The sequence below is a fragment of the Oryza glaberrima genome, chromosome 5 (genome assembly GCF_000147395.1).
Source record: "Oryza glaberrima chromosome 5, OglaRS2, whole genome shotgun sequence".
In the NCBI taxonomy this organism is placed as follows: Eukaryota; Viridiplantae; Streptophyta; class Magnoliopsida; order Poales; family Poaceae; genus Oryza; species Oryza glaberrima.
In genome coordinates, this window is record NC_068330.1 from 12,071,951 (window position 1) to 12,143,020 (window position 71,070).

General features: G+C 41.5%; 5 protein-coding genes, 1 non-coding gene and 1 pseudogene across 7 annotated transcripts in view; 5 read left to right on the top strand and 2 right to left on the bottom strand.

The window, feature by feature from the left end:
- Nucleotides 1-304: 304 nt before the first annotated feature.
- LOC127773457 (cathepsin B-like protease 3) lies at nt 305-4,493 on the top strand. The gene is made up of 12 exons (XM_052299520.1): nt 305-434; nt 543-688; nt 1,795-1,869; nt 1,963-2,043; nt 2,177-2,333; nt 2,454-2,458; nt 2,550-2,624; nt 2,730-2,855; nt 3,002-3,220; nt 3,691-3,804; nt 3,896-3,931; nt 4,028-4,493. The coding sequence occupies exons 2-12, from the start codon at nt 635-637 to the stop codon at nt 4,160-4,162; spliced, it is 1,077 nt and encodes a 358-aa protein (XP_052155480.1). The 5' UTR covers nt 305-434; nt 543-634; the 3' UTR covers nt 4,163-4,493.
- A 178-nt stretch (nt 4,494-4,671) lies between these two features.
- Nucleotides 4,672-7,141, bottom strand: LOC127773456 (protein LEAD-SENSITIVE 1-like). The gene is made up of 2 exons (XM_052299519.1): nt 6,780-7,141; nt 4,672-5,729 (listed from the first exon to the last, which is right to left on the bottom strand). The coding sequence occupies exons 1-2, from the start codon at nt 6,874-6,876 to the stop codon at nt 4,978-4,980; spliced, it is 849 nt and encodes a 282-aa protein (XP_052155479.1). The 5' UTR covers nt 6,877-7,141; the 3' UTR covers nt 4,672-4,977.
- Nucleotides 7,142-11,312: 4,171 nt separating this feature from the next.
- LOC127774169 (uncharacterized) lies at nt 11,313-17,853 on the top strand (annotated as a pseudogene).
- Nucleotides 17,854-20,363: 2,510 nt separating this feature from the next.
- LOC127772993 (coatomer subunit delta-1) lies at nt 20,364-25,233 on the top strand. Its single transcript, XM_052298998.1, has 12 exons — nt 20,364-20,555; nt 20,818-20,882; nt 21,003-21,042; nt 21,420-21,643; nt 22,051-22,293; nt 22,562-22,730; nt 22,986-23,290; nt 23,742-23,928; nt 24,039-24,192; nt 24,563-24,625; nt 24,718-24,814; nt 24,918-25,233. Exons 2-12 carry the CDS (start codon nt 20,880-20,882, stop codon nt 25,005-25,007), a joined length of 1,575 nt encoding a protein of 524 aa, XP_052154958.1. The 5' UTR covers nt 20,364-20,555; nt 20,818-20,879; the 3' UTR covers nt 25,008-25,233.
- An 8,086-nt stretch (nt 25,234-33,319) lies between these two features.
- Nucleotides 33,320-39,095, top strand: LOC127772994 (coatomer subunit delta-2). 2 transcript variants are annotated; one of them, XM_052299001.1, is made up of 13 exons: nt 33,340-33,473; nt 33,583-33,712; nt 33,827-33,891; nt 34,019-34,058; nt 34,440-34,663; nt 35,640-35,882; nt 36,160-36,325; nt 36,575-36,879; nt 37,293-37,479; nt 37,581-37,734; nt 38,452-38,514; nt 38,597-38,693; nt 38,790-39,095. In XM_052299001.1, the coding sequence occupies exons 3-13, from the start codon at nt 33,889-33,891 to the stop codon at nt 38,877-38,879; spliced, it is 1,572 nt and encodes a 523-aa protein (XP_052154961.1). In that variant the 5' UTR covers nt 33,340-33,473; nt 33,583-33,712; nt 33,827-33,888; the 3' UTR covers nt 38,880-39,095. The 2 variants fall into 2 exon arrangements, with proteins under 2 accessions (XP_052154959.1, XP_052154961.1); XM_052298999.1 differs by lacking the exon at nt 33,583-33,712 and having other exon boundaries at nt 33,320-33,473.
- A 554-nt stretch (nt 39,096-39,649) lies between these two features.
- Nucleotides 39,650-39,735, bottom strand: TRNAY-GUA (transfer RNA tyrosine (anticodon GUA)). Its single transcript is given in 2 exon segments — nt 39,650-39,685; nt 39,699-39,735. It is a non-coding gene; the product is annotated as a tRNA-Tyr (tRNA).
- Nucleotides 39,736-69,846: 30,111 nt separating this feature from the next.
- The window catches only part of LOC127772934 (protein LURP-one-related 8-like), a 1,330-nt gene continuing 106 nt past the window's right edge, over nt 69,847-71,070 (top strand). The window contains exons 1-2 of the mRNA XM_052298930.1: nt 69,847-70,168; nt 70,273-71,070. The exon at nt 70,273-71,070 is cut by the window's right edge and continues 106 nt beyond it. Coding sequence (XP_052154890.1) covers nt 69,929-70,168; nt 70,273-70,680 — 648 coding nt within the window. The 5' untranslated portion in view covers nt 69,847-69,928 and the 3' untranslated portion in view covers nt 70,681-71,070. The remainder of the gene's footprint in view (nt 70,169-70,272) is intronic.

The following is a 71,070-nucleotide window of genomic DNA, read 5'->3' on the forward strand; positions in this document are numbered from 1 at the left end:
TATAATGTGTGTATGACAGGTAGAATCAGGTATTAATAGTATAGTAAGCAACCCAGCTGTAGTACGGACTTCAAGATATAATGTGTGTATGACAGGTAGAATCAGGTATTAATGGTATAGTAAGCAACTATTGTATGAATTGACTATTATATTGGCTATAGATGATTTAGAGCTAGTAGTTGGCTATACTAGTATTAAACTTGCTCTTTGCTCTTAGTACCTGCGCGCCCATCTCTATTGATGCTTTTTTTTAATTATTATTTTTTCCCCTCTTGTTTATGATGGCAGCAAGAGGCACAACAGCTATAAATAAATGAGAGAGACAGACCGGGGGCACAGCCGGGGGGAGCTGCTGAGGACTGAGGTAGGGGAAAGAAGAGAAGAGAAGCAAGCAACACCAACAGCAACACGCAAGGAGTGGAGGACTCTTCAAGGTATCCCAACCAAAGATATTTTGCTCTGCCACTATCATCTCCTACCATTAATCCCACTCCCACATCCATCCTCTTGTTAATTGACTTGTTCATTTTTGCAAGCTGTAGGTCTGGAGAGTGGAGAGGAAGAGGAATCCTCCTCAGTCCTCACCTTCAGATTTCAGAACACAGGCAATCGGCCCTAGCTGCAATCCAACAAGATGGGCATGCCTCTGCTGCTGCTGCTGCTGATCCTCGTCGCTGCTGGCCCCCAGGTCCTTTTCTCATCACCTTTACTTGTTTCTTTCTTTCTTTCTGCGATCTAGCCGTCTCAAATCTATCCATACATTTCGACCAGCAATTCACCTTTTTACTGTACAAAACCAACAGCTAACACTAAGATCCAATCAAGTATCTTCGATTCTTTACTGGTGGAATCCAATTGAAATTTCTTCTTGGGGCAGGCAGATTTTCTGCCGCAGATATGCTCCATCCATTACTATTTGCGCTAGTTCTCTCCTTAGTCTGAGGATGGATTACTGAATAGAAAAACGCACTTGCGTGCATTGGAGGCATCTCTACAGCCCTACAGTGGACATCTGATTATTGAAATGGACTGTAGTGGTGTCATAGATTTGCTTATATCAAGGAGAAAGATAGATCTGAGTTAAGCATACTTAGGGTCAGGGAGACAAAGTTGCTCATGACCAGAAATAGGGGAATTCTGATCAAAACAGAAATATGGAAAGTCAGTTACAAAAGACTAATCCTTCACAAAATAGGAAGCTCCTTCAGGCTTCCAGTGTTATAATTGGTGTACCTCATTTTCACATCTTATGTGTGAGGAATTGTCTCATGATTAATGAATTTTCCCTTTCCGACAGTTCACTTTATTTAAGAGTAAATTTCATAGAACTGCAATTATTTGATCAAAAATATCACTTTGCTACAACTTTAGTCAGCCATTTCACAAAGCTACAACTTTAGCAAATGATTTTATCAATAAACTACAACTTTAACCCACCACGTGTGTCTAACATGTGGGCTCGACGTGTAACTGTGTGAGTTTTACATAAATGCCTGACTAATGGGTCTAGATTCGTCAAGTGTATAAAGCTGCAGTTTTATGATAACACCGTGTACTATTGTTGCAGTTTTCTGAAATGTCTGACTAAAGTTGTAGTAAACCGATAGTTTCGATAGAATAGTTGCAGTTCTCTGAAGTTTACTTTATTTAATGAATTTCCCTTTCCCTCACAAAAATAAAAGAATACAAGCACACAAAAGCCTCATGTTTCCTCTACACAAAACAAAACAGAGAAGGAACTGTACCTTGAATTATGTTGTGAGCTGAATCACATCTGTATGTACACATGCACAGGCAGGCAGAGCTGCAAAGCCAATCCCAAATCTCCAGCTCATGACCAAGGAGGGCGGCAGTTCAAGAATCATCCAGGTTATGCCTTTCTATTTCAATTCGTCCTTCTCACCTTATTGTATTTTCTTATTTACTCATGACATATCATTCAATGGTATTTTGTTGTCACAGGACGACATCATAAAGGCAATCAACAAGCATCCCAATGCTGGCTGGACGGCTGCACGGAATCCATACTTTGCAAACTATACTGTAAATAACAACACCCTCCTGTTGTTGTTTTTTTTTTTTTTTGCGGGGACACCTTCCTGTTGTTGTTAGTATTGCATACATCAAAACATTTATCTCATGCTTGTTCGGTGGCCTCAATAATCCTCCTGTACAGACTGCGCAATTCAAACATATCCTTGGAGTGAAGCCAACACCGCATAGTGTGCTAAATGATGTCCCTGTCAAAACTTATCCAAGATCGCTGATGCTTCCAAAGGAGTTTGATGCCAGGTCTGCATGGTCACAGTGTAACACAATTGGGACCATACTTGGTAAGTTCAATTAGTACCTCAATGTTTGACCTGTAATTAGTTCTAATGAATACACTAACCATTCTTCATTTCCTCAATAATTTTCCACCAAACCATGGGAATGTTGATTTTCATGCGCAGATCAGGTAAACTACGCGCACCACCATAAATTGTTAATCCCATGAGGGTTTAGAATGCAAGATATAATAGGTATTATGTCTTGGTTGACAATGACAGGGTCACTGTGGCTCGTGTTGGGCATTTGGTGCTGTGGAGTGTCTCCAGGATCGTTTCTGCATTCATTTCAACATGGTCAGTGAATATGAATGACAAGTCCGTTCTCATGGCCAAGGCTTCTAACTTAATTTATTGTTCCTTTGCTCACATAGCCAAGCTACTGTTTTTTATTCCTTGTAGAACATTTCGCTATCTGTCAATGACCTAGTGGCATGCTGTGGTTTCATGTGCGGCGATGGTTGTGATGGAGGCTATCCTATCATGGCATGGCGCTACTTTGTTCGGAATGGTGTTGTTACCGATGAGGTATTGTCCATTTTCTACATGCTATGACATGAATGTTTCTGCATGATCCAGCAGTAATCCTATATGTGAATATTTTTTTCCCGGCTCCTGCAACATTAGTTCAGCTTGATATACTCAGAAAATGCACATTTTCCATTGTTTTGCAGTGCGATCCATACTTTGATCAGGTCGGTTGTAAGCATCCAGGATGCGAACCTGCTTATCCTACGCCAGTGTGCGAGAAGAAATGCAAGGTGCAGAACCAAGTTTGGCTGGAAAAGAAGCATTTCAGTGTCAATGCATACAGAGTAAATTCTGATCCACATGACATAATGGCAGAGGTCTACCAAAATGGCCCTGTAGAAGTTGCTTTCACCGTTTATGAGGTACCATTGACTTTCTATTTTTTTTCCATGCTCTTTCACCAAATTGTTGATTGTTGGTTAGCAGAAATCAAAATGGACTGTAGGCTGCAGTTGCTGCTTTGTAACTTTCAAATAAAATATGACGTGCAGAATATAAAGCTTCTTAAAAAGAGCTTTACGTATAGAGATAAGGCTTAGGAAGAACAAGACGGAAGAAGAGGGGTGGGGGATGAAAATAACCCAAACAGGAAAGTAGTTCTTAGATATTTTCTGGGGCCTGGAGTATTTATCTTTTTCTGGTGCACTACATGAGAAGATGTGCACACTAGTAATCTTTCAAACGTTGGAGTTTGGTTCAATTGGCTACACATCTAATTTTACGCATGTTTTGTGACTTCATTTATAACATTCTGAGGTCTATCAGAAAAGAGTATGATTTCTCTTTGATGCATAGCATTGTTGATTTGATTTAATGCTCCAACATTGTGAAGGATTTTGCACACTACAAATCAGGAGTATACAAGCACATCACAGGTGGCATGATGGGTGGTCATGCTGTCAAGTTGATTGGATGGGGAACCACGGATGCTGGCGAGGATTACTGGGTACTTGTCTATTCCCCATATTACGTTATCTATTAATTAAACCTATATTTAAGCACTAATTTTCTTTCTTTCATCCTTTTGTGTGTTACAGCTGCTTGCAAACCAGTGGAACAGAGGATGGGGCGATGTAAGTCCTTGGCAAATATATAAGTTCAATAAGTGAAATGTTGCATAATTTGTATTTTTTGAGCTATTAATAATGTTTGGTCGGTGATACTGGTAGGATGGGTACTTCAAGATCATAAGGGGCACAAACGAATGTGGCATCGAAGAAGATGTTGTTGCTGGTATGCCCTCGACGAAGAACATGGTGAGGAACTATGATAGCGCCTTCGGAGTCGGAACGGCCATAGTTTGACTTTAATCAATGTTAATGGCCTCAAATACGGTTGGGATCATGTAAATTTGTCCTGGGTGATTTCTGGATTTTGCACACACGGGCAGGCTTCTCGAGACTGATCGGAGTTTAGGCTACTTGTCCAGAAACACATTGGAATAATATCTGAATAATAGATGTACTCTCTCTCTCTCTCTCTCTCTCTCTCTACGTCCGGTTAACTACGGGATGTGACGTAGAGGTGTTAGGGAGGAGCGCACGTTAATCTCGCTGTAATCCAAGTTGAGACTTGAAGAATTAACGTGTATGCTGTAAGTCAAATGATATGCGATCTGTGCGCTGCTTACTAGTATCCCAAAAGTATGGATTTTGTTCAATCAGTCTACAGCTTGACACAATTGCAGCAGCAAGCACTCGCTTGGACGCATCTAGCTCCAAATTCCTGCAAAACACTGGATATCTTGGTTCAATGGGAACCGAGAAGTCGGACAATGACAGCAGGCATCGATTTCAGGATTCCCCATTCAAGGTACCAGAATGCAGATACAGTAAATAAAAACGATGATACATTCATATGGACAGAATCACAGAATACAAACAGCGCAGAGCAATCGGTACAATCGACAACAGATCGAATGGCACACTGCCTTTTTCCTATCAGTAAGAGTTAGCTCAGCGACTCCGAGACGCAGCCGCCATGGCCGTCTCCATGGCATTCTTGAGGAGCAACATTTCCTTGGCATTCTTGAGGAGCAACATAAACGATGATACATTCATAATCGGTACAATCGGCAACAGATCGAATGGCACACTGCCTTTTTCCTATTAGTAAGAGCTTAGCTCAGCGACTCCGAGACGCAGCCGCCATCGCCGTCTCCATGGCATTCTTGAGGAGCAACATCATTTCCTTGGCATTCTTGATGGCTTTCCTGAGGAGGAGGAGCAACAGCAACATCCCGCGGCGGCCAGTGCTCCACCAGCCTCTCCACGGGCACTTTGACGACATCACGGCGAACACCGATATCTGAGACATATCGCCCCACGCAGTACATGCCGCTCGTCACAACCGCCAGCCCACCAGCGCTGGTCGTCAGGAACCGGAGCGGCGACGAGGCCACCGCGCTGAAGGCAGCCGTGAGGGAGGCCAGCTGCCCGCTGCGCCCCACGCTGAAAGCGGTCTCCACCAGCAGCCCCGTCTTGCAGTATATCGCAAAGTCCTCGCAATTGTTCTTGAACAGGCTATACGTCCCGAACCCGCTGTTCAGGAGGTGCTGGGCACGGTGGATCACGATGTCGGCGGGGTCCGAGGCTGCCAGGGTGCACGTTCCTCCTCGCGCTTTCGCGAGGAAGAAAGCGGGGGACACCGCGTAGTCGAACAGGTACGGATTGCCCCCATCCAAGAAGCAATCGAGGCACGACATTATGACCCCCTGCTGCTTAATCAGGTGACCACATTTCTCGCAGGGAGGACCCTCCTCCGTTGCTGGAGATGAGCTGAAAAGGAACATGTCCAAGAATGTTCCTGTCCCGATTTCATGTCCAGCTGCTCTTGTAAAATGAATAACCATGGCATCACCAATATATATCCCTGAAAATGAAGTTCAATTTCGGGAACAGGTCAGAGACATGGTCTTAGCGAGTATCCTTGCTCCTTAGCAAATAAGTCAACAGGAAAACATGAACTGACTGTATAATGTGGGGTTAACGGACATGGAGCACATAAATGTTGCGTGGCATGCCAATCAAGTAATGAGTATTATGTTTTCCATAATAGATGGCAAATGACATCGCCGACGGTATATTGTGCATATGTCGGTTACCAGCATGTAGGAGAGGCTTTATTTTCGGGAATGCGCAAAATGATTGCACGTCAATATATTAGAATAGGAGAGGCTTTATTTGGAAAGGGGATGGCCATTGTGATGGTGGATTGGTGGGCATTGTTTAGTTAATTGTCTAAGGTTTGTACACCAAAAAAAAGGGCAGGTTGGGCATAAAATACCTACCTGTGTTCGGGAGAGCTCTAAATTTGAGATGGATTTATCTTAAATGGAAAGATAAGCAGAATCCTTCGATTGAGATGCAGGTTCCATGCGACTCAACAGACGAGACTTCTTTTTAGTGCCTCCAGACTTATTTCTTTGGACAATGGTAAAAACAAGAAAAGAATGGAAATCCAGGTGGCCAAACAACCAGACTCCTAAAGATATCGCCCAAAATTGTATTCTTGAGTGCTCAGGGAAAATGGTACCGATTTCCTTGAGCTGACTGGTAATCCACATGGCTTAAATCGGTAAGACACAGCGGACAGCATCAACAGGTTATGGACAAATGTCAGCCAGGTTCGACCATTTCCAGGTTAATCATTTTGCATCAGGCAGCATCAACAGCCAGCATAGGAGGTGATTGTTCACTGGAGCCTTGAGCAGGCACAGTTGTTGACTTATGACTTGGAAAAGGGATACTAACTGAAAATAAATACAAGCTTTGTTTTTTCCATGAACAAATTACTACTACTTCTCCATCTCCAGATCAGACACATTGTATTTCACATGGATGAAGAGTGACTAGGTTTTTGGGGATGAAGAAGCATAGCAAGCATCGGAGGAGGAGGAGGAAGAAGAAGAAGAAGAATCACCGTGGTGCGCATAGAGGTAGGCAGTTCTCCAAGAGTAGATGTGATCCCCGGCGGCGAGGTCCAGCCGATCTACCCGGTTGGACAGCACGCCCACCATATCGTTGGGTGTCGTGCTCCTCCTCCTCCTCCGCCAAATCAGAACCGAAGAAGAAATCGATCCCCCTTCCTCCCTTCCCTCAAACCGAAGAAATCTAAGAGTCACCTGGGCATGGACATCCTCATTGCCACCTTCCCCTACCCTTTCCCTGGATGGATGGCTGGGTGGGCTGGATGCTTGCTTAGCGGCGAAGGAAGGACGCCTCCTCCCCTTCCCGGATGAATTGGGGTGGATGCCGCCGAAGGAAGGAGACGGGAAAATTACTCCACTTCTTTTTTTTTTTTTTAGAGAGAGAGAGAGAGACGAGACGGCTGGGAAGGGATGGGCCGCACCTTGGGCCCAAGCCCAACGTACTTCATCTATCTTCTCTTCTAGGAATAAGTTCATCTGAGGTCCCTTAACTTGTCAACGAATCCGATTTTCGTCCTTCAACCGAAAAACTAGATACGGCGGGTCCCTCAACTGTCAAAACCGGTGCAATATAGGTCCTATGGCGGTTTGAACGGCAGTTTTCGCTTACGTGACGCTTACGTGGCTAATTTGACTCGGACTTCATATGATGTGACAGTGACGTGGCGCTTACGTGGCAATTTGATTTGAAAAATAATAAAATTGTGGGCCCGCATGTCAATTACACCAAAAAAAATAATTTCAAAATGGTGGGGGCCACGTGGGTCCCACATGTCATTCTCACCCCTCCTCTCTCCCCAACTCCCCTCTATTCATCTCTCTCCCCTCTCTGTCCTCTCTCTAGGTGTGAGTGATGAGGGAAAGCGCGCGGCAGCCGAGCAAGGAGGGAAGCGGCATAAATCTAAGGCCAGTTACATTAGGTGCTAACAAAATATACCATATGCACATTTCCTTTATACGATATTTTTGGCTCGCTCAATCCTAGCCAGACACTAGAGAACTTGCACGCGTAGCGGCCACTTGCGGATGGCTGAGTGTACATGCAAACCACGACGACGCAAAGCTGCGCCACCGATGCCACTATGGCCAGTACTCCCTCCGTCCCCTCCGCCCCCTCCAAAAAAAAATCAATCATGGGTTTGAACCTAAATTGGACACAGACACACATGTATCCAGGTTCAAACCTAAGATTGTTTTTTTTTCGGACAGAGGGAGTAAGTGTTAACATGCCTAGGCACTACTTCCCACCTCCTTCACATCCACCAAAGACCAAACTACCACCCGAAAATGCGTTCCGCCCAGTTGCGCCGCGACACAACCCGCCTCCTCGTAGGGGTGAAAACGATCTGGAAATTTCCGAGATTTTCGGCTGCCGTTTTCAGTTTGCACCGACTGTTTCAGTCGGTATCGATAACCGACGGTGGTGGAAATGGAAACGATAATATCTTCCGAAAATGGTAGTGGAAATAGGATGGAGGTTTTCCCGACCGGTTTGTCGGTAACTGTATTTGTACGATAGTTTCCGTCAAAATTCTGAAAAAAAAAATCTGAAAGTTCCCCAGCGGCTCAGCCGGCCAAACCCATCGGAAGCCCATAAATGAAGAAAGCCTGGTACGCTTGCAGCTCATAAAAAAGGGAAAGTGACCAAGAAAATGTTGCTAACCCTATGATGTGGCATGTGGATTTTGCTGAACTTTGGTCTCCTCAGCTTATCGATGCTAAAGTACTGTTCAACTTTGTTTATATTGTTTATCAAACTTATTATCATATCGTTAATCATCATATAATGATGTTATGTGGAGTGTGATGATGCAAGAATAAAGTTAAAAGGTCATCTTCGCGCATAGTTAAATGTGTGCTATAGAGATTCCTAATGGGTGCGTGCGTGCTAGATGCCTAGCTGGCACAGCCCCTCTCGGCCTCTCATGCTAGTACATCAATAAAACTTTTAACGATTTGGAAAATTTTCAACTTAGATTTAAAAAGTTTCAAATTAAGATTTAAAACTTTCAACTTAGATTTGAAAACTTGACAAGATTTTTTGAAAATTTTTAATCCAGATTTGAAAACTTTCAAAGTCAAGATTTAAAAACTTTTATATTGGATTTTGAAAACTTTCAACTCAAATATGAAAACTTTCATCTCAAAATTTAAAACTTTTAACTAGAATTTTAAAAACTTTTGACTCAAAATTCGAGTTGAATCAGGCGCATTCAGGTGCACATGATTTAAAAAATTCACAAAAAAAATAAAAAAAATCGTGAAAAAAAATCATGCACGCGTGATTAAGAAAAAACACGAAAAAAATAATGCAAAATCTCGCGTGGGCATGGATTAACTAACTTGTGCAAGATAGAAATATAGAATCATGCAACAGACCTTTCACACGGTAGAAGTAGCAGGTTTCATTGGGTGTATGCTTCACGTGGAAGTGTGCGCCGCAAGCGTGTATGGGTGAATTAGTTTTCTCGGTGTTCTATGCCACTCTCCGCTGATTCCGATATGATTTGTTGACTTCCAACTAATATCGGTATATTCCGTTCCGATGGTCCCGTTTCCGATATACCAATATTACCAATTTCGTTACCGTTTTCGGGTCTAACATTCCCATTCCGTTTTCGTGAAAAAAAAGAAAATGAAAATGGTATAGTGTTTTTCCGACGGTTTTCATCCGACTGAGGCTCCTCATCGCTGCTCCTGTCCTGTCGGAGAAAATTGACGTTGTGCCATCTTCAAAAACAGGTTTAGCTCAAATGCCATGCTGGTAGTGGGTTTCTTTAAAATGCCACTTTCAACCGAAGGTTACATGCCAGAATGCTACCCTTCGTTCACATGCCGCTGAGCGCGGTTCACTGTCTACCGCCGAGTGCGTAGTTCACCGACTGCCGCCGCCACCGACGAGCGCGTGGATCTGGTGCCACCACTTGCTTCCCAGCCGGCGCCGCCACCTCCTGTCCCACGATTCCCTCCTCGCTGCTGGTGACGTCTTGAGCAGCGACGGCGGCATGACGTCCACGATCAACACCTTCCCACCACCGAGGGCCACCATGCATGCTTTCCTGCCGCCGACGATCATCTCCGCCGCGCCCTTGAGGCGCTCGGACTCAGCTACCATCCTCTACCGAGTGGTGCCCCAGTCGTAGGCAGTGAGCGCGCCGCGCTCCTCATCCAAAACGTAGATGGTCTCGTCGTTGTCCGGGGGCGACGCCGCCGCGGGGCCCTTCCAACCGGCGAGCATGCGGGGCGGCATGTCCTTCCAGCGATCGGCACGGAGGTCGAACACTAAGCGCTCCTTAGCGTCGCGGCTGCGGAGGTTGACCATGCAGATCTTGCCGCCGGAGCAGACGGCCTCCGCGGCTGAACCGCCCGTCGCGCAGCGGCAGGATCGGCTCCCACGCGGCGGCGGGCGGTGAGGCCGCGGGGTCCCACAACGCGCCGGAGCAGGTGACGGCAGGGTCGTAGCCTGCGCGGACGCCCCCAGTGACGAACACGCGACCGCGCGCCGCGCCGGCCGCGCACCAGCTATCCCCGCACCGCTGGTCACCGACGGAGGTGGAAGAAGGGTAGAAATAGGGGTATTTTTGTCTGTTCGGGTATTATAGCGTGTAGGCTTCAGGTGAAACCACTCCTACATGGCATTTGAGCGAAATCCGTTTTTGGAGTTGGCAATATGTAAATTTTCTCGTCCTGTCGCCGCCTTTGCCCCTGCCGGCTGCCGCGCCGGGCAAAACAAGATCGTCAAGATCTCCTCGCGGTCTGCTCCTGCTCAGCCTTCCTCGCCGCGCTTCCAAACCCTAATCCTCCTCTAATATCTCTGCCTCGCCCTCACAGGTGCCGCCGCCGATTCATCGCCGTCACCGATGCCGCGCATCTCCGCACTCAGCCGCCGGGCACATTTCTCGCGCCGCCCCCCATCCCCATGATCCAACCGCCATCGCCAGGAACATCTCTTCCCCGTTGCCGATCTGATCCGTCCGCCCCCGACGTCCATCGCTGGATTTCCTAAGGTACTCCACTGTTTACTACTGTTCATATAGGAATCCGAATATTGTTTGTAGTAATGCCTTAAGCAGTGCACCCGAATCTGTTGGGAAATATCGTCTGTCATCTTTTCTGCTATTTACTTGTGAATCGGTGGGATTTTCATTGCAGCAGGACACTATCTACTTTAATCCACCTTTTATACTTGCATGTGTGCACATGAACATAATACATGCACTTCGGTGTAAAGATCCACGTGGTCTCAATTGAGTATTCAACTTGAAATTGGTGAATGGATTAATCTCAGTGGCTTGGTGCTTGTCTGTTGAAGCTAACTTTGTGTTAGGTTTTCTTTTGGTGATGAGGAGAGCCCATTCTTTTCTCTTGCTAAACAGGCCATCAAATACTATTTTCTTCAGGACTCATTTTTTCTCAATCACTACATATCTTTTCTTCTTTTGCAGTTCTTGAAAGTTGGAGTGGCAACTTGAGGCAGTGATTACTTTTTATTTTTCAGCCCAGACGGAAAAACCAACCTAAGCTAACAAGGAAGACGAGAGGGCCAGAGGGGAGGGAGGGATTCCTCTTCCTTGCTGCCGCCATCGAAACCGCTCTTCTTCTCTGCTGTGGGGTGGGGATGGAGGAGGGCCTCGCACGCCGGCTCTTGGTACACCAACAATGGTACTTGATCCACTCTCCTCCGCTACTGCAATCTCTACTACTCCCTCCGTTTCACAATGTAAGACTTCCTAGCATTGCCACATTCATATAGATGTTAATGAATCTAGACACACATATATATCTAGATTCATTAACATCTATATGAATGTGGGCAATGCTAAAAAGTCTTACATTGTGAAACGGAGGGAGTAGTTCAATCCGATCGATGGATTCTCCCACTTTGGGGCAGGGGGGTGTGGGGTTGGAGGAGGAGGCTTCTTACTAGTTCAATCCAATCGATGGATTCTCCCACTTTTGGGGAGGGGGGAGAAGTTAGAGGAGGGATTTCTTGCTTACGAGATTTGGGGAATTAACGGGGTCCGGTTCGGTGGTGGTGATTACTCAATTCCGCGGCCTAGCCTAGCTTCTTGGAGTGCACTTGTGTTGTTTGTTGTGGAGGAGTGAGTGTTGACTTGTTCGATTGTGTGCGCTTTTCAAAATGCAAAAGAGGATGCTGCATATCTTTGGAGTTTTAGTTTTAAACGATCTGGAGTGTAAATAGTCTAGTAGCTTCAAACTGTTGATAACTTGATATATGTTGGCGGTTGATATTTTGCAGGTTGTTGTGAATAATTTTCTTGATAGTCATCCAAATATGCGTGCTTGAATTGTTTGGTTGGCATTTTGGATGATTTCACCAGTCATTACGGCTCTCTTGCTTCAAATTTAGTTGCTAAGTTAACAGATTGTGGGAACTATTTTTATATTGTTAGAAAAATGCAGGAACCGCTTGCCATTGTTATACATGGTTTCATATAAATTATGCACTTTCGGAATAGTTTTTTATTAGAAGGAATGAATTACCGGCAACCTTATCATATGGACATGGATCAATTTTATTGTGCTATCAGGCATGATGACATTTTAGGTACTGCTTATTAGATTAATATCATTCTTTTTTGCCCAAACACGTAGTAGGCTGACATGATTGATGAAACTGGATCATTTGCTATTTGTTATGCAAATGCAATAACTTTTTTAGCTGTCAGACCATTCTGGAAACACATGAGCTGTTTAGTTTTACTGGGAGTTGAACCATTCATTCCTAGCTGACTCCATTATCTTCTTGCTCTGCAGTTTCCAACATTAATTCATAAAAGCATGTAATTTGTAGAAAACTTTCAGGGATCTCAACCATTTTCTTCATTTTAAAATTTTGGTTCGACAATTTACCACTTTAGCTCTGTCTCCTAAATTCGTTACTCCATGTTAGCCAGGAAACTGGATGAGGAACTTGATGGTTGGCTGAGGGCTGCTGGTCTAACCAAGTCCCCTGATGTGAGTGCAGTAATTGCGCCGTAAGATGGTATTTAACTATTCATATGATGGTGAATTTCTTCTGTTCTATTTTAACAATTGTTTCTTGCCATTACAGCCATGCTGGCTATTCATACTCAGGGCGGTGTGTGGCATATGCTTTTGGCAACATTGATCCAACTAACATGTATGTTATTTACACATTACTGTTACTCTCTCAAAATTTCAGATCTTCTAATAGTAAATCACTGTCTTGCTGTACTGGTAATACCTTGACTTGAATGCTTTCATGTAAAAGTACCTCGGATGTACCATTTTATCAACCTGTACTTTTATCTCTCATTGGTATAATTGGTAAAGTGATCTTTATGAGTGATGCATGCATTTTTATTTATTTTATTTTGAAAGTTGGACATGGGTTCTAGCATTAACTAAAGAACTAGATGGTCACATGTATTAATCCTAGAGTTTAAACCCGGGTGAGTGAGGATGTTAAACACCTACCTCACCACCAAAGCTAAGGCCATTTCCTGACAACCTCAGTTTCCAAACATCCCATGTCTATTCAAACCGAACACACCAAGATAATCATAAAACATTCACTTTTGTTGCATAGATATATGATATGCTTTTGTCATTCTAAACACTGCAATAGTTCTGCTACTTTTGAATTTTGAATATGTATTTTTAAGAATAGTTTTGGTAGATTTTTTACTTGTCTCCTTAACAATCATGAAAAGAGAGATGCAAAATCAAACTCTGAAATTCAGAATCAGCTTCAGCTTTTAAGAATGTCCAAAAAATACTACTTACATTATTATAGCTGATTACTTTATTCTAATTTTCACTTTGCCCATCTAATATGTTTTCCTGTATGTGATCCAGTTCTCGGGTCTTCCTGTTAGGCCCCTCACATCACTACTATACTCCAAAATGCGCATTAACAAGAGCTACTATTTATAGCACCCCAATTGGGGATTTGCCAGTAGACCATGAAGGTATGCTGTTACTGACTTGAATATTTTACATTCATATTACATGCCATGCAATCTAATTACCGTCTTTACCTAAGATTTCTCTTGGATAATAGGCCAGAACACCAACATTAGTATTGCCCTTAACCTGACCCAATATGCCTTCCATGCATGATTAGCACTTTAGCAGTACTAATATGATTTTACGACATAATTATTTTTAGACAGCCATCCGTATTAATTATTTCTGTTTTGAACTTTCTATATTTTCAGACAGAGCCATTTGTGCTTAAGATTCCCCTTTTAAAGTAGTGGTGGTAATAATCTGCCACCCCACCTGCTATCATTGCTACTTTTTCTTGAGTTGCCTGAAAATTTTCAATATCACACATTAGTCCAATATAAGTGAATTGCCACAGGCACACTGTACAGTATATGAGTTATTATATTATTCAATGTGTTTAAACATTGTCAAGTGCTCCTCGTTGCAAACAATGTGTAACTGGTTTGATGCAAAAACCACACATCTATATACTCACTCCGTCCTAAAATATAGCAAAATACTAAAGTAGTACTCGATTAGACACCACCTGGTACTACGAATGTGGACAGACCCCTATCAAGATTCATAGTACTAGGTGGTGTCTAATCAAGTATTAGGTTGCTATATTTTAGGTCGGAGGGAGTATCTTTCTCTCAGTAGCAGCATGGCCTTTAGTTACATTGATCAAAGCAAACATCATGGTCATAAGGCCCTTGCAAGGGAGACCAGCATAAGCCATAAACAAAATAAGCAAGTCCAGAACAAACCATTTAGCCTTCAAACCTCACTAAACAAAACTCTCAGGCTATCAGTTAAAGCGCTGAGCATGCCCATACCCCTCCTAGCACAATAACTGATAGTAGGGGTGTCACATCCCTCACTAAACCTGGGTAAAAACCTGGGCTTTACCCAGGTTTAGTGAGAATCCGCTGGCTCAGATTATTCGATGATCCAACGCGCTAAGGGAATTCATGTTCTCTCTTTGCAGGTTCTTACCCACAATGTATCAACAAATCTCTTCCTGTTGTGCTTAAACAATCTGCTTGTATTTTGTTTGAATTTCACCCATCTATCAAGAATAACAAAAGCAAATTAGTATAAGTCTGGTCTGAGGGGAAGAGGGGGCCATGTTGCACACTAGGCCTTCTCTCCAAGGTGGTTACAAAGGCAAAGTTCTATGTGTTAAGGATGGAGGGCTTTGGTATGGGATGGTGTATAGCATGCCAGATAGGGTAGCTCAGGGTCTCAGTTAATGTGAGAAAATGGATGTGTGATAATTAGAGGAAGGATCAGAAGGTCTTGATAGTATCAAGGAGAACCAAAAAAATCAATGGTATATATCTGTATAGAAGATCTGGGTGGCAGGTAGCCAGTTCTCTCTTAACATAAACGATGCATTTGACCAGAAAAGGCGTTAAGATTTCTCAACAGCCAACTCACATGATTTACACTTTATAGAACTGCACCCTACTCAGCAAATATAGCAACATGTTTCAGTACATTCTGATATTCCAAGAGTTCTAAAAGAAACATCTGAGACACCTTCCTCTAAAGACTGGGCAACTGAAACATCTGGGTCATCACAAAATTAGACGAGATTGGAAAAAAAAAATTCTGAAAGGCACCTCTCCAGGTCAAATGCCTTACAAAAGGAAATATTTTCGGATCTTTTGCAAAGTTACCTACTTAAACCAATGTTTAAATCTCTAAACCTTATTGAGACCCTCCTGCACCCACTAATCAACTTACCCCTTTTTCTGTAAATGGGTTGAGACCAAAATGAAGCCATGTATGGGCAGTTGCTCTCTAGATATCTTGACGATCCGAAGAACTTCTTTTCTATCTCCTCAGATTTCTGCCACTGGGGAACCCGGTAAATACTTAATTTCTACTGTCAGCTTTTTCATGCTCTGCCAACTTGCTTGTTTTCCTATGGTAATCTTTAGTGTGAGAAAACTTTAATTGTCCTGTGTCACATTTGTCATCTACTAGTTCTGCAGAACTAATTAATGAAGTTTGCAGTGTTTGGCCTATTCGAGGCTAAAGATCTGGCCATGTAGAAAAGCAGAAGAGTTGGCATGCCTGGTTTTTCATTAAATTTGCTAGCCAATTTAGTTAAAATGAGCTCATGATGCAAAATCCACAATCTTAGAGTTCTCTTGCCGAATATTTTTTTAGTAGGCCTATAGATTGTCCAAATTCTTAGTCTTTCTACCTGTACTCTTTCCAGAAGGTAGATAGTATGCCATAATAGCAGTTTTAGCTATGACTCTCTTTTCAGATCAACTCATCATCACACTTACAAATATGGTTCTTTCCAAGTTTAAATTTCAGTACAAAATCTTAATTTTGTATATGCAAATTTGAACTTCAGTAGATGTCAAAATTTGCTCTCAATAACGAAAAGGGTACCATCATATGAGCAGCATTTGTCTATCAATTGAACCCCTCATAGCAAGAGTACTCTAGATATTGTTGTGCAGTATCTTGTATTTCCACTTAGCATAAATGCAACTTATCATGTGGAATAACATTTAGGCTCGAATAATCGATATAGGCATCAGATGGAATTTGAGAACCCATCAGATCCAATTGGCAGATCCTAGAACCATCTCAATTTTGAAAGAAAAAAACAACTCCACCTGGCACAGTGTTGTAATAACACTATATCGCAAACCCCAATCTCGAATCCATCTCTGGTGGATGGTGACAGCACCTTGCTTCCCTGCTAAATTCATCTATAGAAACACCGGATGCTGTAGATGTATCCTGGTTTACTTCTGCCACATGGCTTAGCTTGATCATGTTGGGGTCCACCATCTGCCCAACGATGGTGATCACCAGTGTGCAAGCGTTTGGAGTTGTAGGAGTGTGAAGATGGGGGGAGGTCGCTGTGGGCTGATGTTGTTTGCGGTTCAGGGACAACACAATTTATTTGCATAAGATTTTGGTGGGAAGTGAAAAGGGAGCTAATTTGCTCCAGGCTTTGTTTCACCCGGATCTGCTTTGATCGATAGTGTAGAAAACGTGATTGAACAGCCCAGATCAGTTCATTTCATAATTGGACACCAAAGAACGCTTGCCCATGATACATCACCAGGCTAAGTTGTAGTTGTTACTTCGATCTTATAGGATTTGTATATGATTATGCTCACCTGCATCGTCTCATCAGGTTTAGTTACACATACTACGACAAGAGCCATGGTGCTATACATAAATCGATAGAGGCCTTGGACCACATGGGCATGGAGATAATAGAGACTGGTAATCCAGATGCATTCAAGCAGTACCTGCAAGAGTATGAAAATACCATGTGGGCACCACCCCATCAGCGTTTTCCTCAGTGTAAGCGTTGTGGCGATCTAACTAGTGTTATCTCTTCATTTCTACTTCTATAACTTCGTCCTCTTTATGCAATATAATGTTCCAGATGCTGAAACATTGTTCGACGAAGATCAAGATCGGATTTGTTCGGTATGAACAGTCAAGCCAGTGCAAGAGCATGAGAGACAGCAGCGTGAGCTACGCTTCTGCAGCAGCCAAGGTGGATACTCCAGCCGAAGAAGAGAAGGATTGGATTGAGTAGGTTGTGGATTTTGCCCGGATCACTTGTACAACCCCCCGCCTGCAGCTAGCATGATCGTTTTGCAATCCATGTATCTGCCTGCCAAACTCTATAAAGTAATTATAGGTTCCTGTTGGAGACCGATTGTTGCAGCAAGTTTAACACCAGGTAACAACAATGAATAAGGAATACTCATATTTCTGGATACATTTACCCTAGTATCAACGAGCTGAATATTCTTTTTGGGGTTTCAGGCCTGCTTAATGGCGGTGGGTTTTTTTTTCCGACATAGATTCTGCACCAGCAAGATCAAGATGGCAACGACTACTATATGTAGCACTAGAAAAACAATACTAGCACAAACAACTAGTTACTCGTGGTACAAGTAAGCAAAAATCAGAACTACTATGGATAGCATGATTTCATTGAGATGCGAAGCTGATGTATTTGTTGAAATTCAAATCTTTAAGGGCATTATACCCCTTTGTTGAGTAGCTCATAAAAAACTGGGACTTTTCCATCTCTAACCTGGTTTACAAATGCACTCCTCTTTCACCAATAATATAAGCATTTACAAACCTTCCATGGCTTACCACAAGCCCATATGAGTAATCTTTGCCTCCAACCATCAGATTAGTGTGAGGCGGTATTTAAACCCCTCCCCACCCCAAAGCTAAGATTGTTGATTTTATTGCAATAGCATATTAAGGTGCCATTGGCTTGAGTTTGTTGAGATTCATTCTTTCCCTACTCTTTCTTGGTCATCGTGATTTGTCTGTATGAGTGGATTGGAGTGGGTTATCTCCTGTGCTTGGTGAAAATTTGGGGATTTTTTAAGCACCAGCATTCAACAAGTTCTTTTTATCTAATCTCTTAGAGATTAAAAACTCGTAGATAGCTAAGTTTGGTGTAATTGTAGAGTCTCGAATCCAATTGTTGGAAGCGAATATCTAATCTCTTAAGCTCAGTTGTTTTTTTCAACTCCAAACTTCAACTTTCTCATTTTTCGTTAGCATACTTTCGTTAGCATGTTTTTCAAACTGTTGAATGGTATTTTAAAAAGAATACATAGAAGTTATTTTAAGAAAAATCAAATAAATCCAATTTTAAGTTTGTAATAGTTAATTAATTATATGCTAATGAGCTTTCGTTTCGCCTGCGCTACTAAACTTCCTCGACAATCATACAAGAACGCAACCATAAGGTTAAAAACTCATAGACAACAAGTGTCATTATAGAGTTTCTGATCCAATTGTGGTGAGGCAACATATCTTATGCACACAAGCTTTCACGTGTACACACGTGCACACCAACTAACAAATGTCACTAAAAAATCTAGAAAAATTCACGTATGTACTTTCAATAGTATTACACTTAGGGACAAAATCCTAACCTCAAATTCATAATATTTTAGCCGTAACAAAAATAAAATTTGACAGTTTTAAGTTTGTAATTCTGTCATAATTTTGTCTCTGTCTATGTAAAATGAATTTGAAGATGCGACTTTGCACATAGATGTACTACTATTGGAAGTATATGTATGAATGCTTTGGACATTATGTTGCATTGTATTTCAAGCTATATTCCATAGTCTTAAGTTATATATGATTATGTAAATGCATAGAAAAAAATCATATCCGGCTAGGTTTTTCTCCTTGTAAGCCTTGCCCCCAAAGCTATATAAGTAAGGCAGGGAGGCCTACAAGTGTATAACTATAACTCGATTGTGAGATCAATACAACACCTGGCAATTCAATTCTCGAAACCGGAGTAGAGTATTACTTTTCATTAAGGAGATATGAACATATCTAAACTTTTATCCTTTTACTCATCTCGTGTATTAACGAACCAAACTCATCACATAAGTACAGCAAAATCATGTTTTACGTCACGTAAAACATGATTTATACTTAAAACAACTAAGGCAAATTTTGCTACAGGGCACTGTTTATGTGTGGTTTTAGCCCTAGGACACTGCCCAAACTCACTTTTGGGGGAAAACACTCCACAAACGTGGTAATTTGCCAGTGGACATCGCGCCGATTAAAATAATACTTTCCGGTTGAAGAGGAGAGAGAAATCGCGTGAAATGTCAAAAATGCCCTTAGGCCCACATGTCAGCTCTATCTCCTCTCTATTCTCAGAGGCGCATGGGGCGGCGTCGGTCGCAACGGAGATAGCGAGGATGGTGGCCGGCGGAGTGGAGCAGGGCGTCGGCTGCAGCGGAGCGGAGCTAGCACCAACTCGCAGTCGTTTGCCAACACTGGCGTGCTTGTCACCTGCGTCAAGAACTTCCCCGGAGAGCTGGGGCATCGAGCTCGGCTTGCTCAAGGGATTCGTTAGGCTCAGCGGCGCCATCTTCATGCAGCTCTATCGCCATCTTTTGTATAGAAAATTTTTATAAAAACTATACCGTTTAGCAGTTTGGAAAACATGTGCGCGAAAAATGAGACGATTAAGTTGGGAAAGCTAGCAAAAAAAACCACAACCCATACACAGAATGAGACATCATATTGTTTAGTTCCTTTTTAATTTTTTTGAAGTATTAAATGTAGATTAGTAACAAAACAAATTACAGATTCCACCTATAAACTGCGAGACGGATTTATTAAGCCTAATTAAAGCCTAATTAATTCGTCATTAGCAAATGTTTAATGTAGCACCACATTATCAAATCATGGCGTAATTAGGCTCAAAAGATTTGTCTCTCAATTTATATGTAAACTGTGTAATTGTTTTTTTTTCATATTTAATGCTCCATGCATATGTCAAAATATTTGATGTGACGGAACTTTTAAAAGTTTAAAGGGAATTAAACACACCCTACATAGAAATCACACGGGTGTGTTTAGTTCACGTTAAAATTGGAAGTTTGGTTGAAATTGGAATGATGTGACGGAAAAGTTAGAAGTTTGTGTGTGTAGAAAAAATTTTAATGTGATAGAAAAGTCAGAAGTTTGAAGAAAAATTTTGTAACTAAACTCGGCCTACAATGGATGGAGGTAGTAAGTTACTGACAGTGGGACCAGCAGCTACCTCCCTTGTTTACTTCATCAGCCATTCTGACAGGCGCTCGAGATCCCGCGGCTGCCTCCGGCGAGCGATCTCCCTGCGTCTCCTCGGTCTCCTCGCGAGCTCGCCGCCGGCCGCCTGAGCCGATCTCCATCCCGCGAGCAGCAGCGCCGGCGTCCCCGCTGCTTCTTCCGCCGCATCCTTCGCTCGCTCGCTGGTGAGCGTCCATCCATCCGTTTCCCATCTATCTCAACCCAATACGCTTCTTCTTCTTCTTCTTTGTCGATTCGCGTTAAATCATAGCTTCTCTTTTGGATCTGGAAGCTGCTTTTCTCTTAATTTGGCTTAACCTTCTTAGTACTAAGTAGTAAGATCTGGAAGCAAAAAAGAAAAGTTGGGGCCTGGATCTAAGCTCGCAGGAGATCTTCTGATTATGTCGTACTGATTGAATAATCTCTTGTTTTTTCCACTTCTGGCAGGCGCATAATTCCTGAATCCATTTTAAGTGCAGTAATTCTGAGTACCAAAAAAGCCACTCAAAATGGTATGCCTAATGGTTTATTACTCTTTGTAATATTAAGAAGGAACATTCTGACATTTTGCTGGTATAAGCAAGTGGTTGATTTGTTTAGGAGAGCTTATTATTGGTTTTTGTGTACCGCAGGTGGTTCTTGCTGCTTCCATCATTTCAAAGTCCGGGAAAGGTCAGCTGGCTTGAAATATTCTGTTGTTTATATATTGTATTGTATTATTCTCAGTGCCGAAAAGAAGTTTTTTTAATTTATATTGTTATATTGTAATCAAAACAAATCCTTTTGTTCATAGAAAAAGAAAAAAAAAGTATTTGTATAAGTTTTTATCATTCACCTATGCTAATAAGAGTGTTAGCTCATATGCAAATTTGTGGAACCCAAATACTAAACTAGCTGTTATCGTGTTACCTCAGTAGATTCTTAACTCCTATAACCCTAAAATCCTATGTAGTGAGCACCTCCTGGTTACCAATTTGTTGTTGCTTCCTTCCAGGAAGTTAATGTGATTAGACTAAATGCTGTTTCTTTTCTGTGCTTTTCAATTGCAGCACTTATTTCAAGACAGTTTGTTGACATGTCTCGCATAAGGATTGAAGGATTACTTGCAGCTTTCCCCAAACTGGTTGGAACTGGGAAGCAGCACACTTATGTTGAGACTGAAAATGTTCGCTATGTTTATCAGCCAATAGAAGGCCTGTACTTGCTACTTATCACAAACAAGCAGAGCAATATTCTTGAAGATCTGGACACCTTGAGGCTGCTCTCTAAGCTTGTATCCTTTTTTCCATATGTTCACTGTTCCAGTTTTTGGACCTAACTAACCTATACAATCCTATCCTATGAAACATATAAAACATGGTTTTTTAACCTACACATATATTGCTCTGTAGTGAATAAATGTATATCAGATAATGTTACCAACGTTTGTTTTGTGGGATAAAATGAAGATGAAGATTATAATGTCTCGGTATAGTTGAGCTTGTCACTATATACCACCAAGGGGACAAAAAGGAAAGAAAGGCACTACATTTTCAATGTGAATTTAGATTGAAACCAACATGCAAACTATCATGTTTTTGGGCGTTGTATATCCATCCATCATCAGACTTGCTCCTAAGCTGCATTGATTTTCTTTCTTGGCAATAATCCAGTACTTTTATCTCCTTAACAGTTGTATAGGTGCCTGAATACTCCCCCTCTCTTGATGAGGAGGGTGTTTGTAAAACAGCATTTGAGCTTATATTTGCCTTCGATGAAGCCATCTCTCTTGGAAATAAGGAAAATGTAACAGTTCAACAAGTCAAACAATATTGCGAGATGGAGAGCCATGAAGAGAAGGCTCACAAGCTGATGATGCAAAGCAAAATCAATGAAACAAGGGACGTGATGAAGAAGAAAGCTAGTGAGCTTGATAAGATGAGGGTATGTACTGCATCTTTTTTCATATTAAGAATACATATTATATCGAGAAAATAAATGACAGTTAATGTAGTGGACTTTGATCATTAGGAAAACAATATTCCATTACTATTTCTAGTTTGACTTTTTGGTTGTGTTCTGTTTTTCTGTCAGCTTGTCATTTCTTTGGTTCCAGCTTAGCTCGCGCAAACCTTAGTGCTTAAATTACAATGGCATTGCCGTCATTTGTTAATGTCTAAGTGGTGAACTTTTGTGGTTGGTGTTCTTGCAGATGGAAAGAGGAAAACTTGACAAAGGAGGATACTCATCAATATCTGGTCCCCGGGTAATCGAGAAAACATTCAATGACATGAGCATTACCGGTAGTGGATTTGGGAGTGGTTCTGGATTAGGTGGACTGGGCATGGATATGGACTCATTTGCTAGCAAGCCCAAAGGAGGTAACTTGAAAACTCTCTGCATTTTTCTTGGCTGATATTATATTCTAGCATTAATGTTAGGCCATAACAATTAAGGGTAAACTTACTGTGTTAACCTAGGACTTTCTTCTTGTGGTACTTGATATTCAAATATCTCAAGACTTAAATTCGTAATATAGTTTCCCCATGCCAGTACTCCTGCTTTACATAAAACTGCTTGACAAAGTTCAGTCAGCTATACAATGTTACTTATGTTTGCTAGCAATATTTGCACAGGCCGTCCATCTGCAGCTGCTACTGCTCCTGGTAAAGGTCCTGGTATGAAATTAGGCAAAACACAGAAGACGAATCAGTTCCTAGAGTCTTTGAAAGCTGAAGGAGAAGTCATTCTGGAGGATGTACAACCCAGCTCAGTTCAGTCAAGGGCATCGCCTCTTCCACCAAGTGATCCTGTCACAGTGACAATTGAAGAAAAACTCAATGTTACAGTTAAAAGAGATGGAGGTGTTAATAACTTTGATGTGCAAGGAACCCTTGCTCTTCAGGTCCTTAATGATGCAGATGGGTTTATCCAGTTGCAGGTAACATTCCTTCTGAACTTATAGCATTCTGCTTGAATTCTTTTTTTTACAGAAATTCTCAACACCAAAGAATGTAACACAATTTTTGTTTGTTTCTTATATAAATCTGTACGAGATATCAGATATGTACCCATAAGTAAATAGAATGCATCTGTTATATTGGGTCATCTTTTCTTTTGCGACAATATTCACCTTCAGCTAAGATAATTCCTTTACATTTATATTTCTGGTCCATGTCATATGGTTTCCAATTTTGTTGGTACATTTGCATTTGTTTATGCTTATCATGCCATGTTTGTGTCCCTGATGAGCAACATTGTTTCTTTTTATTACGTTCAGTTTCATCTTTGATTGTTGCTCCATGTTTGCATTGCCGATGAGCAACATTGTTCTGTCCATTCTCATAGATACTATTGATCATAGCTGATCATTTCATATTTATGTCTTATAGATTGAAAACCAAGATGTACCTGGACTTAGCTTCAAAACACACCCCAATATCAACAAGGATCTGTTTAACAGTCAGCAAGTTGTGGGAGCAAAAGATCCAAACAGGCCATTCCCAAGTGGTCAAAATGAAACTCCTCTGGTTAAATGGAGAATTCAGGGGATGGATGAGTCATCATTACCTCTATCAGGTGCACAATCATTTTATTTTCTTCTGTCCACTAACTCGTACTTCAAGGACATGTATTTTTCTTACACTGGTTGCTTAATACTTTTGTTAACTTGCTTTTTCTTCGCATAGTCAACTGCTGGCCATCAGTATCTGGAAGTGAAACCTATGTCAACATTGAGTATGAAGCTGCTGAGATGTTTGACCTGCACAATGTTGTCATCTCTATACCATTGCCTGCTCTCCGGGAGGCTCCAAGTGTTAGACAGATTGATGGAGAATGGAAGTAATGTTTCAAATTCCTCTTTAGTGAACTTATCTGTTATATTATACTAAAATAATCCTCCAACAGGTCATACTTGTCTCCTTCCTTAGTCTTGATGGTAGGAGTATTAAAAAATAACAAGTGATAACTATCAATTCTGGCTTTTGTTCCTGACAGTCTTATTGGCATCTCAAACTGTTAATCTGTATGCTTAAGAGGGATGTGTTTTGAATTTATCGGGATTTAGTCCAGATCCCTTGTATGAATTGGTCCTAAATGACATCTCTTGTAGATAGAGCTCAACTTTTTTTTTCCTTGTTGGCAATAAGGTAGACAGCACAGTGAAAGCTTATTGGTCTAATGCCTGTTTCACATTTCACTGTGCATACAGGTATGACTCGAGAAACTCCGTGTTGGAATGGTCCATTCTTCTTATCGATCAGTCGAACCGCAGGTCCTTGAAATATGAGTTCATATAATTATGTTTTGTACTTCTATTTGGGTTTTTTGCCCTCCGTTGTTAACTCTTTTCCCCCTTATTTGCAGTGGCTCCATGGAATTCGTTGTCCCCCCAGCTGATCCATCAACATTTTTCCCCATATCTATTGGATTTTCCGCATCGAGTACATTCAGTGATTTGAAGGTTGGTAATCTCCCCATATTTGTTTACAGACTCGCACTTCTCCATATTTGATCTTCCTTCTGGTTTCATTTTATCATAATGTTGTTTTCTGCATGCCTTGCAGGTTACTGGAATCCGTCCTCTGAAGGATGGTAACCTGCCAAAGTATTCGCAGAGGGCTCGTTTGGTGGCCGCTAATTACCAAGTAGTTTAACCTAACAAGGGATGTTTGTTGCCTCACTTCAGTGACACATGTTTGCGGTATATGTTATCTTTCGGCGATGAGCTGTTGAGAAGTCATGACAAACAAGGATTGTTTTGTATTTACAGTGAATGTATTTTTCGCCTGTTTCATATGTAGTAACATTTTGCCCCAAATTGCTGATGATCTGTACTGCCACCCGAGAAATAAACACATGTATTTTCCTTTGAAACCTTTATTTCGTACGTCTTGTTCGTTTTGTGAGATTATTTTCACAAATGTTTAACCATTAGTCTTATTTAAAATTGTTGTACAAACATTAATTTAAGTCATGCTTAAAGAACATTTGATGATAAATCAAATCACAATAAAATAAATGATAAGTCAACAGGGTCGTATATTAAAAAAATTGGAGATAGTATATATTTATATGACTATATATCGTTCAATATTATTAATATTATTAATGTTTATAGCATTTTAGATTATTTTTATGTTAACGCCAAATTTAGTAAGAATTTTTACTAGATTTGTTAATGAAATGAGACAATTAACCAATGGAAACTTATCCAGAAGAGACTGAGTTTAAAAAGAAATCATGAAAACCACGGCACGATAATTTAATTTATCTAGTGTTAATTAGGCAGGGTGCAGTAATTTTCCTTTTTATCTTCAGGCAAGTTTGTTTAGTGTCCGATCAGGACTAGTATCCATCCCGGTGTCCTGTAAATCTATCTCTCGATCAATACAACTACTCTCGGAGCATCGTCACGCTCTTTTCCGAGGTTTTTATCATCGGCGCAAGTTGGCACCTGACGCGGGGCTGCATTGGCTTCGATCTCCGGTGAAGGGGTAAGCCCTAAGTTCCGTTGGCCCTGGCAAATTTATCGCTACACTGGTGTTCTTTTAGGATGCATCGCTTCGATCTCTTGGATTGCTCTGATTCAATTGGTATATTTGCGTATCTGATATTTCAATTCTATCTTTAAGTGCATTGTGTTTAGAGGCTCATCGGTTTAGTTGGGACTGTCTCGGTTAGATCCGATCTTCTATCTTAGCCCATCACTTTATACATGATTTATCGATATTATTAGGTTTATTCGTTGATGTAACTTAATGTTGCATCGGTTTGGTCCGACCTATTAGTTTTTACTGTTGATTAATAGATCTAATCCACCCTAGTAACTCATGTATATTGTTTTATCGGAGTGCTAACATATAAGTTATCTTTACATCGGACTTCCAGCCGATGTTTATTTTAACCATTCAGTCTACATTTTTCTACTGATTGGTTCATTGGACATCTACTTCATCATATTATCATCAGCTGATTGGATTGTTTGCTCATGTTCTTCCATTTTTTTTATCTAAGTATTAGAATCTACATCAGATATATAGCCAATTTTTCAAACCCTACCGACATCAGTTAGTATTGCTACATCAGCTTATTGGTTGATAGACTCTTTGACCATCAATTTATCCATCTTGTCATTTATCCATCTTGTCAGTTGCAGGATCAAACTAGCTGGCATGGCCGCACCTCATCAAAATGTAGGACCTGCACTAGAGCTAAACAAATCTCCCGTGTCTTCGTGTTTTCCGCATCAACAGTTTAGAAAAAAAATATCTTTCTTGTCCTTAAAAAACTAGTCAAGTATCTTATATAAATAAAATATCAATAACAATGATAATAATAATTATTTACCTATGTAAAAAACATATATAATATATATTACGGAGAATACACACATGAGCTAGATGCTAGTATTCATGTGTAAGTAATAGTGTTTGACTCTAGCAATATTATTATCGAAATAAAGAAGAACGAGAAAACAAGAAGAAGATGGAACAATGGAAGAATATAGAGTTAAAGTTTTGCTTTCACGCTGTATTACTACGAAGACCAAATTTCATAATAGAGTAAATTACACCACTGATACATAAACTTATAAGCAGGTTTCACCTAGATCCACGAACTTAAAATCATGCATCGAGATCCCTTAACTTGGTTTATTGTATCATTCTAGTCCAAAGCTTCGTTTGATAGTGGTCTTACCCACATGTCATACCACGTGGACGTTGACCCTGTTCTCCTTTTCTCCTTTTTTTTTTCTCTCCCATCTTTTCTCATCTGCTCCACCGACGGTGACGTTGACCCTGTGCCTCCAGTGCACGGTCACCGTCGCTCGCCAGGAGGCTACTGCCCCGCCCCGTTCCCGATGAACTCCACCTGGGGAAAGGGGAAGGGGTTGGGCGCCCCCTCTTAATTTGGCCAATAATTCCAAAATATCATATTGTAAACTAGCACAGAAGTTGTCCGTCTCAAATTTTGGAAGTTTTACAATCTAATATTTCAGAAATTTTGATCAAAATTTGGAAGTTTTATCCAGGGGTATTTCGATCATTAAGACAAAATTTTACCGTACTAACGAAGGCTAACTGGACGACGATGATATATTATAGAAGTTAAGCAAAATATGATGGTATATGGTAGAACTTGACAAACCTAGTGGTATATTGTAGAACATGGACAAGATCAGTGGCACACAATAGATTCTCTCATATTTTTTATGTTATGGTTGTTCATTTGACTACCTATCTACTATGGTGCGGCATTTTTAGTACTACAAGTCCATATCTTAACACTAAATTACATATACTTATAATATAATTTTCAAATTATACTATGCATTATTCATATTTTATAGAAAATATGGAAACATATTTATTACCTATTCAATTATGAGAAAAATATTAGTCCAAATTAACATATATGTAAAAATTAAAAAAACAATATAGTGGAAATACCAATATATAGTTTTATGGGTTTGTTGGAACCATGCCACATAGTGATAAGAGATAGTCATGATATGTCATGCAGTGAGAAAAGAAGATCACAATTGAATCGAGACTACCTGTTAATGGATAACTCAAATTTAATTGTGCTAGACAAAAAAAAGTAAATTACAATTTGTACTATGTATTCTTAAAAGTTTTCATATTATATCATCCTTTAACTATTTTTTTCATGTACACAATAGCTAACTTTACTTTTTTTTTTTTCAATTTGGACCCCCACTCTATCCATCTCCAAGTCTGGTGACTCCACCACTGCTCCTCTTTCAAGTCGAGTGACTTTGTAACCAATTCTGGTGATGGTGGTATATGGAGCGATAGCTAGTGGTTAGTGGTTAGAGCATCTCCAACAGCCTCTCCATCCCACTCTCCAAGCCAAATTTTAGTCATTCTAGCCAAAAAAAAGTGCTCCAACAACCTCTCCAACCGGCTGGCCAAAACCCTCTCTCCACTAGCCAAATTTGGCCACTCTATTTGGCTGGCCAATGGTGGGCCCCACAGAGCCCATCTCCTCCATCCCCACACGGCAACCAAGCACAGAAGGAGCACGACGAGGAACTCGAGCACGGCAGCCGCCGGCCTCCGCTCGCCGCGACTGCCATCCTCCGCTCGCCGCCGCCGCCGGCCCCTGCGCAGCGCCGCCCACCGCCTCCGCTCGCCGCCACCACCGGCCTCCGCGCGGCGCAGCCCGCCGGCCCCCACGTGGTTGTCGTCCTCCTCCTCCGCTCGCCGCGGCCGCCGGCCCCCGCCCACCGCCTCTGCTCGCCACGGCCCGCCGGCCGTTACTCGCCGCGCCCGCCGCCTCCGGTCGCCGCGCCCGCCGGCCTCCGCGCGACGCAAGCTCCCCGCCGCGCCCACTACCGCCGTCTCCTCCCCGCTTGCTGGTGCCGTCGCCTACTTCTTGCCAACGCTAGAAAAGAGGAAAAGGGGAAGGAATGGGGGAAAGAATAAGGGAGAGGCTGACATATGAGTCCTGGTGTCATAGAGTCAAAGTAGAGAGGGTAGATGGAGAGGCTGTTGGAGTGAACTACTAGTTTGACTAGCCAAATCAGATGGAGAGTTGGCTACATGGGTGTTCGGAGAGTTCTCCGAACACTCATGTAGCCAACTCTCCATCTGATTTGGCTAGTCAAACTAAATGCTCACTCCAACAGACTCTTTATTAATCCTCTCCAAAACAACAACGGACCCACATGTCAGCCTCTACTCCGCTTCTTCCTCTCTCCCCCTTCTTTCTTCTCTTTCCTTCTTTTCCCCTTTCCTTCCTTCCCGTCGATCACGCTGATGCCGACAGCTCAGCGCAGGGTGAGAGGCGGGAGGCGGCGTGGGGAGGCGGAAGGCGGTCCACCAACGCCGACGCTCGCCGAGGTGCTCTCCCTCTCCCCGCCAATAACTCTCCGCAACCGAGCGCCGTCGAGCTGCCGGATCTACGGTGACGGACGAGGTGGGAGGCGGCAAGCGACGGCGACAACGGCTTGGGGGGGAGGGGGGCGGCGGTGGAGCTCAGGGAGGGGATGGCGATGGCGACAACGGCTTGGGGGGCGGCGGCGGTGGAGCTCGAGGAGGGGATGGTGACGGCGACAACGGCTTTGGGGGGGGCGCGGCATCGGAGGTCGGGCGAGGATGGCGACGTGTCACGCCCGGAATTTCTATCCAAAATTCCAAACGCTTACATGTGTGTGAACCCTCGTCCAGGAATCAGCCGAGGCACACAATAACAAATTGATAATAGAGTACAATTATTACTCTTAATTAATAAGCGAATAAAATGTCATTACAGAGGTAGATAGTTCCTCTCAATTAATAAAGATCTAAGCAGCGGAAAAATAAGATAAACGGCGCAGACGACTCCACTCCACAGGCATCTTGACCAGGGCTACACCTAATCCTCCACACCATCTGCATCACTGTAGAACTCCTCCTCTGATGAATGATTGCAAGGTGAGTATATGACATACTCAGCAAGCCACGCAGCAATTATGTAAGTGCACAGGATAACAAAGGATGGCATAGTAGGGTTTCATTTGCATAAACAGCATTTAATAAACATTTCATAATTTAATAAAACAGTTAAGTAATAATTAAACAATATTAATCCAACGCTATACAACATACCCTGTTGCATAGGCCCAACCAATCTGAACAACCATCCCGGCTGCACAGTTCTATCTCCAAACCAGGAATATACCATTCCAAACTGGGAGCTAATCAAATTATTACCAGTTATAGCATCTTTTATAATGATGAGAGGTGTGAGACTAATCACGAAAGACATTGTTAGACCCGCCCATAACCGCGGGCACGGCTATTCGAATAGTTTTACTCTGGCCAGAGGTGTACCACTGTACCCACAAGACACAGCCCCACGACATGTCACCATGCGCCTTGATACCACCACGGTACCTCGGAAAGGAGCTGTGACAGTACCCCTCGCACAACACAATCTACCACAGCGCACCGTTCCTGGATCATAATCACCCCCTTATAAACAAGGCATGGACTCCCCAGCGACCCCCGTGGGCTTATCTCCGCCACTTCTCAGTCTGGTACCCCGCAATGAACCATGCTATACAAAAGGTAAAGCCGTTGCCCACGCTGGCTTGTGGTTGGCACGGTTAATGTTTCACAACCGAAACTCGTGAACCGGTCCTTAATTGTCATGAGCACGACCATCAAAACCATGTGCTCACAACCCACCATTATCAGGTTTTAGTTGGCAAATTAATTAATTAACCAATCATGATTAACCATCATGAGCTATCATTAAGCCATCATTAGGTAATAATGAGTCATAAGTTATCCTAATAGTGTGCTAAAGTTTCTAAGGATGGCTAAGCAATCATATCTAATATCTAGCTGAACCAATATATAAAGCCCAACTAGTCAAGTTATAATAACCCAAGGTATCAAGGAATAAAGTAATCAAGAACAAAAGGGCTATAACAAACAATAGGTTAATTCCATCCAATGACATTCGAAAATAAATGCAATAGTTGAATAGAAACAATAGCTTTAAACGGGATCAACATGCTCAAAGGGTTGTTTGGGATCTGTGTGACTTGCCTTGCTGGCCTTGGAACTCTTCAAATTCTTCTCCTGCGAAAACGGACTCTCCGGAAACGTCGGAATCTAAACAGAAAAGAGCAAAAACACCAAAACAGCACATAAACAAGCATGAACAGTACATGTGGATATTTTTAACATGTAGATCTCAATTTTAGAAAAATTTAGAGACTTGAACCAACTAAATCCGAGCTAAGATGAATTAGTTATGAATTTTTAAATATTAAATCAGATTAAAACACTTATATGGATTTTAATTGAATTATGACACAATAATGAATTATTTTTGAAAAGGAAAAGGGAATTATTGCGTCAGCGGCTAGGGTTTGCGGTGGACCGGGCACACGGCGACGGTTCACAAGATTGGACGGCCGAGATCGATCTATCCAAAACAGACGGCCGAGATCGATCGGTCCACAGCCAGACCACGGCGGTCGGCACCGATGACGTCAGCGGTGACGTCACCACCGGCGGCGGCTCGGGCGCGCATGCTCGCCGGCGAACGACGGCGCGGCGGCGCGAACGGAGAGCATCTACGGGTAGCGGACGGCACGGCGAACTCACTGGTGACCAAAACGGCGGCGGAAGATCAACGGACGGCGACGACGACGAGGAAGAAGCGGCGGCGACCTTCGGCTTGACGACGGCGACGATGTTCCGGCGGTCTACGGCGACGACGGAGGGGCGGACGAGGTTAGCGACGGCTTGGCGATCACGACGGTGGCCTCCCCGAGCGACGGCGACGACCAGAGCGATGGCGGCGTACGGCTGGAGCGACGGCGGCGACGGCGGCGCTAAGCTACACGGTGCTAGGGCTCTACCGACGACGAGAGGCGAAGGCGAGGGTGGCGACGGGTAGCGGAGACACCGGGGATCCTTTTAAAGGGGCAAGGAGGCGGCGGCGAAGGCCCACGGCGACCGGCGACGCGAAGGAAAGGTTAGGGTTCGGAATTTGGAAGGAGACGGCGGCGGCGCGGCGCTAGGGTTCAGGCGGCGGCGGTGGCGCGAGGAAGACGAAGACCTGACAGGTGGGCCCCACCTGTCAGCGAGCGAACGCGCGCGCGAGCGGGCGGCTGCGGGCCGGCTTGGGCCGAGGAAGAGAGAGAGGATTTTGGGCCGACTTTCGGCCCAAAGCCAAAAGAGACTTTTAAAAACCTTTTTCCAATTTAAATTATTCATGAAATGGAATTCCATTTATTAAAAATACTTCCTTAGCTCAAATAAATCCCAGAAAAATCTAGGAATTATAGAATTAAGCAAAGTATTTAATGAAATTTTATCTGGCCCTATTTTATATTGGAATTTATTATTTAAAAATTAGATCTTCTCTTCTAGGCTTTTAAAATGAATTCTAATAATTTCAATTAAACAACAATTTATATATTTGCGATTTTTAGGGTGTGACACGACGACAACTGCGCAGAGGCTAGCGACGGCGGCGGCGGCTCTCGACGACCGAGGCGCAGAGGCGGAGGTCGTGCGGTCGGCTGAATTCGGCGGGGGCGGCAAGGCTCGGCGAAGCTGGTAGCGGTGAGGAGTACACCAGCCGCCACGCCGACCGGTCGTTGCTGCGGGCCACCATTTGGTGAGGCGTTTTGGTTGGCCAACTCTAGCCAGCCAGTGAGCAAGTTTGACCAACTAGATGGCTTGGCCATCCGGTTGGTCAGTCTGTTGGACCTCCTTTTTGTGCTTGAATGACGAAAATTTGGCTTGGAGAGGTTGATAGAGAGGCTACATTCAGAAGCCTGTGTTCCTATCCCAGGCTGTGCGCACGGAAAACGAAGCGGTCCATTAGCGTGTGATTAATTAAATATTTTCTTTTTTTTAAAAAAAAATGGTCCAATATAATTTTTTAAGCAACATTCGTATAAAAACTTTTTTTAAAAATGTACAATTTAGCAGTTTTAAAAGCGTGCGTGTGGAAAAGGAGAGGAGAGAGTTGGGAGAACCTAGATACGGGCCTTGTTTGGATCCTCCGAGCTATTAAATAGCCCTCCGGAATCTTGCTATTTAGAAGTGTTAAACGTAGATTACCGACAAAACCGATTCCATAACCCCTAGGCTATTTTGCGAGACGAATCTAATGATGTATATTAATCCATGATTAGCGGCTGATTACTGTAGCATCACTGTGGCAAATCATGGATTAACATACCTCGTTAGATTCGTCTCGCAAAATAGTCTAGGGGCTATGGAATAGATTTTATCAGTAATCTACGTTTAATACTCATAAATAATAAAATTCCGGAGGCCTTAAATAGCTCTCCGGATCGAAACAGGGCTACGAACGTAGAGCATCTAGTAACTGAGCAGTTTGCTATCGACACAGTACCTAATAACTGAGCTAGTTCCATTTTTTTTAAGTACTGTTGACATATGGCCCACCAGTCATAGTAAATTTGAGATAAAAGGAGTCCTCGACTATCTTCTCCTTCCTTTCGCCTAAAGGAAAATCTCGCGTCTCGTCTCCCCTCCTTGCGCCATCTCGCGGCTGACAGGGTAGGGGCGCCGATCTCCATCTGGCGAGCAGAGCAGAGCAGGCGAGGGGAGGGGATCCTGGTGAGCATCCACATCCTCTTTCCGATTCATCTCTCTCTCTCTCCCCCCACCGGGAGTACTTTTGTCTGGAATTTTGCTTGCGTTGCGTTAACCCCAGCTTCTCTTGTAGATCTGGAAGAAGCTCTTCTCTTAATTTCAGAGCCTTAACCTTAGTAGAACTAACAGTTTGTTTGTTCTCCCAAAAGTTTGCCGGTTCAACTCAACCCCCATTTCCCAAGTTGGATCCGCCCCTGCTAGTAGTAAGATCTGGAAGCAAAAAAAAAAAGGGGGGGGGGTTGGATCTAGTTCGCAGGAGATCTCTGATTATGTTGCACTGATTGAATAACCTCTTCTTTTTTTTCCACTTCTGGCAGGTGCATAATTCTTGAATCCATTTTAAGTGCAGCAATTCTGAGTACCAAAAAATCCATTCAAAATGGTATGCCTAATGGTTTATTATTCTTTGTAATATTAAGAAGGGACATTCTGACATTTGCTCTTTTGCTGGTATAAGCAACTAGTTGATTCGTTTAGGAGAGCTTATTATTGTTTTTTGTGTACCGCAGGTGGTTCTTGCTGCTTCCATCATTTCAAAGTCCGGGAAAGGTTAGCTGGCTTGAAATATTCTGTTGTTAATATATTGTATTGCATTATTCTCAGCGAAAAAAAGAAGTCTTTTTAAATTTATATTCTTATGTTGTAATCAAAACAAATTCTTTTGTGCATAGAAAAAGAAAGAAACTGTTGTATTTGTATAAGTTTTTACCTGTCACCTGTGCTAATAAGATTGTTAGCTCATATGCAAATTTGTGGAACCCAAATACTAATCTAGCCGTTGTCGTGTTGCCTCAGTAGATTCTTAACTCCTATGACCCTAAAATCCTATGTAGTGAGCACCTCTTGGTTACCAATTTGCTGATGCTTCCTTCCAGAAAGCTAATGTGATTAGACTGAATGCTGTTTCTTCTCTGTGCTTTTCAACTGCAGCACTTGTTTCAAGACAGTTTGTTGACATGTCTCGCATAAGGATTGAAGGATTACTTGCAGCTTTCCCCAAACTGGTTGGAACTGGGAAGCAGCACACTTATGTTGAGACTGAAAATGTTCGCTATGTTTATCAGCCAATAGAAGGCCTGTACTTGCTACTTATCACAAACAAGCAGAGCAATATTCTTGAAGATCTGGACACCTTGAGGCTGCTCTCTAAGCTTGTATCCTTTTTTCCCATATGTTCATTGTTCCAGTTTTTTGACCTAACTAACCTATACAATCCTATCCTATGAAACATATGAAACATGGTTTTTTAACCTACACATATATTGCTCTGTAGTAAATAAATGTATATCAGATAATGTTACCAACGTTTGTTTTGTGGGATAAAATGAAGATTATAATGTCTCGGTATAGTTGAGCTTGTCACTATATACCACCAAGGGGACAAAATATCAGATAATGCTATAATATGAAACATATAAAAAATTTTTCTTTTAACCTACCCATATATTGCAATGTACAGACTAAATATCAGATAATGCTATTAATGTTTGTTTTGTAGGACAAAATGAATATTATAATGTCTTTGTTTAGTTGAGCTTATCATTATATGTTACCAAGGAGACAAAAGAAAAGTAATTATTGTTTATCATAGTTGCTTGGGAAATTTGGAAACACTATAATGACTGTGTATTCAATTGAGCGAATCCAAACGTTATGTAGGCGTTGCGGGCAGTGTCAACAGAAGCTACGCTTTGGTGCCTGGCTGGACCTCTTGTGCTCCAAGTTTTCCTTTGTAGGTCGTTATCTTAAGGGCACTAGGCTGTCGTAGGGTGGTTTTTTGGTCATGTGTCGCCTTGTGTGATGCTATTTGTGGATGTGTTTTGGATGAAGGGCTTGTTAGCGCTTGGTTGTATGGGTGGTTTGTTTTTCCTTCTTAATGAAATGAAGTGCAGCTCTCCTTTGTTTTCTAAAAAAAAAAACAAAGAAAATAAAGTCACTACATTAACACAATTCAATTTTGATAAAAAACAACATGCAAGCTATACAATCATGAACCTATCATATTTTTTTAATGGAATCTGTTATGTTTTGGGGCTTTATGGATATCCACCGTTAGAGATGCTACTACACTGCATTGGTTTTCTTTGTTGGCAATAATCAAGTACTGTGATCTCCTTAACAGTTCCACAGGTGCCTGAATATTCTCCCTCTCTTGATGAGGAGGGTGTTTGTAAAACAGCATTTGAGCTTATATTTGCCTTCGATGAGGCCATCTGTCTTGGAAATAAGGAAAACGTAACAGTCCAACAAGTCAAACAATATTGTGAGATGGAGAGCCATGAAGAGAAGGCGCACAAGCTGATGATGCAAAGCAAAATCAATGAAACAAGGGATGTGATGAAGAAGAAAGCCAGTGAGCTTGATAAGATGAAGGTCTGCACTGCACCTTTCTTCAGATTAAAAATACATATTATATCTTCAGAGAAAATAAATGACAGTTAATGTAGTTGACTTTGACCATTAGGAAAATCGATATTACATTATTATTGCTAGTTTGACCTTATGACTCTGTGCTGTTTTACTGCCAGCTTGTCATTTCTTTGGTTATAATTGATATCAGTTCGCGCAAACTTTAGTGTTTAAAATACAATTGCATTGCCGTTATTTCTTAATGTCTAAGAGGTGAATTTTGTGGTCGGTGTTCATGCAGATGGAAAGAGGAAAACTTGACAAAGGAGGATACTCGGCAATATCAGGTCCCAGGGTAGTTGAAAAAGCATTTGGTGACATGAGCATTACTGGTAGTGGATTTGGAAGTGGTTCTGGATTAGGTGGACTGAGCATGGATATGGACTCATTTGCTAGCAAGCCTAAAGGTGGTAATTTAAAAACTCTTTGCATTTCTCTTGGCAGATATTAACTCTTTGCATTAGGGGAAAATTTACTACGTAAAGCTCTGGGTTTTCTTCTTGCAGTACTTGATATTCAGATCTTCATTCCCATGCCAGTAGTCTCCTGATTATGTCTATGTTTGTCTATATAATTCCTACATTCCATTTTAACTGCTCGACAAAGTTCAATCAGCTATAATATATTGCTTATGTTTGCTAGCAATGTTTGTACAGGCCGTCCATCTGCAGCTGCTACTGCTCCTGGTAAAGGTCTTGGAATGAAATTAGGGAAAACACAGAAGACGAATCAGTTCCTGGAATCTTTGAAAGCTGAAGGAGAAGTCATTCTGGAGGATGTACAACCCAGTTCAGTTCAGTCAAGGGTGTCGCCTCTTCCACCAAGTGATCCTGTCACAGTGACAATTGAAGAAAAACTCAATGTTACAGTTAAAAGAGATGGAGGTGTTAATAATTTTGATGTGCAAGGAACCCTTGCTCTTCAGGTCCTTAATGATACTGATGGGTTTATCCAGTTGCAGGTAACATTCTTTCTGAACCTCTAGCATCCTGCTTGATTTTTTTCTACAGAAATTTTCACAAGCAGATCAAAGAACATAGCACGACAATTTTTGTTTGAACCTATACGATATTTCTACTAAGTAAATGTAATGCATGTGTTATATTGGGTGACCTTCCTGCTAAGATAATCCATGTACTGTTTTTTTTTGCAGTCCTATGTCATATGATATCCAATTTTGCTATCACATTTGTGCTTGTGACTTTGTTTATGCTTATCATGCCATGTTTTTGTTGCTGAGGAATATTATTTCTTTTTATTACGTTCAGTTACATCTATGATTCTTGCACCATATTTTGCATTGCGGACAAGAAACATTGTTTGGTCCATGATACTGTTTGTCGGAGCTGATTATTTGATACTTGTGTCTTATAGATTGAAAACCAGGATGTACCTGGACTTAGCTTCAAAACACACCCCAATATCAACAAAGATTTGTTTAACAGTCAACAAGTTGTGGGGGCAAAAGATCCAAACAGGCCATTCCCAAGTGGTCAAAATGAAACTCCTCTGGTTAAGTGGAGAATTCAGGGGATGGATGAGTCATCGTTACCTCTATCAGGTGCACAATCACTTTACTTTCTTCTATATCACATTGAAGATCATGCCTTTTCTTTTCTTGGTTGCCTCCTACTTTTATTAACTTGTGTTTTTTTCGCTCAGTCAACTGCTGGCCATCGGTATCTGGAAATGAAACTTATGTCAACATTGAATATGAGGCTGCTGAGATGTTTGACCTGCACAATGTTGTCATATCTATACCATTGCCTGCACTTCGGGAGGCTCCGAGTGTTAGACAGATTGATGGAGAGTGGAGGTAATGTTTTCAAATTCATCTCTAACTGTACTGAACTTGGCTGTTATATTATACTAAAATAATCGTCCAACTAATTGTTAGATGACAATTATCTCCTTAGTATTGATGCTAATATTAGAAAAATAACAAGTGATAGCTATGCTTTCTAGCTATTGTTCCTGGCACTGTCATATTGGCATTCAAACTGTTGCCCCTTTGAATTGTAGGAAAAGTGTAGGAAATTTGAAGGATTTCAATCCTATGGAAAAAATTCCTATGGAAGCCTTTGAAATAAAGGATTGAATCCTATACTATCTTTTAAAATTCCTATGGAATGGCTAATCCTATAGAGATTTTGGAGGAAAGTTAGCAAGAGGTCCAACCTCTTGGAAAAATTCCTTTGAGTCTATCTCTCTCATCCGATTCCTGCGTTTTTCCTGTGGTCCAATTAAACGGTCATTCCTGTGTTTTTCCTTATTTTCCAATCCTCTGTTTTACACCTGCATTCCTGTCAGAATCCTACGTTTTTCCTATTCCTCCGTTTTTTCATTCCTGCGATTCAAAGGGGGATGTGTTTTGGATTTATCGGGATTTAGTCCAATTCCCTTGGATGAACTGGTCCTAAATGACACTTTGTGTAGATAGAGCTAAACTTTTATTTCCTTGATGCTAATAAGGTAGAACGCACAGCGAAAGCTGATTGTTATAATGCCTATTTCACTTTCATTTTGCATACAGGTATGATTCGAGAAACTCCGTGTTGGAATGGTCCATTCTTCTTATCGATCAGTCAAACCGCAGGTCAGTGAAATACGAGTTCATATAACCATGTTTTATTTTTTTTTTCCATTGGCTCTAACTCTTATTTTTTCCCTTTTTGCAGTGGCTCCATGGAATTTGTTGTCCCCCCAGCTGATCCATCAACATTTTTCCCCATATCAATTGGATTTTCCGCATCTAGTACATTCAGCGATTTGAAGGTTGGTTTTCCCTTATTAGATGAGACTCGTGGTTCTATGTTTGTTGTTCCTTCTCATTTTATTGTATGGTAATGTTATTTTCTGCATACCTTGCAGGTTACTGGAATTCGTCCTCTAAAGGATGGTAACCCACCAAAGTATTCACAGAGGGCTCGTTTGGTAACAGCCAATTATCAAGTGGTTTAACGCCCAAATAAGGGAGATTACCTCACTTCAGCACACATGTTTGCGGGCATTTCCTTTCGGCAATGAGCTGTTTAGAAGTCATGGAGAAGAAGGATTGTTTTGCATTTATAAAGAATGTAATTTTGTCTGTTTCATATGTAGTTAACATGTTTCACCAAATTGCTGTTAATTTGTACTGCCACCTGATGAGAAATAAAAGCATGTCTTTTCCTTCGACGCCGGTTGGCTGTTCTTTATTTTGTACGTCTTGTTTCTCTTGTGAGAATGTTAGATCATTTTTTGTCGATGCCATATATATACAGTTCTCTTTTTTCATGAAATGACTACAGTGCATTCAGCCAATCGCTGACATGACTATTGGCGTTCTCATTTTCAGTTTTCAGCAAATTGAACGCCTTGTCAACCTGTATTCCACATAAATCTTGAATTTACCTTCTGATTACCAAGGTTGATAGGGGGACAAATCCATCAAGTGAAAATTTAGGGCTTAGTTTGGTTTATAGCCAAACTCAACCATGCTAAATAATTGGCAATGCTAGAAAAAAATTGGCACCTATTTTGTTTGGAACAAAAAAAATTTGGAATTCATCTATAGCTATACAAATTTGAACTTATGGTAACTTTGCCCAATATTTTAAACATGGCCAAATCTTCCCATTGTCAAAAGAATTTGGCAAGGGTTATGGCTTAACCAAACTCACCTTAGTTTGCGTGTAGCCTGGAAGTGTGGAATTTACTAAATAAGAAAATGAGAAGAAAAACCTGCTAAATCCGACCTGCCGGATTCGAACCAGCGACCTAAGGATTAAGCTGCAACGACTACAGTCCTCCGCTCTACCAACTGAGCTAAGGTCGGTTTCATGTTGTTTTTTACTTGAGTTTTATAATTGATTGGTCTAATTTAAGAATGACATACCGCCAGTGATCACGTCTACAAATTCTTTTAAGAATATTTTGACAAGAACACAATTAAATGGATTCTATTGAGCTACATGCACTTTGGAGAGAGCTGGTTGAGCACACTTGTTCATCAGGTTATTTCTTAAGTGTTTCTCTGCCATGGTATCAGGAAGAAAAGCGACCTTTTCTGCTGCCAAATTCTTTTTCTCTTGGTGTTTTACGTTCAAAGATGACCTCCATATTAATAAATCTCTATAGAAAATATGACATAGCAAGATGCATATTCATGATGTGGTTATTTAGCATGAAATGCTGCAAGTGCAATGGAAGGCCAAAAATCCAAAAAAAAAAAGTGCAAAGCGTCTCTCATGATATTCTATGAGAATTTAGAGACTTGTTAGTAAAAAGGAACAAACTTAACAATATGAGAGCACTAATGTTGGTGACAATTACTCAGGCATGTATACATGGGGGGTTCAGCAGAGGCAGATACTAATACATGGTAAGATCAAGGCAGATAACAACTAGAACTAGGTCCCTGTTGGAGCAAAGGGAGAGACCCTGGACGATGGCATCTTTCAGGCCTGGTTGTGACGTGGAGGCCATATTTCGCTCGGTGACAGAGTACATCATAGGCAATGGTGAAGTCACCGATTTTTGGACAGCAAACTGGACTGGGAAGGGATGCTTTGCATAGCGGTGGCCGATCCTGCACTCTTATGCAGGCCGTGTCAAGCTTTCAGTCGCCAAAGCTCTCACCAACAATCGTTGGGTCCGCACACTGCAGGGGGCGCTGTCCAACGAGGCGATGGGCGAGTTCTTCCAGCTTTGGGACGAAATTCATGATGTGTTGCTGCTCCCCTCGACGGATGAAATCAGGTGGAAACTGACGAACAATAGGCAATTTTCTGTGGCGTCGGCCTACGACATGTTCTTCATGGCTACGGAAAACTGCGCATTCGGCGAGCTGCTGTGGCACTCCAGAGCTCCCTCGCGAGTCCGCTTCTTCATGTGGCTTGCGCTAAAGGACCGTTGCCTCACTGCGGACAACCTCGCCAAGCGAAACTGGCCACATGATGATCTGTGCTCACTTTGTCAGCGAGATGATGAGAACTGCCACCACCTGTTCGTTGCGTGTCATTACACGGCGGCGGTGTGGCGTTCTATCAAGCGATGGTGCAATGCAAGCTTTCCAATTCCGGCAGATGGGGACGCTGCCCTTGCTGATTGGTGGCTGGCAACTAGATGCGTGTTTTCAGAAGAGCTACAGAGCAGATTTTGACTGTGCTTTCATGCTAATATGTTGGCTGATTGGAAGGAGCGTAATGCACGTATATTTCAGCACGTGTACAAGCTACCGGATCAGCTCGCGGAGGACATCAAGGATGAAATTGCCGTTTGGAGGGTGGCGGGGATTTTCTCCCAATTTCGTGAGTAATCCCCATGGGTGTTTGCGGGGTTTAGCCTCGCCTTTGCTTTTCGTTCTTGGCTGGCTAGGGACCTTCCTTGGCCGCCACGACATTGTAATGTCGCTGTAAACTTTTACTCTGTTTTCCTCCCAATCTTAATGAAATTGGTCGGCCAACCTTTGGCCGACCCGGCAAAAAAAAAAAAAGAACTAGGTCCCTGTTGGCTAGGTTTGGTAACAATGTTGTGGGCATTAACAATGGACATTTCGGAAGCTGGATTTGGAGTCTGAAAGACACTTGATGAAGTGTGTACTATGTATGCAGATTTGAGGAGGGTTGGGTGTTGAAAGTTGAAACCTTGAATCCAATCATCAGAGATTCAGAATTTTGTGACACAGCACCATGCAAATGGCTGCACATGTCAGATGAAAACAGTAAGTATTTGCATATATACATACTCAACCAAGCATAAGAATTGACACTGATGATTGATGTAACAAGTACAGTAGGTGGCTTTAGGTAGCACTAGCACACAAAATCATATGGCTAACAATGAAAAAAAAAAATGCGCAGCATCCCCTTTAAATACCAGATTAATGAAAACAAGATACTTAATTTCAGATGGATAACTTTATCCTAAGCAGTAAAATACAAGGAGTTCTGGTTAATAATTAGTAAAAGGCATAGCTTCAGTCATAAACACGAGTTAATTTATTCAGGGGAAAAAGAGGGTAAAGACAGTTCTGATGTCCACGCAAATTACAGAAAGTGCTTTAGGTATTACTCACAAGGGAAAGACCTTAAGGAATTCAAAGTAAACAAAAAAAAGAAGAAGAAAGAAACAGAGAGAAAAAAAAAACTTCAGAACTTTAGCTATGTGGGTCATTTGCTCATTGCTGCCTTCGATGCACCAGAAAGCAGAAGAAGAGGGCAATATGCTTGACAAGTTTCGAGTAAATCACGAGGACCCTTTGACCCAGTCCTTCCTACTAAGGCTTCCCAAACAATAAATTTCCACCCTGTCACATCGAATAATTAGACACATACATAGAGTATTAAATGTAGAAAACAAATAATTACACAGATTGCGTGTAAATTGCGAGATTAAGCCTAATTGTACCATGATTTGATAATTTGGTGATACAGTAAACATTTGCTAATGACGAATTAATTAGGCTTCATAAATTCGTCTCGCAGTTTATAGATGAAATCTATAATTTGTTTTGCTATTAGACTACGTTTAATACTTTAAATGTATGTTCGTATATCCGATGTGACATGTAAAAACATTTCACCCCTGAACTAAACAGGGCCTAAAGCCAATACGCTGCCGCACCAGTGCGCGATTACACATACCAGCCCATGATCCACCATCGCCGCTCCAGCGCCCGCACTCCCTCCTGCCGCTGCAATCCTTGCTCTCCGCGGATGGCCGAAGAGGAAGAGAAAGAGAGAGATAAGGGAGAGACAGGGAGGAGAAAGGATGGGAGAGAGAGAGGATGACATGTGGGCCCCACATGTACTGGGTCCAATAATATATTCTTTTTGTGTGAATGACAATGGGTCCCGCACATATTTTTTAATTCCAACGTGACATAGGTGCCACTTCAACGCCATGTGGGACGAAGACCTGGTCAACACCGGTCAGCGAAACCGCCCTCCAAAATCGCTGAGAGAGTCAAATTACATCAGTTTCAATTGTTCGGGCAGTCACCCTACCCGGCTTTCTATCTAAGGGTTACGAATTAGATTTGGCCTATTTTTTTAGGGAGTCAAAAGTGGACTTTTTCCTAGTGGAAAAGATAGAACGCAAGCCAGAGCCCTGAGCACGGATGGTCCGCGTTCACTCATGCCGTACGGGGCCGCTTTTGCTTGCTCCTGGTCCGCAAGCGGCATCGCCACAAGCGCATGAGGCGATGTGGATAGAAGCAGAAGCGAACGAGATATTTAACTATTTGCCACTCTTATAAGTGATAATTAATGATTTATCATTGAACCCACATGTCATACATTGCGAGCGGCAAATACTTAATTACCACATTTTAAAAGTAACAAATAGTTAAATGTCTCGAAGTGAGCACGTCACCTGGAAATCGGCCCGAGCGCTGTGGGAGCGTAAACTCGCCCTCATCTTTAATTTTCTCCGATTGCTACAAAAGTGTGGCAGTCCATTAATTGGTTTCCTGCTAGCGCTGGCTATAGATTAGTTGCCAGATCTATGCTCTCTCTTCATTTCTTCTCCCTTCCACGTGAGATTATATTGTTGTGAATAAACTTATAGCTCAGTCTTATTGTACCTGTAGCTCTTAATTAGAGAGCATCAGCAGCGGTCATACTCAATGACGAGCTTGAGACCTTGGATAATAGGCGACATGTGACGAGTAGGCAACCCACAACACACGAGATGGAGAGAAACAACAACATGCTAGATGGCACATTGAGCTTCAACATGTGTGACCGGCGACAGGCGAACTCAAGGGCACTGGCACGGTCAAGCTTGATGGTGCAACAACAGAACCTGATGATTCAGGCCGATGGTATTGGATTTAAAGTTTGTATGCTAATTATAATGGTTGAAAAATTTATAATTCATCTAAAATGAGAATGAAATAATTTATCCAAATGTTACCGACGTAATTGTGCATATCCAAATACATAGATCTGTAGATTAGGAATACCCAACTACATGAGAACTTGAATCTAGAGCTATGCCTAATAGGGTCCTAGATTGCACGGTAACGAGGTAGCTCGCCCGGGGGAGGGTGGCGTTATGAGAGCATGAGCTCAAGTTCGAGGGTGTTGACATCGAGCTATAGTGCACAACAGCTCCGAAGAGCTTTGGTGAATAGGGTTCGGTAGAGGAAGAAGAAAGAAGTATTCACATTATAATTTTAGAAAAAAATAATAAAAATCTAACGAATGATTGGGTGGATCCCAGTAGTGGCCCCCTCCCTCATTGGGTCTTGACGGCGGTGGGGGCCCTCTCCGTCACATGGTCTCGATGACGACGGGCGGAAAACTACATCGGCGATGACTGCAGCGACGGCCCCCTCCCCCGGCGGACTGCATCGATGATGATGGCGGTGGTGACCCCCTCATGCGGATCTAGTGGCTCCCTCTCTCACGGTGCGGCGGGCGACAAGCAGATGATGGAGAGCACGACAACGGTGGTGGTGGCGGCGATGACGACATTAGCTCGTGTGGTCGGCATTGGGACCGCATGCGAAGATGAGATTTTTGCATGCGGTTGGGTTACCCGCACGGAAAAATGTTGATTTGCACAGACACGGGGGTGCATGTGGGCCGTTTAGATGCATGCGAAAACCCATTTTGTCCGTTTGCAAAAAAAGGATTTCTGTACTTGTGTGATCAATTAAGCTATAGAAAGCTTTTAAAAAGATTAATATGATTAGGTGCGAGCCACTAGCAATGCAATGGAGACGATGCGGGAACTTGAGATTTGGTCGGCCCAAGCTCATGGCCGTAAACCGGGGTAGCACACTAGTGCAAAACAAAATTTTCCAAACGGGCCAAATGTGGTTTTTGCATGCGGACCTCCGGCCCGTCTGCCCAGAAGGGTATGCGAAAATCCGGTTTTTCCATGTGGGTGCTTATGTCGTCCGCACGCTACCACTCGCCTCTGCCGCGGCCATACTCCTCCCCCGACCGCACACCCCTCGCCGCCTTCGCCGTGCTCCCACCAGCCGCCGCGCACCCGCCGGCCTCTACAGCCGTTGCCCCTCGTCACCTTCGTGGCGCACCCGCTAGCTGCTGTTGCCCATCGTCGCCTTCGCCGCGCTCCCGCTGGCCGCCGCCACTGGCCGAGAGAGAGAGAGAGAGATAGGAGAGGAGTATGCATGAAATATCCTGGGCAAAAGAAAAAGAATAAGTATGCTTCACCTATCTTTCAAAGGGCATGCTAGGTAATAAGCTAGAAAGCTGAAAGTATCAAGTCTACAGTGCCTCCACGTTCTTCAAGAAGGAAAACCTCACAAGTGAGCGGAATACTAATGCATATGTCAATGCATTACGAGGAGGAGAGGAGAGGAGATAAAGAATGAGGTAAGGAGAGAGAGGGGGAATGAGTTGAAAAAAATTGAAGTGCTAAAAGAGAGAATGGGGAGGTAACTCAGACTTCTAGATGGATCTTTAAGTAGTTCGCATGTGAAAATATATTTTTTCGTGCGGCCGTTTAACATGCCTGTCTAGAAAAACAGCCCTATTTATGCCCATGTAGTAGTGGCATACAATCACCATGTCACTATATATGCATGCATGGATCTGACTCTGCAAATCAAATCGGGTAATTTTATCACGTGGAAAGCTTGGAAAGGAATAATCGTACGCACTTGGAGCGCGACCGAGAACAAAGCCACGTTTGCCGGCCGGGTGCAAGGTCACCCTCGGCGCCTTTCCTCCGCGGCGGGGTGGTGGCTGTCCGCGCGCCCAACAATATCTCGCGCGCGCGCCGTGCGGCATGGCCGGCAGCAAGCACCTTTTAAATGTTTAGCTACCCCACCCAGAGCTACCTGCAGTCGGCCGGCCATATGCATACACATAAAGATTAAAAATTAAATGTTTCACGTAAAATGAGGTGATAATAACGTGTGATTAATTGAGTTTTAATTATTACAAACTTAAAAAATATATTAATCTCATATTTTAGAAAAACTTTCATATAGAAAGTTTTTGCATGAAACACACCGTTTTATAGTTTAAAAAACATGCTACGAGTATTCAAAAGTTTATCCAACTATTGTTGGAGAAAAAAATAGGCCTGTGTGTGTGCTTTGGACTCGCTTTCGCTGCTGGATGGTGGCTTTCGCAAGCATGCATGCGTAGGTACAGTAGTGTATTGAGCTAGCTACTACAGCTTTTAATTTTGGGGTATCTATCTATTATCTAGCTAGCTTATTAGATACTCCATCCGTTGCATAAAAAAACAACCTAGTACCGGATGTGACATATCATAGTACTAATCTGGAGGGAGTAGAGTGCTGGCTAGATATGATAGTGCTCTCCAAATTCGAAAAGAAGATGTGGCAACTGGCAAGCTAGGGAGAGAGAGGCAGGCACAGGCTTCTGGAAGATGATCAAAGCATCGGATGCCTGCCTGCGCCGGCCAAGCGCAACCTTCGATCTCTTCGGTCCTTCTCAGCTTCTCGATATGCATGGTAGCTCGTATGTAGGAGTAGATCTGTCTCGTTCCATTAATTCTTTTCCTCTCTCTCCTTTTAATCTGTGTTTGTTGAAAGACTATCTTTTGCAGCGCCTTTCTCTTGCAGCTATTGCTGTCGGCAAATTCGTTCGTACGTGTAACCAAAGAATGAAATCGAGAGAGACGACTGAGATTTCATATTTGCTAGCTAGGCAAAGTCCAACTCACGTCTGCACGTGTGATTTAATTAATTTGATGATAGTTGCAGTATAGGTGCATTGTCCAACTTTTTTTCTACGTAGGTTTATAAGCTTTTAGGTCGATATGGTTAGTGTATACAACCGTGTTACCAAGCTATAGCTGATGCACAATTAAAAAGAAATACAGATCATTTATATGACATATACTTCCTCTTAAAAAAATCAAACTTATAGATAGAAGACTATGTTTGAGGCCTAATAATAAAGCTTTAATGTGAGACTATGTTGGAGTATAAGTGAATTGCTTACCCGGCTTCTCTTATGCGTCTTAAAATTTTGTTTAAACTAATTGGACTAATTGATATATACAACTCAATAATAACTCATCAGTTTATTTTCTGTTTGAACCAACTAGTTCACTGAACTCAACAATAATAAAGGGTTTCTTGGTGTAAAACAAAAACGAGTTAACTAGGCACTTACTACTGAAGAATCCTCTTTTGCATGCAGTCAAACCGTACTGGTGGCTGACCGTCTGCGGACATGCGCATTTTCGTATGCGGATGAGTTAGCTAGGCGCTCGTTACAATAGAAACCCTAGGTGTCTACAAACATGCACATTTTCATAAGCGGGTGCCCTAGCCGCTTACGAAGATCCATTATCACAGGCAGACCACTTAAGCTGGTTGCCTACGGAAACACACAATTGCAGGCGACCAAGTTAAGAGGCCCGCCTGCAATAGTGATTTTTCCACGTGGCCGTTAATTAATTGGCCATTTGGAAAGATTGTGCGTTCTATATAATTTAATATTTCTCGTAGTTTTTTAATCAAATTCTGAAATGTTTTTAAAATTGTCCATTTTGTAGTGGCTCTTTTGTACTACACATAGGACCTAACCGAGAGATCGTTCTTAGTACATAGTAATAAGAATCTTGCATTGACAAATAAATAGGCGCAGCATGTAAAATCTTTGTCACATCCCTTGGATTTATCGTATAAAAGATCCTTTGCTGACTTCTCTAACTCCTTTAAATTGTCTAACCCTCTTGTTGTACCCATTAGCACTTCTGATTCAGTGTGACGCAACATATCCTCCAAGTCAAAATAAACCTTAAAATCATTAATATCAGTGGAGCCATCTTCGTCCATCATATCTTGGGCAGTGTCATTAACTATAAAATTTTCTACCACATCCATTGAAAAACAATCCTCTTCACCTTAGGGATTACCATCACCTTTAGGAATAGTGATTTCTCCGCGATAGGTCCAAACTTTGTAATTTTTTCACAAATCCGCACTTCACTAAGTGCCCCTTGGTTGAATTGGGATCTGTCCATATTTTCTGATTCTTACAATCAATGCACGAACAACAAATTTCCCTCCAATTCTCCCTTAAAGAATGTACCTCAACCTAGTCAAGAAATTTAAAAACTTCTGACATGTAGAATGGATAAGTTCTTAGCGTATCGTACATCCACGCTCTATCCAGCTGCTGTAAATGATCACAATACAAATAAATTAAACTACAAGTTTTTTCCTCCAAACATGAAAATACATGTATCTTCTCGTAAATAACGAAATAAAACAATTAACTAGTGCTTACAATAACAATTTTGCTCATCAAACTAATCTATTTTAGCTAAAATTTGCAAAATTAGCTCATAAATTCCAATTTTATAACTGCAAATTCTCCGCATTGCACCGATGAATTTTTTTTTTAAAAAAGGCAGAAAATGGAGGAGGTAAGCAAGTATCTAACCTTGTATATCAATTTCAAGGAAAGATTTCAAGTTCAATATATCTCCCCCTATTTGTTGCTTTGTTTTGGAGAGTGAAACTTCAGGTTGGAAACACAGAAGCTCGGGCAAGGAGTAGTATATAGGTCGATCATCACATGTGTGCTTCTTAATGGCTTGCCTATGGTACCGCATTACACACGCGAACCTCTTAACTGCCTGCTTGCGATAATGTGTTACCGCAGGTGTGCTATGAACCATCCCTGCGGAAACAATTTTTCATGCAGACGCAAGTACGGTCAGCCTGGAGCATGGAAGGGGCCTTGTCCATGAAAATCAATTACGTGGTAGTGACTTTATGTTAATCCTAGATACAACTTAAATAACTGTTACTGCATATTCCCTACCAATCGTTCATTTAGCATGCCTTTGGTTGCTAAGGTTAAGCAGAATTTTATTTTGATAACATTTGACACAAACTACGGTTTGAACTAGCAAGCATGTATGATATTACTTGAAGTGCGGAACATGCCTATATTCTCACTAAAATGGGTTTTATTTGGAGGGAAAAAAGGCATGATAGACCAAATTAACACCATCGATGATTGTCGGGGTTGATCGTCTGTACTTTGTAAGTGTTCTGTATTATTAGAGTGCTGCATCATCAAGATTATGGTTTGAATTACTTTGAAGCAGGAAAACAAATGCCCGCCCAGCAGTTTAATTGGAAAAAAAACCTGAACCTACATATATATGTCATGGTTTGGATTGCATCAAGAATTGTTCACGCTATTGCACCGGAGTTAACTGGGAAGACCAGGTAATTTTCATACGAACCGGCAGACCAGAGAACTACTTGACTAACAAAAACCATCCATCACTCAAGAATATTGCCTGGCCTGCAAATAAATGAGAAAAATGGCAGCGGGATGCAAACGTAGGTGGGTGATTTCCCCGTACATCACCTCACAACTATTGTGGACTAGCAAATATATCACTTGTGATAGACTTAGAATATACATGTAAATCGCTAGACCGTAGAGTTGGACCGATGGACAGGTGAACCGAGGGTTGTGCCATGTCAACTACTAGTCCAAGCTTCTGTGCTATGGTTTGAAGGGGAGTTGTAACATTTATCGATCCCTGCACTACTATCTAAAGTAAAAAATCTATAAAATAGTTATTTGTCCAAAAAGGGGCCTTATTGTAGGAAAACAACCCTCAAAGACATAAACTCACGAGACATTTGTCACAGCTGCAAATTTTCTTGATGATGGCATTTATAAGCGATCACAAATATACATGTACAATTGACAACCACATACCATCTTTAACATGAAAGATTGTTGGTTAGTCTTTTTCGGCTGCCTCAGCTAGAATATAACCAGCCCTTAAGAAATTAAATAGCAATTTTGTTTCTAGAGAAAACAACAGAGAGGACTAGCTAATTAATAGACCTTAGTGTGTGAAGAATCTCATGCCACACAAGCGTTCAAAGGTCCACATGTACATCCAGTCAAGTCGCCATCTACGTACATTACTTGTGTGCTGATTTGTCATTAGTCAGTCAAGTACAAGTCTTTCCCTTAGTTCTAAATCTATAGGACGGTGCCTCCCGGGGTCCAATTGTTTCTTGTCCTTTCCACTAATTTAATTTCCTATTTAACTAATTAAATTTTCAAAAACGTTGTCGAGCATCAGTGGTGCTATATATACGTGGCAATATGTATATCCAGGTTCATTTTTAGTTTGGCAATATATATCAGTCGTGTCCATGGTAGGCACTATGTACAAACCTAATTAGGGACTGGTGGCCATAATTTGGTAGGCACAATTAGACAAGCCTCCTCCTCTTGATGTTGGTAGGCCACCCTTTCTTACTCACTGAAAAAGTTCATGGTTGTTGACAAATGAATTTTGGTGTCTTTGAAAAGGGAGAAGTTTGATCTGAGGTGCAACATATGTGAGATTATACACTGTAATATCATAAAAAATTTAAACTAACTAGGAATAGTCAACTAGCACTAAAATGAAGATGCATTGTAGGGGTGTTATAATACATAATATAGAGCTATAAATTTTTATGCAATTAGCTGCCTATTATATATAATACTCGATCTTAAATCATTCTCAAAACTTCATAGGTAAATTGTTTGTACAAACAGATAGACATTTTATATGTAATTCTTTATTTCTCATAGCTTCTCTAGCGGCATTTCTTTTTTCTAGTGGCATTAAATTACACCGCACACGCTGTCATGGAAAACCATTGTGGAAAAAGGAAACAATTATATGGGGTACACTAATCATTGCAACATTCTCGTAACTTGTATATGTGCCGTGTTACTCATATCTAGCTATTTAGCATAGTTTAATATCCTAAAAGTGCATGTAGAGACAAAATTGTTTCTAAATAATGCCTTACATGTATTTTGGGCACATTATAGTAGTGAAACATATCTACATATAAATTTAGGAAATATATCTGAAATGTGACTGAATCGTCTTTAGTGTAAAAGTATTATTGACAATGTTTGAAGTGCTTCTGAAAATTTTCCTGTGTGTCTACTAAAGTCTTTTATTGTAGCATAGTCAAATATATATTGGGAAAATTTTAAACGATGGGAAATTTGTAGGAGTGCATACCTTTGCATATTGTGACTAGAATTTACTTTTCAAATAATATATCGTTGAGCTTAAATACACAAATACACAATAGCTTTCCCTTTAAGGCTAATTTTGTAAGCTTACCTGTTAGTTTTTATTTGATGGTATGTTGGTGCCATTCATGGCATGAATAATAAAATCTTAGGAGAAGGGGTTTTCCTAGCTATTATTCCCAAGCAACCGATAAAACATATTTTTCCCAATAATAATTTGTCAGACATTTAGCAATTTCTGTGTCTATTCCTATGGATATTTCATAGATGGTTTTTCGCCATACAAGTCACTATGATACTCATACAAACATTTTGCTAGAGATTCAGACTAATGGTGGCAGTGAAAATAGTTGTGGAGGCATGACCGCACTGAAATCATCCTATAAAGTTGCAGAAAGACCTATATAGTATTTGCAACCTCTTTTAATGCAGGACACCAATGGCTGAAAATTTGGTCACTCCTTAGAAAAATATGTGCACATGTACTATAGGCACCTCCAAACCATTGTTATTGAATTGTGTAGCCAAATAGTTCTATTTTTTCCCCCAAAGACTCCTCAACTCAACTAACAAGAGCATGATGAAATAAAACTCAAATCATATCCGCTACATGGCACATGCAATCCATTTTACTCTAAAAGAACTAATCGATTGAAGATGTTATTGTCAATTAATTTTTATGTTAGCATATCGAAGAAAATCCAGGGATCAAGCTGAGCTCATATCTATTTCAACAAAGGAATCAAACCAAGGTTCGTTCAGGTTCACTGATGAGCGCGTGCCAACCCACAGATTCACCTTCGTCCCGTCTCATTAATTAACTAATTAAATAAACTAAATGTTACTTCTCAACAAACTCTCATGGATCAGCTTGATCACACTCACCTCGATCTAGTCATGATTGATGGATCCATATTGATTTCGCGGCCAGGCCATACAGTCCATGTGAAATCATGGAAATATCGTTATTGGTAATCTGTGATGATCCAGACAAACACATTGGCCACCACCACAAATTGCCTGGAAAGAGCAAGGCCACATGTATGTACATGATATTGTGCATCTTTTTCTTCCTTTGAGCCAAGAGAATAACACATACATAGCTGTTTTTGAAGTCTTTTTCAAAGGAAGAAAATTGTTTGCATGTATATATTGATGTGCCATATTGCATATCCCCAAGCACAATGCAACATTGCACGATTGCGATGAGCACTACCTCCCAGCCGTGGCTCCTCCAAAAAAAAATAATAATTGTTTCTAATTGGGGAAAGATTGAATTTTTTTTTGACAAGACATGGTTCTACTGATCAAAGGGTGATAGGTGTGGTTTTAAACATTAATTGTGGTTATCTCCTCAAGTCTAGGTAGGGAATTAATTAAGGATGCGCTCACATAAATATTAATTCATGTAGATACATGGAAAAGTGCGACATATATATTTACGACTGATCATAATAATGAAAATGATCTTGAATATAGTCGTGGGTTCGTACACATACTTGTTTGTTCTGTGTGTTAGGAATTAATATGTTGAACAATCACACAAATCTCCCACATACGTCTTACACATATGTAGTCACTTTAATTTGTATCTCCCAAAACATGGTCCCTAAGTAGCTAATTAATTTACTTGTGTACTCTTAGTCGTAGATGATATTGTTTTTCAACCAAATGATATCGATCGATGGCACACAAACTAAGATTACATTTGAGAGGTTTGGCACACCGACAATGACACGGGAGAATATAACATATGTGGTGCATGCCTTTTTGTTTCCTGGCTCGATGCATCTCGATCGGCCGGGCACGTCGATATCGACCCACTCTCTAGGTCTCGAAATCATTGATATGATGAACGGCTTCTCCGGTACACATAGGTCTGCATCGACGTAGAGCACTCTCATGGTCGTTACTCCTTCAGAAAACATGATTTGTTTTTCTCTTTAGTGGGGAGGGTAGATTGTGTTATATATGTTCGGAGTTGAGGGGGTAATTCGTACTTTAGCGATAGTTTGATGGAGGTAAATTAGACAAACCTTTTATTAAATATTAATTAAGTTTAGTGTTTATATATAGTTTATATTTTCTCCAATCAATTCAGATGTTCTCGAAATTGCATGCGTGGGTCTCAACAGGAAGTCAACTCCTCATGCGTATATATATATATGTCGTCCAGTATTATAATAATGTTGTTATTATTACATGAATATAATATTATATGCATATCTAGATTGTATATTCTAATCGTCTAGTGTTGATGTGTTTGTACTTCATATATGCATATGGTTCTAGACGACAAAGTCTAACAACAATGGATTACGCAACTACATGTAAACATATATATTACTAATGTCAAAGAGAAAATAGCCAAAATATTCAATGATTGAAGTGTGACTCCAAGAGCAATGAACCCGGGCTTGTTTGATCAACTATTTTTCACTTACTAATTCGAGGAGGACGCAATCAACTTATGAAAGTTATTTTAAGAGATTGCTCTCGTCTAATAAACGAAGATAGTTATGTTTTGGAGCCTATATATAATATCGGAATATGTATATATGTAGTGTTGTATGCGTACGGTCTAGCCGTCTAGGCGGCTAGGCCTACACCAGTACGTACAACACGGCAGTCAAACAAGCATATTATAGTCCCGATAATAAAATACTACTCCTTCCATCTGATGAAGACTTCATTTTACAGTTTTCGATATGAATCTTCGTCTTATTTAAAAAATTTCTATGATCAGTACTTTTATTGTCATGAATAATATTTTTCGCGCGACTAATTTGTTTAAAAAATTCAAATATGACGAACGGTCAAACGAGTACTACTGGAGAGATGCACATCTCTCCCGGTTTGTAACCCCCTTTATTTCTAGGTAACGAACCGTGAGAAAGAATCTGGGAATAAAGATCGCCATCTTTAGTCCCGGTTAAAATACCCGGTACTAAAGATGAATCCTTAGTCCCTGTTGGAGTCACCAATCGGGAGTAAAAATAAAAGCGCCATATGGAGCTTTCTCTTTCTCTTTTCTTTTTTTATTTTTGCTTCTTTCATATTGATTTCGCACCGAACTCAACAACAAATTCATCCACAGACAAAATCATTCAACATCACAGATTCATTTGCAACTTCATAGAAACATCTAAAAATCATCCATAAATTTACATCCCAAAATCAACCACAAATTCACAAAAACATCTAAAAATCACTCACAAATTTACATCACAGAATTATCCCCAAAATCATCCTAGAATCATCACAAAGTCATCGCCTCCGGATTGCCCGCCGCCTGCCACCTCTCCTCCGTGTACGCCGCCGGCGGCCGCCTCCCATCCGCGCCACCTCCACCGCCGTGCGGGGCCGCCGCCCGCTCCCGCGCGCAGGCCGCCGCCTCCCTCCGCCGCCCCCCCCACCCGCCACCGCTAGCCATGGCCGGCACGCTGCCGCCAGCCACAGCCATGAGCGCCTGCCGCCGCTCACCCCGCCGGGCACGGCCCCGCCGCCGCTAGCCGCCTGCCTGCCATCGTCGGCCGCCAAAATTATTATTTATTATCATTGGACCAGATTTTGTTCTGTTCATAAAAATATTTTTATTTTGTATAGATTGTAAATGGCTTAAAAATAATAATTATAATTTTCACTGGTTAGCTAGGAAAAGTATTTAGTACAAATATAAAAAAATATAATAATGATAATAACAATATAGGACCAAACATAATATTATTCGGAATTAAATAAAACTGTACTTAATCATAAAATTATATTTTATTTCAAATTGGACAAATTTTATCTAGGATTTGAATATCTTGGACAATTATAAGCCTTTCAAAATTTAAAAATCATATATGCACAAGGGCTCCAAAACTATTTTAGATTTTTACAATTATGAAATTAGTTCAACAAATTATAGCACAATTCTTAGTTTACCATTAGAGTATTTAGGAACTAAATAAATCTTAACTATAATCAATAATACTTATTTGTCTAACAAAAGATGACAAATGCAATTTTTATTTGCCAATATATTTTTCTGTGCTTGTATAAAAATTTTATTACGAAATCTCCAAGATTGAATAAGGATTTTTTTTATGAAATTGTTTAAAATAGTTTAATAAGGCGCCGCCTACGAAGATGAATTTTGCAGCCAGACGATATAATGCGCCGCCTGTAAAATTGCATCTTCGCAGGCGGATGACCTAGTCCGCGCGGGAAGGCCGATTTCGGCCGTCTGCAAAAATATTTCTAGTAGTATAAAATTGAGTAAGATATATATAGAATTCAGGAAATGAATTAGTAGCCATCAACACTCATACTCATCAACTAATGGTGCACTTATCATATTAATAAGGCATGGATGATATTATTAAACTCCCACTTCTTTGTTGTCGAATTAAGCCAGGAAACACATTCCCGTCCGTACATCTCCAGTTAGAAGTAAAAAATTACAAAAATCTGGCCAGTTATTTCATTTTATAGTGTCAAGTTGATGAAATTAACTACTCAGGTTTTGGTAATTTTAGCCAGCGTATGTGTTGAGCTTATGAGCCTCACGTAAAAACAAGGTAATTAAGTACCGTATAATTAATTAGGTATTAACTATTTGTTAGTGCACTAATTAAAATAGTATGCCATGCGTGGCTTTATATGTAATTATGTATACGTGAGTTATATTTGTGATTCCGTAATACCGTCCAATGGCGTAAGCAATGATGAATATATGCATTAGATAATCAAGTACATACAGTACAATATATGTAAGATAAAGATGGTGGCAATATAATATATATGCAGCAATTTTTGTTATATTCTACTCTCTAGAATATATCCGAAATTTGGCTGGCCTACCATACATGCACGCACATCACTAATTCATTAATCTTCGAAAGTCTCCAACAAAAAGAACTTAAAATTATCAAATTAAGCTTGTTTGTATTTATATTCTGCGTGCAAGTACGGCAAGGCCGGTGCAAGGAAAGCGATGTGATATTGTACGGTACGAGTACGACATCAGTGACAGCATAACCGAGATGTTATGTTTCTGATGAATGTTCGAAAGAAAATAAAAATAGTCAAGTTGCACCGATCGATTTCAACAAATACCAATATTTTTGTTTGTATCAGTTTTACTCAACTATCAACCGAGGTTTGTTATAATATATTTTGGAATACATATATAGCATCCACATATATCTATGCGTACCCCTTTAAAATACCCTAATAGTGATGATGAAAGATAAATCCGCCACTACCCACCACTATCGATCATATGGATACCTAAACATATGGATACCTAAGTAGTGTGATAGGTGAACTTTTAACCCTTCCAACCACAAACCATCAAACAAAGAAAGTTTATTTTATACCACTGTAAAAAATGATGGCAAGCCTATCGAGTTGAAGCTCTTATCCACCATTTCTCCTTAGTTCAGTGATATTAAATTTCCCCTACTTTCATGTGTCAAATAAGAACGATATCTTCGCACAATGGCAGGGAGCTGAAAGGCTTTCGTTCCAGCCTACATCCGAATTCATGTAAAGTTATCTCACCCTTTTCTTCTCTTTAAAGTGCTATGGGTGTCTTAGACTCGTATCCCTGGCTCACGGTGTCGGCGTCCCGTTTCCTTTTGCGCCGGAGCCATCTCAAAGCATAGGTGCGCGTTTGCTTGCAGAGGGACGCGCTCCTCGGTCACTTTTCACGGAGACACGGTGCGGGGGCACGTGTTGGGCGCGCGGCGGCCAGACGTGTGTCCCGTGGACACCGCTCCATCCCCCATATTTCCCCTTCCACCCCTCGACACAGCGCTCAGTTCACCCGCCTCTCGCCGCACTCCCTCTCTTCCTCCGCCCTGCGGCATGCTCCCTCTCTTCCTCCACCTTGCCTTGTCGCATCACCGGCCGCCGCCGTCGTCGTCGTTCCCGCAAGAGTAAGTTTTTAGGAGACCTAGCTGGGTTGGGCCGTGAAACCGTAGCCGCTGGCGTCGTGTTTTTCTTCTTTCTCCCGCATTATGTTGGTGATTTTCTTGATGGATGTGTTCTCGTGTGTGTGTGTGTTGCAGCTTGTTCTCATGGATCCCAACCGGTCAAGTGGGTACAACAATTTCTTGAAGGATCCCGATCTGGTGCACCCCTTCGGTCAAGCCTCCACCCAAAGCGATTTTTGTCATCCCCACGATGACTTCCCCAACGCTCATGCTCAGTTTCCCCCCTTCTCTACCCAGCCACCACCACTAGCAACCGGCAATGGTGGCTTGACATTGGCCTCCATATCTAGGGTGAGGCAGCGTGTGCAGGCAAATCCAGTCAGCCAAGACGATGGGAAGGCGAGGATGTACTACACTCATGATGAGGACATACGCTTGGCAAGCATATTTGATCACATTTCAAATATTTGAGGCCCAGATTTGAACTAGGTGCAAAAAAAAAACTTGATTTGGATGAAGCTGAGCATGAGTAGATTTTTTTTTTTTGAAAGGAATCAGCACAAGACTGTGCTATTTCATTAGATATAGGCGTAAAAAAATACAACCCCTAGGGGCAAAAAAAGAGCTGTAAAAAATTACATAAGCGCTATGATTAAGTTGGTAAGAATTCTCCAAGTCGGCTTGCGCCTGCCATTATCCAGGTTCTTGCCTCTTCCTTTATTTTTGCCATAAGGTTGGGGGCCACCGTTTCCTTATGTTCGAAGATCCTTTGATTCCTTTCTTTCCAGATTTCCCAGGCTATGAGTAGGATTAAGGATCGCAGCCCTTTCTTGGGCACTTCCCTTTTGTTGGCTAACATTTCCCACCATTCGTGTATGCTTTGGCATGGCTCCCAATTGCTCGGATCCAATTGCTGATAAGCCATCCAGTTGGCCGTCAGTCTCCAGATCCTTCTGGTGTATCTACAGGAAGCTAAAAGGTGGCATGCCGTCTCATTCGTCATACGGCATAGGGGGCACACTCCGCTATTTGGCCATCCTCTTGTAGCTAGTCGATCGGAAGTCCAGACTCTATTTTGAATCACAAGCCACACATAAAATTTGCATTTTGCAGGGGCCCAAGATTTCCAAATTAGGGGATTGAAGTTGGTGCCAACTGTTCCTAGACACTGAACCTTGTATGCCGAAGAGGCCGAGTATTCTCCATGATTCGAGAGCTTCCAGACGATGTGATCCGACTCATTTTGGTTTAGCATGATGTCCTGGGTTGCGCTCCATAGGGACACAAGCTGGCTGATCAGTTCCACTGTAAAAGTAGTGTTCCCATTTAGCTCCAGGTCATCGATCCAGGTGTCATTTTCAATGCCTTCACGTAGCGATTTGCTTCTTTTCTTGGAAATTGCATAGACGAGCGGCATGCTGTCCTTTGGTCTTTGCCCGTCCAGCCAGGCGGACTCCCAAAAGCGGATCGTGTTTCCATCCCTTATTGTTATTTTGGTAGCTGCGGCGAAGAGAAGTTTGTCTGTTTCATCACATGGTGTCTCTAGTCCCACCCATGGCTTGGTGGGGTCTTTCCATTCATGCCAGAGCCATCTCAGTCGCAAGGCCCTCGTAAACATCTCCATGTTCAAAACCCCTAGTCCTCCTAGTGCGGTTGGGAGGCACGTCCTTTTCCAGTTCACCTTGCATTTCCCTCCTGTAATGTCCCCCGTCCATGCCCAGAGGAATTTTCTTCTCTTTGCATCTAGAACGCCCAAGGCTTCCTTAGAGATCTTAAGGGCAGTGAGCAAATAGATAGGCTGCGCAGTCAGTACCGACTTGACTAGAGTTGATCGCCCTGCCAGCCCGATGTTTTTTCCCCTCCAGCCGGTGACCCAGTTTGCTATTTTATCAAAGATCGGTTGGACGTCCGTCTTGCACAGCCTTCCAAGTAGAAGCGGCAGTCCTAAGTATTTTATGGGGAATTGGGCCCGTAACGCTGGGACGCCATCAAGGATGGAGTCTAGATCAATGCTTGCACATCTGATTGCCGCCACCTGCGATTTTTGCATGTTTGTGACCAGTCCTGTCGCACGTCGAAAACGCACGAGAATGTCGGTGAAAGCCTGGACATCCTCTCTAACAGGGTTTATGAAAACCACTGCGTCATCAGCGTACATGGAGATTCTGAGGCGAGCCGCTCTGCCTCTTAGCTTGGTTATGGCGTTTAGTTCCGTTGCTTTGGAGAGGATCCATTGTAGGGGGTCAATTGCCAATATGAAGAGAAGCGGTGATAGCGGGTCCCCTTGTCTGAGTCCTCTGCCATGCGCTATCTTTTCTCCTGGTATCCCGTTGAGCAGTACTTGCGAGGTGGAGGTAGTGAGTATGGCCGTCACCCAGTCTCTCCATTTCTGCGGGAACCCATGATGTTGCATCATGGCTAAAAGGTAATCACAAATAAGAATCGAAGGCTTTGGTGATGTCAAGCTTGAAGAGAAACATTGGCCGCCTTGTTCTATGGCAACTTCTTGCCAAATTTCTAACATAGAGGAAGTTGTCGTGGATGCTCCTGCCTTTGATGAAGGCGCTTTGATTGACTGTGACGAGGGTTCGCATGTGTAATCGTAGTCGCAAAGCCAAGGTTTTGGAGAGGGTCTTTGCTATACTGTGGATTAGGCTAATGGGCCTGTAGTCCGTCACCTCATCCGCGCCTTCCTTTTTTGGAATCAGGACGATGTTAGCTGAGTTCAGAAGGTTCATGTTCGCACATCTCAGATTATTAAGCGATTCGAAGACCGCCATAAAGATCTGAAACATGTGTAGAAAAATTTGTGTGTTTGTGTGGTTTTTTATGAGACTGATTGATATAGTTTGGGATGCCTAGAAAAAAAAAGTTGTTTTGCAAACTGATGATGATGAGAAGTAGCAGTACCCATGTGTAGAAAATGTTGCTTCTTTATGGGTAGTTTATGGGAGTGTGATTCATGTACATGTGGTTGCCTACATAACATTGCGCAAATTTTGACAATTTGATCCTTTCCGAAAACTAATTTTACAAATAAACCACGGCCAAAACTTATTTCAGAAAGGCAAAATTTGCTACAGGATATCAAAAAATGTGTAATTAGCTAGAGGACACTGTAAAAACGTCTATTTGCTATAGGGCATCGCAAAAAACTGGTAATTGGCTGCTGGACCCCCGCAGCATTATTTTATTATTTTTGGAGGAAAAGGAGAGAGAAACAATAATTAAATTAAAGACAAGTTTACCCTTGGCTCAAATGACTCCAACGCGGGCCCCACATGGAAGTCCCCTCTCCCTCTCCCTCTCCTCCTTCCCAGACAGGCCGAGTAGCAGAGCGGCGATCCACGGCCGCGGCCGCAGTGCCGGCCACGTTCGCCATCGGGAGGGGAGGGGGAGGGGTTTACGTGCAGCCACGCCGACGTGCGCTGCCGGCCGCTGACGCTCATCTGCGTGCTCGGCTCGGCGATGAGTGGCCGGGACGTCGGTTGTGTCGGAGTAGGCGCTCAAGTGCGGCGGTGGTGGCCCGGTGCTCGTCTCCCTCCCGGCGTCGTCGTTCTTCGCCGGCAACCTCGCCGAGGTCTTCCTTCTCACGATGCTCGCCGAAACTCATCTGCGGACCTGGAGGCCGGCACCGGCGGCTTGCGCCTCGCCGCCGAGCTGTCCTCCTTCTTCACGTCATGCATGACCACACGCTCATCTGGGGCAAGGGCGGCGACCACGCCGACAACGGCAAGCCACTAGCCGCCGCTGCGCCGCCGCCGTGCTGCCGCTCGTTGGCCGCCGGTGCCTACGTTGCTACACCTGGCCGTTGCCCCACATCACCCTGCGCCAGCCGCCTCCTGCATGTGAGAAAGGGGATCGAGAGAGAAGCAAGAAGAAAGAATAGAGAGAAGAGAGAGAAAGAGAATGTGAAAGAAAAGAATAAAGAAAAAGGAAAAAATTCAAAGGGTATAACCGTATTTACACAACTGTTTCTCTCTCTTTTTCCTCCAAAAATAATAAAATGATGCTGCGGATGTCCAGCAGCCAATTACCAGTTTTTTGCGATGCCCTACAGCAAATACACGTTTTGATGGTGTCCTCTAGCTAATTACATGTTTTTTGGATGTCCTGTAGCAAATTTTGCCTTTCAGAAATGACCATTTTGTTCAGCGCCAAATCGTATGGTGCTGAACTTAGACACCTTAGCGCCACGTCAACTGGCGTTGAATGCCGTGCCACCGTGGATGAGAGGCTGAGTCGGCGTGCCAACGTACATTCAGCACCGTGCTATTTGGCGCTGAGGTGTCTAAGTTCAGCGCCATACGATTTGGCACTGAACAAAAGGGTCCTTTCTGAAATAAGTTTTGGCCGCAGTTAATTTGTAAAATTAGTTTTTAGAAAGGGTCAAATTGTCAAAATTTGTACATAACATTGTCTTGTTGATAGAGAAGAAGCACTAACCTTTATGATGCATGCATATGTATCTGTTTTGTTGAAGTTATGATGTGTCCGAAGTTTAATTTTGTTGACATAAATGAAAAGTTTTTGGTAGCTATAAATAATTGGCTCCTTGATGTGCACACTTTTGATGTATTAAAGTTATGTATGGAGCATCCAAGAATATTTGTGTTGACTGATTATGGGTGAAAGTTGCATTTTTTTTATGACAATTGGTTCCTTTTGGTAGATAGCAGAACATGTATTCCTCATAATGTTCTGTGATGTTATTACCAATGTGTATTTTGCATTTGTTAGGTATATGTTGAGCATTTGATGATATGTAGGTGAGTGCCTGGCTTGAGAACTCTACAGATCTAATTGAGGGAAATGCTAGGAAAGGTGACACATATTGGAGGCAAGTTGTAGCTACCTATAACTCAACCATAGAAGATGACAGGAAAAAGGACCCCAAGAACCTCAAAGCCCCATCAAGTTGCCTGAGATTTTGAAGAGCCCAGCTATGAGTACCCCCGTTGGGAGAATAGTGTCCCATGTAGTGGCTTCGGTTAGTGAGGGCACCCATAAAGTGTCTTTGGTTGTAGATGCCCTAACTGTTTCTTTTTCAATTTAAATTCCCTAGTAGAGATCTGTGCATAGCACAATTGGCCAGAAGTGTCGTCATGCGCACGTGGCTACCTAGGTTTGAGCTATGCATGCTAAACACATAGTGTCTACTACTTCTCGCCTTAAATCAATTGATAGCGAGGTTCTTAGTATGAAAAAAGAATACAATTATAAAGGAAAAAAATATAATTATCACATCAACTTGGTATGAAAATCACCATCATCATATTTGGCATTGAACCCATATCAACTAATTGTTAAAGCCAATACAAATAACAGGGAAACAAATCCTCTACTGTAGAGCTAGCCCTATAATTTTGAGTAACGGATAAAAGTGGGTTTCATGATTAACAGGCCTATATGTCAGTGATAGAGGACAATATTATAGAGACTCATCTAAATTATAGTTAACCCGTCTTACATTAGAAGTCAGATTGACAGGCAAGTAGAAAAATACAGCTGCTTGCTGGAGCTTGAGATCTTCCCAGCCGGCCGGCAAGTTGGCCACAGTAGAGTAGTTAGGGGTTGTTCAGATTGATATCATTTCAAACCATATCTTTTTTAAAAAAAATATCAAAGATATATGCATTTACTTTTTTACCAAACTTTCAAAAATACATAAGAAATCATGTTAAAATTTTAATAATATTGTCAACTTATATTAAAATTTTGACATTACCAAAATTGATAAGATTTATTTTGATTACAATCTGACATCCTCTTTGGTATCCACAGAAAGTGGAGTATACTATCTAGCACCCCGACGGGAACAAGTGGTCATGAGCTAACAACTAAGCAAAGCAACGGCGAAGAACAACGATGCAGGCATCGCCCCACGCGTGGTTACCGACGGCGATATGACCAACGGAAACGCCACACACTCGCTGCAAAACAAAACAAAAAACAAAAACAAAAACTCTGAACAAGACTAGCTACGTGCGTACGTACACACTCTCCAAGCCTTGCCAGCCTCCATCTCGATCGAGAGGGATATATATATCTCTGATGAAGAAGAAGAAGAAGAAGCAAGATTCTTGACGACTTGGCTTGCGTGGAGTAACATGTAGTAGCAGTTTATTCACTGTTTCTGTTCGCCTCAAACTGTCAAGACATATGTGGGTGTGTGCTTGAATGGTCGCTTGGCCATGAGCTTTCGCTGTCTAGTTTTTAATAATTGGCAGATTTGGCTTCAGTGATATTTTGAATTCTGATTTGTGAACAGCGCGTTGATATTACCGGCCGTATGATCAAATCGACATGTGCGAATTAAATAAAGACACATGAAACGTTCAGTAGAAGACGTGCCCACGTTCAGTAGGAGATTCTGTTTTTCAAAAAAGTTTAATCTGGATGGACCTGTGTCTGTGGTGGTAATGTATTGAGTCCTTCCTTCAACTGTGCGTGTCATCTGCTTTTCCGCGGAAGCATATGGTACAATCGAAGTAACATGCATGCATCAACTCATTGAGTCACTTCTCCAGAAAACCATCTGGTTGCAGGAGAGATACTGAGTACGTTTTAGTTCTCCTGTACTGTATAGCTAGATATATACTCCGTCCTAAGAAAGACAAACCCTGGTTTTCGCGTCCAACGTTTGACCGTCCGTTTTATTTAAAAAATTAAAAACACAAGTCACGCACAAAGTATTAATCATGTTTTATCATCTAACAACAATAAAAGTACGAATTATAAAAAAAATTTCATATAAGACGGACAATCAAAGTTGGAGACGGAAACCCAGGGTTTGCCTTTTTTTAGGACGGAGGGAGTACAATTAGCAGGAACAAATTGTTAGGAGATATTCGTTCAAAAAAAATTGTCAAGAGATGCGTTACACGGGCTTATATAAGAGGCGTAGCTAGCTAGATGACACTGTGGGCCATAGACCACCTAAAAATTTGATCGAGATTGAAATTATAGTATATGTGCTAGTTAATATAATAAAAATTATATAGTGGACCACCCTTTTAATTTACTTATTATGTATAGATGGATCACCTTTATTCTAAATCCTAGCTATGCCACTAGCTTATATCAGGGTTGTCAATTTCGTTTTGGACCGAAATTTCGAAAAATTTTAGGAATTTTCATACTTTTGTGCCTAAAATTATTTAAAAATTTAACAAAATTTGTTGAATTTAATAAAATTTAACCAAATTAAAGAAAGAGTCCATATCTATCACAACTTGCTAATTATTAATTTGAAATTATAACATTAATGAAATACTAAATTCTGAATTTTCATACGGATACGACTTCATATTTCTTTATTAATTTCGAATTTTCCACTCATTAAATTTAGAAAAACTAATGAAAGGGTCTGCGACATTTAAAATTGCGTATCTAACACATATTCTAGTTACGATAGTATATATGGTCTATCTAATCAATGGCTAACTCTTTCTAGTTAACCTAAAAGCTTTCTCGTAGTGCCTAATTAATTAATATATGTATAGAATAACATGAATTAATTCTCCTGCATTCCACCATGGACGTGAGGAATAATTTAGACAATACTATTATTTATATAACCATTACTTGTCAAATTATATAATATACAGTACTATTCGTATAACATGTTAGCATCTATTTAGTTGTTTTTAAGTATATATAAGACTAATTGTTTGAGTGAATAGACATATCATATAGATGATATAACACTACTCCCTTCGTTTCATATATTATAATTAAGGTGTATTGAGCTTTTCTAAGTGGTATGAGTTTACAGAAACATAGTAATATATATCTACGTACATTACCAAATTAGTTTATCGTTAAATCCACTGTTAAATATGTTTTTACAATATATTTGTTTTGCATTGAAAGTGCAACTATATTTTCTATAAGCTTGTTCAAACTTAAGGTTTAATTTAAAATAAACATAAAATATCTCATACTAAAGAATTAAGGGATCGGAGTACAAAGACTAAGGCTGCGTTGGGGAGATAGGGGAGATTGTACCTTGTTTTCCGCGCGCACGCTTTTCAAACTACTAAACGGTGCGTTTTTCGCAAAAAAATTTTATAGGAAAGTTGCTTTAAAAAATCATATTAATCCTTTTTGAAGTTTAAAATAGTTAATACTCAATTAATCATGCGCTAATGGCTCACCTCGTTTTGCGTATCTTCCCAATCTTCTCTATTTCCTTCTCCTCAAACACAGCCTAATTCCTGCCCGAGTGATGGCTTACTTCTCTATCCACTCTCTCTGGCGTGCTTTTACCTCGTCAAAAATTCTACTCCCTCAGTTCCATTTTAAGTGCAGTTATGGTTTTTCGCGTCTAATTTTGATTGTTCATCTTATTTAATTTTTTTTAAAAAAAAATAAAAGCATAAGTCACTAGTAAATTACTATTTATGTTTTATCATCTTATAACAATAAAAATACTAATTATAAAAAATTTTCAAATAAGACGGACAATCAAAGTTGAGCATGGAAACTTATAGTTGCACTTAAGATGGGACGGAGGGAGTAGAAGGCAATATTCTCACAAAACGTATACATCACATCATTGTTCACGCCTGGACTCAAATGCTCTACCGTATGAGATACATTAATTGGAGGTTCACTCCCTGTCGGTCTCAATGCCTTCCTTTTTTTTTTCCATTCCTTCATGAAGACGCATAATCTCCAATTCTTCATTTCATCATTCTCGATCGCTGTCTTTCTCTTCCACAACTTTTTCTGCAAGGCCGGAAAGGAGAGCTCCATGCGTGGTTTGCCACAAACTCGTTGAATATAATCCATGTGCCATGGATGCCCATAACCAAATTAACCATACTCCTTGTGCGACGTGTTAGTGCATGTCACAATCCTATTACCCGTTTGGCTCTTCTTCCCAAAAAGCTGGAATCTACTACTACCTTTTGCAGTTTCGGTCGTCAGAGGCCTCTCTCTTGTAGACTGCCAAATGGCCTAAAATTAATGACATGGGTCACCCTATCTGTTTGTTGCTTCCAAACTTCGAGCGTGATACGCCGCTGCATTATTGCATCAATTCTGTTCCTCTCTGATCTCTCGATCGATCTCTCTCTCCCTTATCTGCTGGTTGCTGCTGGTTGCTGCTGATGATGCTGGATGTTAATATCTTTGTTTTGTTTAATTAGTTTAATTTTCTGCATGCTCTACAGTAGATAAAGGATATCCTTCAGAAAAGTAGGGGACAGATGGTCCATCAGAGGATATGTCGAGAGAACAAAAGGCAGCACTTTTGTGATATGTATGCTGACAAAAAGATATTGTGATAATAGGCTTATTAGACTTGTAGGTACATGTTGATCTGTTTGCTCACTACATGAGTTGGAAATTTTCGAGGATATATATAACAACATATTTCCCACCATACACTAAACAAATTTTGCTTCTGATTATCTTCTCTTACAGTACGGCAGATATATGATGGCAATAGAATTATCATAATCGTAATAGCAAAAAAGGAAAAAAAATAGCATCAATCCTGAACTCTTTTCCTTTTTAAAAAAATAGCCAAGCGCTCGAGAAAAAAAATCGCCAAGCTAGACAAGCAAGCTAGTTTGAATAACTAGAGCAACGATGAATGAAACGAAAAAACATTTTTTTTACCTGTTGGAAACAGTGACGTAAAAACATATTTTACTTGAATACTGTGAATTAGTGCGCCATCTGCTCGGTTAGTATTAGATATTGTTCATCCACAAAATATAATTACATATTCAATAGATAAAGTGCAAATCTCTTCCAGATGAACAAAAGAAATACTACCTTTTTCGAGGTAAAACCTCGAGAAAGATTTACCTCGAGAAAGAGGATAGGGAGTTTCTATTTTCCAAACGAACAGATAAAATACTCAATATTTTCGTTAATTAATAAAGAATACTTATATATTTTACTAATTATAAATTAAAATAAAGCGCAAATGTTAAGTATATTACTTATATAAAACTGTACATCTCTACTCCCTACGGCTATGGTTATGAAAACATATTATTTTGGATATGTCTATATTTTCCTCAAAAGTTACACTCACAATATTATATTTTTTATGCATGGTTTTATAGATTTTTAGTATAAATTAATTTTCAAAGTCATATATGAAGACCAAAGATGGCTCATATTTTTCAGGGTTTTCTCGTTGCCAGCAGTAAAGTTATGACAACCACCACGAGAGACAAAGTTTAGAAACCATTATGACAATAAGAAATTTCCAAGCTGCCAAACTTTAAAAACAAGATTTCCAAAGCCACGTCATGAAATTCCAGCCTAGGTTTCAATCACCACCACAAACAACAAATAACATGATTGAATAATATTACAAGCAAAACACACCTCATGCATGCACCATGGCTTGCATTTGCTGGCTAGATCTATAATTAATTAATGTCCTCCAGAACAATTAAAAAAAAAATCTGAAATGAGAAGAAACAAATTACTCCACAGTAGCAACGCTCCTTGTTGACTAATTAATTACCAATTAATTGGGTCCATTGCACACCCAAGTAATTAACAACCACCAACCAACGTCATTAGCACACAAACCGACAATTATTGCAGAGATTATCAAGGAGAAGGGATCAATGCAAGGACCAGCCAAAGCAGTGACCGGAGCTTACATAGCTAGCTTCTTCCCATCACGCCGAGATGTCGACGGCAAATGATTTCCTAACAAATCCTGATGATTAAATCTAATGTGATGGTGATCTAAGCCGGCCCAGAGGAGCCAGATAAAGATATCATAGCCATGGTTATAATTAATTAATTAATTAATTAATTAATTAATTAATTAATTAATCAACTGATTAGGAGTCGTTTTAATTAATCTAACTATGACCGGGTTTGGGCCCCAGCTTGAGCCGCCCAAGCTACGAGGGCCTTGCAGCCATATGATCGAGCTACTCGATCGGCTAATCTTAATTTAATTAATTAATTAGTTAATTAACACCTCCCTTCCTAATTTACACCACTAATTGGGTGTTTACCGCGTCCCACGTGGCTCTCTCTCGGCCAGGAATTGGGTCTACTATATATGGAGCACCATCTATCGTGTGTTTGACCATGCGTGAAAGGTTGAAGCCGCTGCTATGCGCCGGTAGTATAGATTTTTTGCTCTATTGATGGTAACATCGTTTTGAAGAAAAGAAAATCTTTGGAACAAGCAAAAGATATTTTTTAAATACAGTACAAACAGCGTAGATGACCATATATTCACTCGTCTTATAAATACACATATGTACATTCTACTTCCTTCATCCTTAAATATTTAACGCTATTGACTTTTTAAACATGTTTGACTGTTCACCGTATAAGCAATTCTAAGACATTAGCGAGAAAGTCACTGCATAGTTCACCGTTATTTATTACGCTACAGAAATATATTTTTACATATGCTACCACAAAAACCGTACTTAAATTAATGTGTATGGATATATTACCCATGTACGACCTCTCTGGTTGCATTAGTTCTTTTTTGGGAGGTCGGCCGTGTTTGATGTGGGTTCCAAGAGCGTGGGTGTACAAAATTTGATGATAACTTCAAAGAGGCACACAATTTTTTAGTAATGATTTGTGCCATTTTTTATATATATGTTTAAAGCATCAATAATATGGCATTATGTACATTAATTACATAGCTAGGTAATTACGTACCTTTTATCGATCCTAACAGGAAAAAGATTATTTTTTATTTAAACAAAAACAAGCAAACAAACTTCCATCACCTTACTGCAAAGATTCTCTTTTTTTTTCCCAGGCCACGTTGCCAAAGTAGCAAAACAACGCTTTCAGGCCAATGTCATGTAGCTGCCTAGCTAGGTCGCTATATATGACAAAAAAAAAATAAAAAACAAATCATTAACTTACCAGTTAGGCCTGTTTGATATAGTTATTTATTAATGCTAAATTCAGATGGATATATCGCAATAATATAGAGGAATATACAAACTGATTTCCTTTTTCTTTTCTTTTCTTTTTTTTTTTAAAAAGAGCACCTGCTGTGAGCCCGTGACTAGATTATGCTTTAAATAGAATATTGTGTGATTTGTAGTGATTTCTATCTCCTTGAGGATGTCTTAAAGGGTGTGTTTGTGGCTGCGTGCATCTCTTATATAATTGCTAAAAAGGAAATACTGTCTCTTTTGAGAGAGATAGAGTGTGCGACCGCACATGTCCAATATGAAATTAACTTGGAGAATTTCAGACTAGAAAAAAAATCTCTCCTTTTCTCCCCGGGACAAAAATTAACTTCCAGATAATCAAGATATGATGTACTATAAATATTAAAGATAATTGCACAAGTATTGGAAATATATATACTAGCACATACGTGTAAAATCTAAATATCTTTAAAACCTCTAAATGGAGAAGGCAAGAAACAGAAACAACCATCTGTTCCCTCCACTCCTTTCCAAGTCTGTGCCTACCACATAAAGAGGCAACAAATTAAAAGGCATCACCAAGAAGAATATATATACATATAGCCCTCCACAATAAAGGAGAACCCCTTGAACTGTTTGGAAAAATTGTGAAAAAAGTAAACACACATATTTAGGGAAAATTGAAGCCACAAGATATTAACCTCTTGCTTAGATTAAATCCTTTTTGTAACTGTACATTTTATATAAGCATCTGCTATACCATGCACATGTTAGGTGAAATGTTAATTTTAGTATATTTATATACTTTGTGCAAGGTGACATGTACGTGCAGGTGAAAACAAAATTATCAACCTCGAAGTGAACTATTCATTAATTAATAATACTAGCCTAGTGATGACACCACCCATTAACCACCCCTTTTCAGGTTTGACCTTTTGATGCTCGCAGTTAGCAAAAAGAGGCCACTAATCTCTATCATGGCATGCCCCGTAATTACCCCAAACACGCAGGGGCATTTCCGTCCACGCGCCTCCCCCACCTATAAATCCAACGCGCCACACTATTGCCTCTTCTCATCACCACTCGTCTCCTCTTCTCGCTTCGCCTTCTCCTCTCCTTGTCCTTGACCTCCCCTGCTCCGCCGCGCCGCAAAGCGAGCGGCCATGACCAAGGTGCACCCCAACGTCGCGGTGGTGGCGCCGGAGGTGGTGGAGGAGGAGAAGGGGGAGGCGGTGTCGCTGACGGTGTGGCGGCGGTCGCTGCTGTTCAACGGGAAGGGGTTCACGGTGTTCGACGGCAAGGGGAACCTCGTGTTCCGCGTCGAGAGCTACGCCGGGGGGTCGCCGAGGGAGGTCGTGCTCATGGACGCCGACGGCCGCGCCCTCCTCACCATCCGCCGCAAGGTATGTGGTCTCTGAATTCTTGCTCTGGTTTTTTGGTGCCCATGGCCATGGCCATGGCCGGCCGCCGCAGATGCTGATGTTCTCGTGTGGTCCGTCTTTTGCAGAAGCTGAGCTTCGCGGACGAGTGGCTCATCTACGACGGCGACGCGGCGTCGCCGGCGGCGCCGGCGCCGAAGAGGTTCACGGCGCGGCGCCACGTCAGCCTGCGCCCCACCAAGTCCCTCGCCCACCTGTCGCCGGCGCGCGCGTCGTCGTCCGCCGCCGGCGGCGGCGGATCGGCGACCGCGCCGAGCGGCGCCTGCCGGTACGACGTGGAGGGCTCGTACTCCGCCCGCTGCCTCGACGTGTTCGCCTCCGCCGGCGCCGGCGAGCAGCGGCGGCGCGTGGCGGCGGTGTGCAGTAAGGAGGCCGCCGTGGGCCCGGACGTGTTCCGGCTGGTGGTGGAGCCGGGCTTCGAGCCGGCGCTCGCCATGGCCGTCGTCATCCTCCTCGACCAGATGCACGCCTCGTGAAAGCTTCGCGCGCCCTCCCCCTGCCGCTGCACGAATCTCAAAGCTCCCCTGCACCACAGCTGTGTGCCACAAGGAACAAAAATCTCCTTGTTTCTTGAGAGCTCAAGACACCTCCTCTCTTTTTTATGCTTCAAGATTAGCAAAGTTAGGAATCACTCATGAGCTGAGATGATCAATCTGCAGCTATAGCAGAAGCATTTTTTATGTAGGGGTGTGACGCTTTTATGGTTTCGGGTTCAGGATTTAGGGTTAAGAATTGGATGATGGATGGGTATCCAGAGGTGTTCTATAAGTGCCAGGTTTTCGGATTTTAAGTTAGTGAAAACAAAACTGTGCACTTAAGGTTGGTACTTTGGCAGGGCAGATGATCCAAGATCTTGTATGGAGTGT

What these genes read in the sequence shown, in the direction of transcription:
- LOC127773457 (XM_052299520.1), top strand. Translation starts at nt 635, where the DNA reads ATGGGCATGCCTCTGCTGCTGCTGCTGCTGATCCTCGTCGCTGCTGGC. An exon ending in TCTGCATTCATTTCAACATG is followed by an intron (nt 2,625 to 2,729) that starts GTCAGTGAATAT and finishes TATTCCTTGTAG; the next exon opens with AACATTTCGCTATCTGTCAA. An exon ending in TTGCTTTCACCGTTTATGAG is followed by an intron (nt 3,221 to 3,690) that starts GTACCATTGACT and finishes AACATTGTGAAG; the next exon opens with GATTTTGCACACTACAAATC.
- LOC127773456 (XM_052299519.1), bottom strand. Translation starts at nt 6,876, where the DNA reads ATGGTGGGCGTGCTGTCCAACCGGGTAGATCGGCTGGACCTCGCCGCC. An exon ending in CTACCTCTATGCGCACCACG is followed by an intron (nt 5,730 to 6,779) that starts GTGATTCTTCTT and finishes CTTCATTTTCAG; the next exon opens with GGATATATATTGGTGATGCC.
- LOC127772993 (XM_052298998.1), top strand. An exon ending in TGCTAGCAAGCCCAAAGGAG is followed by an intron (nt 22,731 to 22,985) that starts GTAACTTGAAAA and finishes ATATTTGCACAG; the next exon opens with GCCGTCCATCTGCAGCTGCT. An exon ending in ATGGGTTTATCCAGTTGCAG is followed by an intron (nt 23,291 to 23,741) that starts GTAACATTCCTT and finishes TATGTCTTATAG; the next exon opens with ATTGAAAACCAAGATGTACC.
- LOC127772994 (XM_052298999.1), top strand. An exon ending in ATTTGCTAGCAAGCCTAAAG is followed by an intron (nt 36,326 to 36,574) that starts GTGGTAATTTAA and finishes ATGTTTGTACAG; the next exon opens with GCCGTCCATCTGCAGCTGCT. An exon ending in CAGATTGATGGAGAGTGGAG is followed by an intron (nt 37,735 to 38,451) that starts GTAATGTTTTCA and finishes TTTTGCATACAG; the next exon opens with GTATGATTCGAGAAACTCCG.